This window comes from Delphinapterus leucas, chromosome 14 (genome assembly GCF_059928025.1).
Source record: "Delphinapterus leucas isolate spDelLeu-1000000601 "Yukka" chromosome 14, BTC_Dleu_Yukka2, whole genome shotgun sequence".
In the NCBI taxonomy this organism is placed as follows: domain Eukaryota; kingdom Metazoa; phylum Chordata; class Mammalia; order Artiodactyla; family Monodontidae; genus Delphinapterus; species Delphinapterus leucas.
In genome coordinates, this window is record NC_143142.1 from 71,395,165 (window position 1) to 71,467,253 (window position 72,089).

Sequence of the window (72,089 nt, forward strand, 5' to 3'; positions counted from 1 at the left end):
GCCGCATAGCACAGGGAGATCAGCTCCGTGCTTTGTGACCACCTAGAGGGGTGGGATAGGGAGGGTGGGAGGGAGGGAGAGGCAATAGGGAAGAGATATGGGGACATATGTATATATATAACTGATTCACTTTGTTATAAAGCAGAAACTAACACATCATTGTAAAGCAATTATACTCCAATGAAGATATTAAAAAAAAGAATTTGATGTTCAGGTAGTGTTTGGTGTGAATCTTCTTCTCACCTCTACATGAGATGTTAACTAAAAACTTTCTGTCCAATACATTATGAAATTAGAGCCCCAAAGTGCACTTGTGAACTGAATTCTGATTCAAGTCAAGTGTAGGGTAAGACAGAGGTTGCTCAGACTGGGCCCTACACACAGGAATTACAAATTTATTTAACGTATTTATCAAGTACTTTCTCTATACCATGGTCTGAGCTGGATACTAGGGATATTATGTGAATAAGGTATTGTTTCTGTCCCCAAGAAATTTACAGTCATAAATAGACAAATTTAAAACAGCACATGAAGAATTAAAAAGGAGGTAAGTGTGGGGTGCTTGGGAATATCAGTGGAGGATGCTATTCCCACAATAACAGATAGAGACAGGAAATGTGAATTTTGACAGCAGGACAGTGAGAGGGACTCTAAATTCCCTTATTGGAAGACTCTGAAAACTAAGAGGGTGCTGATGGATTTGGATGACTGTGGAGATTGATGCTTTAAAATTTTCATCTTGGAGAACAACTAGGGATAGAAATGAGAATTGCCATCAGCCTAAAAGAAGGCCAGAGGATATGTGCTACAAACCTGCGCTCTTTTCTGTTGTTTTTTGCAGCCTTTAGCAACCACAGAGTAGATTTTCAAAATGTGTCCCTCCCTTTGTTGGTTAAAAAGTGCTTTTTTTTTTTTTTTTTTTGCGGTATGCGGGCCTCTCACTGTTGTGGCCTCTCCCGTTGTGGAGCACAGACTCCGGACACGCAAGCTCAGCTGCCATGGCTCACGGGCCCAGCTGCTCTGCAGCATGTGGAATCTTCCCGGACCAGGGCACAAACCCGTGTCCCCTGCATCTGCAGACGGACTCTCAACCACTGCGCCACCAGGGAAGCCCTAAAAAGTGCTTTTAATAGACAGGCATTTTTCACGTGCCAAGAAAGAATATGGCAATGGATTAGGCCATGGGTTTGGGGTAGGAAAGGTTGCTGTATTTTGCTTATGTTTTCTCTTGCAGGTGATTGCAGGAATTTTAGGTTAAGGTTTCCTCAGGTTTAAAGAAGAGTTCTGAAAGCCCACCCATCTCTTCCTTGGTCTATAACCCAACACAATAAAATCACATGATTCAACACTGACCAGAAACAAAGTATCTGCTCTCAGGTTTCACAAGGATTGTCACTGCTCCCTGCCTTGGTCAGTTCAGGCTGCCATAGCAGATGACCATAAGACTGGGTGGCTTAAACAACAAACATTTATTTCTCACAGTTCTGGGGTCTGGGAAGTACAGATCAGGTGTCTGGTGAGGGCCCACTTCCTGGATTGTAGATGGCTGTCTTATTGTATCCTCACATGGCGGAGAGCAGAGAGAAACAAACTGTTTTGGGACTCTTATCAGGTCACTAATCCCCTTCAGGAGAGCTCCAGCCTTATGACCTCATCTACTCCTAATTACCTTCCAAAGGCCCCACCTCCTAATATTATTACATGGGGGGCAGCGTAGGGTGTCAACAGATGAGCTTTGGGGGCAACAAACATTCAGTCTATAACACTTCCCCTGACTCTATGTTAGTAATGAATGAGGCCACCACACAAACCCGATGTGAAGAGTTCGGCAGATCCACACATTTAAACTGGAAACGCAATTGCAATATCTTTTTTTCTTAATTTAAACAACTTTAAAGTCTCCTTACTTTTTTGTTAGAGGCAATCTCAGAAGGCCACTGGGCAGCGCAACTCTGTGAAAATGAGTCTTTAAAAGCCATTTAAACTGTGCAGGCATGTGGCTCACCCTGTCATCAACACAACATTGCCCCTGACTCACCAAGCCTGAAAGAGAGACAAAACATTCTGTAATTGGAGATTGCTTTGAATGAGTTTTAATTTGATTAGTAACATCCCACAAGGCTAACCTAGTATATAGAAATGATGGACAATTAAAGCTGTGATCAATTAGGTCTAAATTGTTAGTCCATTAAGAGGCACTAACAAGAACTCTGATTTTCAAAATATTTTTCCCTAATCCTTTTGCCCTAGCACTCTTCATGATGACAGACAAAAGCTCTGCTATTCCTCCTGTATTATGCCACAAATTTAGATACATCCATTCATTTTTATTACTTAGGAGCATGCAACCAGATATCCTAGGTATAAATAATGTATAAAAAATCTTTGTAAATGCAACACACTTTCTTTTTATCACCATCATAAAACCAATAAAAATAATCATCCGAGTGGCTTTAGCAATCCAGAATATGCAGACCATGTGTGCAGTACAAGGACCTATCATCTCTGGGTAAATTAGGTACAAATGTCCTCAGATTAGTTTATAAAAGCTTCAGAACAGTGTCTTCAAAGGGCACTTGAACTTTAAAGATACGAAGTGAGAAATAGCAATGTAGAAAAACCCTGACTTCAAAACTATCCTTTATCCTTTTTCTTTTTCTTTTTTTAGCAATGAACCGAGAAAAGTTATCTGCCAGAGAAATTTTCAGTAACACATTTCAGTGGGCCTCTATTCGGGACCTTGTATATCCATCCAGGCCAAAATTTGTCTCCTTCATATTTCCCGGTGAAATCCTCCCAAGCCTTCAAGGCCTGGGTCCTATGCCACCTTCTCCAAGAAGCTGTCTGTGTTCATCCCAGAAAATGAACCTCTAAACTCTCATAGGCATTTCTTCACGGGGCCCCTTACAGTTATGTTGTGATTTTCTTCTTTGTCTTAGTTTCTCTGTCCTTCACACATCGGGTACTGTTTTCTACATTCCATAGTATTTGTCATATGATCTTGAACCCAGAAGGGACAGATAAGCTTTTGCTGAGTTTATCAATGACATTAAATTCTTATTACAAATTTACTGTCGTTGCCTTGAGGAGATTACATATATTCTCTTTATTTTTTTCCCATTACTGAGAAAGATCTGCATTTGAGTTTCATTGAGATTTAACTTATGACCCTCATACATCAGCCAAAATAAAAATCTCATTGCTCACTTAAGAGGGTTCCTATAGGTGAAGATCCATACGACAGACCGACAAAGATGCTCTCTAAGCTGTGATTAAGAGTAGATGTTTAATGCAGCCTTAGTAGGAGTTGATATTTAGAGGAATTTCCCTACAACCTTTTGATAATTTGAAAACTCTTATTTTCAGAAGGCAAAGCCTATAAATGTGAGAATTTTATATATATTTTGTGTGTAATAGAAAGTAAAAGATTCTGGGCAATAGTTTATATGTGACTATATATCCTGCAGGAGAATGCCTATTTTTCAAAGGTGACTGTATGTGGATAAAGCAGACAGCAAAGGGATTGAAGGTGACGGAAGAGAGGAAGGTTGTCCACCTGTGGCTGTGATCACAGCCAAAATGACTGCTTTCCAGGTTCAAGACTCTCTCTCCATTTAATAGTGAATGCTCAGTACATGTTTTAAATGAATAATCATTGGAATTGCTGCAAGGGGTCACTGACAAAAGAGACGAGGGTAATAGCTTCAGGTGAGATTAGGGTTTTAATTCCACCAGCATTCCTCTGACATTTTTGTTTATTACAACCATACCTTGTTTTATCGTGCTTCGCAGATTTTGCATCTTTTACAAATTGAAGGTTTGTGGCAGCCCTGCATTGAGCAAATCTATCAGTGCCATTTTTCCAACATCTCATCACTTCGTATCTCTCTGTCACATTTTGGCAATGCTTGCAATATCTCAAAGCTTTTCATTGTTATTATATTTATTGTGGCGATCTTTTTTTTTTATTATTATTATTTTTTTTTTTTTTTTTTTGCGGTACGCGGGCCTCTCACTGCTGTGGCCTCTCCCGTTGCGGAGCACAGGCTCTGGATGCGCAGGCTCAGCGGCCATGGCTCACGGGCCCAGCCGCTCCATGGCATGTGGGATCTTCCCGGACCGGGGCACGAACCCGTGTCCCCTGCATTGGCAGGCGGACTCTGAACCACTGCGCCACCAGGGAAGCCCTGTTGTGGCGATCTGTGATCAGTGGTCTTTGATGCACTGCTATTACTTGCTGAAGCCTCAGATGATCATTAACATTTTTAGCAATAAAGTATTTTTTCATTGAGGTGTATACATTGTTTTTTTTAGACATAATGCATGCCTCGTAGACTACAGTATAGTGTCAACATAACTTTTATATATATATATTTTTAAAATATTTTTACTTTTGGCTGCGTTGGGTCTTCGTGGCTGCGTGTGGGCTTTCTCTAGTTGCGGTGAGCAGGGGCTACTCTTCATTGCAGTGCATGGGCTTCTCATTGCAGTGGCTTCTCCTGTTGCGAGCACGGGCTCTAGGCACACTGGCTTCAGTAGTTGCAGCACATGGGCTCAGTAGTTGTGGCTCACAGGCTTAGTTGCTCTGTGGCATGTGGGATCTTCCCGGACCAGGGCTCGAACGTGTGTCCCCTGCGTTGGCAGGCAGATTCTTAACCACTGCACCACCAGGGAAGTCCCAACGTAACTTTTAAATGCACTGGGAAACCGAAAAATTTGTGTGATTGATTTTACTGCAATATTCACTTTTATTGTGGTGGTCTGGAAACGAACCTGCAGTATCTCTGAGGTCTGCTCGTACCTTTGTAAGATAAAGTAATATTCCCTTCTCTTGTTTGACATGTTTTATAGAAATCTAAGGGTCGACTATCACTGCAGTACAGTAGGGGACGCATACTGGAAGTGATCTTGGTGAGCCCAAGCAAGAAAGGTCAACGGGGAGGAGCAGAGGTTCAGATGGAAAGACGTCCCCGTAGAGATAAGAGTAGAAAGCTGAGGAGGGCACTAAATGAGGCCTGCATGCCATCCCTGGCTTTGCCATATTACTTTGTTGGTATTTCTTCACTTACTTTAGATTCTGTTTCCATAATTCTTGACATCTAAAGATTAAGGAAAGAAAGAGAGTTAAGATAAAGTTAGTGGGAAGAAATTATGAATGATTTGAGTTGGCAAGTGCCTTAGTAATTGGATAGAGGTCAGCAAACTTTTTTTGCAAAGGGGCAGATGGTAAATACTTCTGGTTTTTCAGGCCCTTTGAGGCCCATTATAATTACTCAACTCTGCCATTTCAGTGGGCAAGTAGCTGTAGACGATACATGAATGTGGCGGGGTTCCAATGAAAGTTTATGGCACAGAAATTTGAATTTCTTATAATTTTTGCATGTCACAACATATTCTGCTTTTGATCTTTTATCAATGACTTAGAAATGAAAGCCACTTTTTTTTTTTTTTTTTTAAAGCTCGTATAGAAGCAAGCGGGAGGCTAGATTTGCTCACAGACTGTAGTTTGTCAACACCTAGTCTTGTCCAACCTCCTTATTGACGAATACAGAATGGAGGCCCAGAGCGGGGGAGTGACTTGCCTGGGGTCACACAGCAAGTGTCATGGCCACTTTCTTTTCTTGACCAGGTCTGCTCTTTTCATTTCATTTTGAGAAAGAACAAAAGGAAAGTATCATTCATAGAGGATAGCTCTAGATGTTGGATTGTTGAAAATACAAAATGTTAGGCTGGAGAACATAATTGTATATTCTGGGATCTGTTTGTGATTGTGGACATTCCAGAGACCAGTTGGGCATTGATCTGATGAGGTAAATATTCATGTTTCTGGAAATACTGTTACCTGCCCCTCACTAGAAACCTCACCAAGACAGCAGTTCTGAGACCATGCAAACCTTTTAGCAGAAAAAGAATTTTTTTAATGGTGCCAAGAAAATGCAAAATGTGATTCTGTCCCTAAGCAAACTCCTAGATTTCCCCCCGAAAGTAAGATCTTCTAAATTATCAAATGATTTTATGTAATTTCCTCTAATTTTGTGTAAATCCCTTTAAATACTAACTTCTACCTGAGTGTGTATTGTTAAACGTCTTCTCTTGAACACGACTTTAGAGAACATTACTGTTATTTATCACTTTAAATGGGATATTTCTCTAATTCCTAATCTTTTTAGAGAAATTAGATGTAAAAGACTGCCCCAAAGAGTGTGGCTAGGCGGTACTTTGGCAACTGACATTGGATTAAAGATTCCTTCTATACTGAAATATTTCTGGACAGAAGAGAGGCTGCTCTTCCAAGGCACCCTAAACTTACACACTTTACATGTGGTAGTGCCTTTGAATGTCACCCTCCCGGCCAAGGGCATACAGTGCTGTTGCTACCGTTCTACAGATGAGGCAATTCAGGTTCAAGCAGGTCAAGCGGATCCATAGTTAATTAGTACCAGGCTTGGGAAAGAACTCCAGCCAAGAGGACTTTGAATCCCCACACAGGGCACAAGAAGTTAACGTTGTAGCTCCCTGATGACACTGAATTTCATTAATTTGGTGTTAATATTGCTAGTGTGAAACATTTCTAATGAAGTGTTTATTCAATGAGAAGAGGAGAAGGACGGGGCCTCAATGTTTTACCCACAACACGAAAAGAATCAGAATTTTTCTACAACTTACTGACTTGCGGGGCATCCTGCACTGCTGGGATATACAGATGTCTCTGTGTAAGAAAATCCATTTCAAGGAACTCAAAATGTTTCCTTTTGGAAGTCATTATTTGCACCGCAAAAAGGATTCTTAACAAAAGATTTACATTCTGTTTCCTCTAAATAGTGAGTTCCTTAAGTGCATTTATAATATGATTTCATCTATGAAAAGATTTCATTGACACAATTTCCAAATAGATCCTTTCATTGATTGCTATGAGACAAACTACATATATATTCCAAAGGCTGAATGAAACCAAACTGACAGACCAAAGAGCGATAAGGAAGAAATTAGAGAATTTGATAGTCCTTTGAAGGGAGTACCCCCTTCATCCCAGGGCAGGGATACACCCTTCATAGCAGCTGAAGTACAGAGACCAGCCCCTGCTGGAACAAGCATTAAAATGGGAAAACCAAATCACTGATCTTTAGAAACATCCGTTTCATATTTTGGCAAAATTTGCTTTTGTGATACCTCCACCCCATTCTTTGTTCTGCTCTAGGGAACAGTCAATAGCAGGTTGCCCTTCTTTCTCAAATTATTCTAATAATTCCATGAAGACAACTTAGATTCTTAAAAAAAAATCATATCTCCTTCCTTTGTTTCTCATAAAACATACTTTCCAAACTCCCCTCTTTCTTACATTTGTCCTCTTCCAGACAATTCAATTCTGTCACTGTCCCTCTTACATCTCGGGAACCAGCGCTGAAAAAGTTTATAATAAATGTGTTCTGCAGAGCACAGAGGATGATATGGACACTCTACTTGCATTAATGAAACCTAAGAAAAGGGTTTTTCAACCTCCACTCCTGCAAAGAGGCCGCTGACTTACACTTTTGATGGTATTCAACCAATGTTTTAATCCTTGGTTCACATCTACCAATGCTGTTTTCAATGGGCGACTATTATGAAACACTTAATTTTAAAGCATTTTCTTTTACATTTGGTATTAATTCAAAAGAAAACAGGGGTCACAATCAATCAACTCCGTGAATGCTTACCTGTACGTTACAACAGAACTATTCACGTTTCCCGTACATGGACCCTTAATTCATTTAAGGGAACTAGCTTGGGGGCACTTACCCACGGAAAAACCTTGCACTAAAGCAGATACCAGTGGATTCTTTCATTGTTGTTCACTGAAGTGGAAATTCTGGTGACGGGAGACTTCTGTTTACGTGAAACGGGTCTGTGCAAAATGTGATTTCAAGATGGCTTTTTGGTGGAAACCTGCTGTTTCCATGCCACTGGCTTATTACTCACATTTAAAAATGTACTCCATGCTAGGCAAGACATCCGTGTGTTCAATCACTTCAAAATGATTATGGCTGTGTTTTCATTAAAACGTTTCAATAACCATGGGAAGCTTATGAAATTCAAAACATGAAAAATGTCTGGGTGATAAACATGTATCCCAAATTCTGATTAAGCAAGGTGACCTGGGCTTCCATGAAAAATGAATTAAAGAAAAAATTGAAGTTAAATGATTTTTAGTTCAATCCAGTAAAATGAGGGTGTGTGTTTGCAGGGGGTGAAGGTGGCGATGGTGTGAATCAGTGGTCAGTCCGTGATTGTTTAAACAGTCCCAGTCTCATTGTTCAACTGTATCAACCACAGAGAGGAGATGTGATACCAGCCGATGCCCATGGGTCACCTATAGTCATGATCTTTCCATGAGAACTAGAATTCTATGGCCCTACTTTCCTTACTTCGTTTGTTACCACTGCCCCTGTACCCTGATCTGCCTCTATAATCCAATGTGAGTCCCTAACTTTTGGATCAAGGATGACATAAACACGTGGCTGTTATACAGGGCCCGTGGCAGACTTCGGTAATCGTACTTGACTGGTCCTTGTTCCCATTGAGCCGGGATACAAGGTCACACCTACTCTCAACATGGGGCTCTAAGCAGCCAGTATACAGAACTGGCTCAATTCTCATTCAGTCCCATTCAGAGAACCCATCCCTCTTCACCTTTGTTCTCCTTGAGCAGAGACACCCAAGGAATCTTGACTCATGCTAGACACATCCTTTCCTGTCAGCTCCAATCCAAGGGCTGGAAGACTAGATACACTTAGAGTAATAGGTGGAATGTAAAGAAAGAGTGGGCAGCCAGGGAACGCAGGCAACAGGAAGGAGGCTTAAATAATCCTCAATATCCTCCATTATGTCATTTTATTTTTTCAATAACTGGGTATTTTATTGGCAGCAAGTTTACTAAGAAAAGCAAATAGATGGAACAGAGAGCCCTAATCCTATTCAGGAAGTCTTTTCTATGCTTTAATGGAGTAAAACATTAAAGCATGGCTCATTCTTACAGAACTGTAGGCCATCAAATGCCAACATGATGGATGCCAGTGTACCTTATTTAGCAGGAGATGATGTTGGTTAATCTTTTTTTTTTTTTTTCCCCAAAGAATTTATCTTTAAAGTCAGTCATCTTTTGCAATTCTCTCTCTGTCTCTCTCCCTCTTCCTTCCCTCTCTCCTTCCTTTCTTCCTTTCTTTCTTTTACTATTTACTTAAGAATTTTCTTCCACTCATGAACATTTGGGAGAAGTTAAGCCAATTCAGGGATGACATTTCATGAAAATTACACCTAGTACGACAAAAACGTATTTTGTCCCCCTTTTGGATTCCTGAATTAGAACCAAGCAAATAAACACAGGTGGGAGGTGTCACTCATGCAGCAGAAATCACTGTACTCCAACATCTATCTCAATCCACTGTAGCTATTATTTTCTACATGGGAGAAGGCCTTGGTCACTCACCTTTGTTCTTGTGGGCGGCATCGTCATCCTTATGACAATAGCTAATGGGGATCAAGTGCTTACATTATTATACCAGGCACATTATATGCATTATCTGATTTAATCTCCAGCATCCCTATGAGGTAAAAACTTTTCAAATGTCCATTTTAGTGATGGGGATATTGAGGCTTAGAATGGTTAAAAATCTTGTCCTAGAGTCACAGTTTCCAAGTAGTAGATAAGGATTTTAAACCAGGTCTGATGGCCCCAGATTCAGAGTTTGTAATCACAGTGCTTTAGCGTCTCCACAAAAGTAGTAGGAGGATGGATTTCTCTTCCACCTCTGTTATAAATAAGCTTTTGTCTACAAGTTCATTATTGCTACCTGTAAGAAATGAGATACATAATGACATGAATAAATTAGCTCAAGCATATTTGACTCCAAATTAGAAGGTGCAAAACATTGTTGATAAACCACCAGCTAACCACCCTACCTCCACATTTCCTGGGTAGTTAGAGGGAAGTTACAACCTCTCTTAAATCTCTGGATGTGCAGGATGATAATTTCCCAATAAACCAAATCCTGCTACTATCAGAAGATTTGAAAATTTCTAACGATTTTTACCAATGCCTCTAAACAACATGGACTGGGGACAGACATCAAAAGCTTCCACTTGGGTATGCTTGAGTTTTATTTCCAGAAGTTAACTTAGCAGAAATGGAGCAACTGTTCATTATTTTCTGTCATTTTATATCATTTTTTGCCATGCATATTGTGCAGTAATTGCAGGAAATTAAATTTGAATCTTGTGACACAAGCATGTTGTGAATATCATAAAAAACACATATGTTCATAAATGGTAAAAAAAAAAAAAAGGAGGCAAAGAAAGGTGATAAAAATTACATTGAGAAAACTTTTACAGTCTTTCAGAACAATGGAAAAGGGAATGTCTTAGGGTTCTTTGTTCAGGCTGAATTCTAGGATGAAATGGTTTCAGGAGGCAAAGTTTTGTTTGGTGGACATATTTGTATTTTTGCTATTTTCTCCAGGTCTTTTTACATGGTGTCCTATGAGCAGCAGGACATTTGAAATCCTACACAAAGAACTGCCTTGAAAAGAATTCCCAGCCAGGTCCAGTAGATACAGATCCTGCAGACAAAGCCGTTTTTCATTTGCCACATGGAAGTAAGAATAGACAGGAAATCATCATGACTTTTTCGGCTTCTGCTTTTGTAAGGTCTCCTCTTCCTGGTGGTACCTGTTGCTACTTTCCTTGCTGCCTCTTCCTGAATAAGGTTAATTCCTATCAATCCTTTTAGTGATACTGTAGAAACATCCATGAAGCTGGATGTTTACATCCTGTGGTCTGATTTGACCTAGAGTCAACCTCATCATTTGACATGATTGGCTCCTGAGTGCTGATTTAGCTACTGTCATCAATAACATCTCACATCCAGTTTTCATTATTTGATTTCTCTGGGTCCACAGGTGGTCCTCTGGGATTTGGAACAATCTCACTCTATGTTTTCCTATGCTAATGGCAGACAATGAATTCATCCTAACACATTTACAAAATTATAAAGCATTACCTTTTACCAAATCAATGCCACGCAGAGTTGGCAAGTTATGTAAGTGGCCAACTCTACTGACCAAAATCCTCTATCAACCATCCAAACATAGTGTATGGTCTAGCTCAATTCCAAACTTTCCATGAAGAATTCTCTGACTACTCCAGTTTATACTAGTTCCTCTCTTAGAAGTAATTATTGACCGAGATATTCATTTCAGTTTAACTGTTAAGCATCAATTACTAAAGTCTTTTATTAAAATGTCAAATCTTTGTGAGTAGAAATTAGGTCTTCATTATCCTCCAGATCCTGCAGGGTGTTTCAATGATATCTTTAACCAAAATCAAAATGATCATATTTGCCTTCCCAAGCCACTCCTCTGCCTTCCTTACTTCTATTGCCGCTGCTACCATTGTTCCTAGTACCCAGGCACAAATATTACAAGGTAAGACTTGATTTCCCTATCTCCGTCACACCTCATAGTTAATTAATTGCAAAGTTCTGTAGGTTGGCAATTTTTAACTTGTTTTTTATTTGATTTATGTGCTGGCCTCTAGAACCCCCCCTTTTTTATTGATGTATAGTTGCTTTACAATGGTGTGTTAGGTTTCTGCTGTACCACAATGTGAATTAGCCACACATATGCATATATCCCCTCTTCCTCGGATTTCCGTCCCATTTAGGTCACCACAGAGCATTGAGTAGAGCTCCCTGAGCTATACAGTCTGTTCTCATTATTTACGTATTTTATACATAGGAGTGTATGTATGTCAATCCCAATCTCCCAATCCATCCTTCCCCGCAGAGCTCCTTTATCAAAGGAAATCTCATACGAAAGTCCGTTATGTAAGAAAAGCAGCTATGATAAGAAGCAGCGGAACTGCCTTGAGCCTACAACTGCAGCCCTTGAAAGAACTCCCAAGAATCTCCAAGGCTGAGCAGTACTTAAAGGCCCGCAGTTGTAGAGTTGATCTCCAAATTGTCAAAAAGCATCATGGTACAGTGAAAAATACACTGGCATAAATCAGAGGATCTGAACTGAGCCTTGATTTTATCAATAAAATAGAATACCTTTCCTACTTACATCATAGAGTTATTGTAAGGATCAAATAAGACTCTGTATGTGAAAGTACATGGTAAACCGTTAAAGGCCATGAAGATTTAGGGAACCATCACCTCTTTTCTGATCTTTAGGGCCCCGTTCTCCTTCTCATTCTACCCACCACTTGGTCAACCACTGCTTCCAGATTAATCCTAAAGCACATTCCTTTCATATCATTTCTTTCTTTCTTTTTTTTTTTTATTTTGTAATTATAGCATTATTTATCATAGTGAAAACATTGAAACCTTTTAGAGTGGAAAATTTTAACATACACAAAACTGAAATCAGTGAATGAACCCACATGCTCATCATCCTGCTTCAACAGTGATCAATATTTTGCCAATCTTGTTTTTGTGAAAAAATGTAAACCTACGAAATGTCTGAAAATAGGAAAACAGTTGAATAAACTGGGGTACATTGGTTTAGGGTGCTATGAAGCTTTTAAAGTAGTACAGAGTTGTATTATAAAATAATTCAGAATATATGGTATTATCACAACCATGAAAGTTCAAAAACGAATATCCAGTCAGTGTAGAAAAAAAGACAGGAAGGAAGTACACTAAGATATGAACTGGTTTCCCTTTGGTGTTTCTTATCATTTCTTGACTCAGAAATGTCTAACAATCACCACTGGTGGCTAAATTAACATCAACTGTCTTAGTATTGAAGCCCTTTTATAGTGAAGTCAAATTTCCCTTTCTAGTATTCGTGGCCATCATTCTTCCATGTAAACCTGATGCTTTAGCCGAATCACTACTCACTCTTTTCTAAATGCTTCCTCTTCTTTCTTGTCTCTCAACTTGTGTTCTGACTGTCCCCTTTGGCACCACCCCTGAAATGCTATGTATGATTCAAGTCCCATTTTTGGTACTTCATACCTGTTGAAGCCCTTTCTTATTCCAGTCTCTGCTTCTCTCTCCTCCAGACTCCCAACAGGAAACAGGGTAAATCCTCATGGATTCCTGAAAGGCAGAGAAAAGCAGTATTTAGGTCACTGTAGAGAGGTAATAAAAATGTATGAAATTTCCTCATAAGAGTTTAATAAATTAAAGCAAACTGAAATATGTTTGTGAAAGCCATCTCTCTCACTCTCTTTTTAAAGGTAGGTAGACTTTTGTTTGAGGGTAAGTTTTCTCAATTTATAATCTTCTTTCTGCTGGAAGACTAAAACGTGAGGCAGAGGGTGCTGTCTTGGCAAACAAGGATGGCCACGTTGGCCTCAGGGAAGGTTTTCTTTTCTGAAAACTTAGCATTTTATAAATATAAGAGTATTGGTATCTTCACACCAAAAGATTTCATTTATTTTAAAACTCTGCTCATTTATCAATATATAATTTAGACCTAAAAAAGAAAAGCAGGCTAAATTAGAGAATATGTTTAACGGAAAAGAAAATTTGTCACTTTAAGGTATAAAAGAGAAAGGTACCATCTGCCATGTAGGGGTTCTTATCTGTGTTTGATGTGGTAACTAAACGAATTTGTGGAAAACTAGTGATGAGACAATAACTCAAGGAGGCTTTGAAAAAAATCTCATTCATTTAACTACTTGATAGAGATCTTAAGTAATTTCTTTAAATAAATAGACAGTACTCATTTTAAATGATCAAAGCTTTTGTTCATGAATATTTGCTTAAGTTAAAAGTAGTTTTCCTTTTAAATACTGTAAATCTTTTCTTGCTGCCATCCTTTACACTGTCTACTTGTCTTTTTTAAATGAATACAGAATCAACTAAGTAAATATAAACTTATTCTATTATCATTTGCATGATTTCTCTTATCAATTAGAGGGCTTTGAATCAATAATCTTTTACTCCAGTACACCTGGAAACATGATATTCCATGGAAGCTCATCCGTGACTTTATATTTTCCTCTGTCAGTTAAACAAAGAAAATGCTCATATGGTTACAGCACTGCCATTCACTTGGGTAACCTTGGAGACTCAGTAGTGAATGGGAATGTCCAAGCCATTATTTTGGAGATGTGTTAAGGACCAGAACTCTCAGTTACCTCATAGAAAATCAATTATAGGTGTTGAGGGGGGTGGGAAGAGGCCAATTGAAAAATAACAAGATTTCTGCTTCTGGCCAAGGTGGAACCAGGCAGGGACCAGGTTTACCTTCCTGCCTGAAACAACCAAAAACAAACAAACAAGCAAAAAACACAAAAAACCTAGCAAAATGTGTGGAACAATGGTTTTCAAGACACTGGCCAACAAGTTATGAGAGAAAGTTTAAAACAAATTAATTAAACCAGCTATAGAATTGCCCCCAGATTTACCACCCTGAGGGAATTTCTAGGTTGCAGTGCAGGCAGGGGAACCCAAGCAGAACCTAGCAGAATCCCTGAGTTAAGGCAGAGCTGAGAGACTGACAAGATCAGGAGAGCTGGATTATACAGGGAGGAGCATGGCAGAGTGGAGAGCTGCACAGAGAAGGAACTCCATAGATTTACTGAGGGGCCTCTCAAATGTTTAGCCGAGTGCTGATCAGATATGTATGTGAGGAAACTATTCAAGGCCGGGGTAAAATTCACCTGAAATGATTAGAGATACAAATGCCTTACAGTCACACAGAGTTGAAAATACTACCTGTTTCCATCAGCCAAACAGAGAATCCCATGATTCACAGGGTATTAGGAGGAGAAGGATCTTGCCTCACTAGGGAGGAACAATTAGCCCCAGCATGAGTATTGCTATAATCTTGCCTAGCAAACATTTAAAGTAAGACTGTAAAGGGTGAAACTGTTTGCAAGTAACTTAACTATGTCACAGAACAAAACTCAAGAGTATGTTTAGAAATACAAAAACATTCAGTACCTCCAAAAGTAAAACTAATCTGGCATCTAATCAAAAATTACTAGGCATGAAAAAAAGGAGGAAAACACAATCACTGATGACGAGAAAAAATTAATTAATTTAAAAAGGACATAAGCATTAGATGACAAGGATAATAAAATAGTTATTACAACTGTACTCTATATGTTTACAAAGTTAAGTAGCAAAAAATTAGATGGTCATTCAGACATACACACTAAAATGTCTGAGGTGAAAAATACAAGGATTAGACATTGCAGAAAAAAGATTCGTGAATTTGAAGACATAGTCACAGAAATTATTTAACTAAAACACAAAAGGAAAATGTTAAAAAATGAACAGAGCATCAGTGAACTACAGAACAAATTTTTTTTTTTGAAAGCAGTTTCTTGCTCTATCTACCCCTCCCCATCCCTAATTCTCATTCCTGAGAGGCAACCACATCCAACCCTTTTATTATATATATAAATTTATTTATTTATTTATTTTTGGCTGTGTTGGGTCTTCGTTGCTGCTTGTGGGCTTTCTCTAGTTGGCAGCAAGCAGTGGCTGCTCTTCATTGTGGTGCGTGGGCTTCTCATTGTGGTGGCTTCTCTTGTTGTGGGCTCTAGGCACATGGGCTTCAGTAGTTGTGGCATGTGGGCTCAGTAGTTGTGGCTCACGGGCTCTAGAGCGCAGGCTCAGTAGCTGCAGTGCACGGGCTTAGTTGCTCCGTAGCATGTGGGATCTTCCCAGACCAGGGCTCAAACCCATGTCCCCTGCATTGGCTGGCAGATTCTTAACCACTGTGCCACCAGGGAAGTCCCAAACTATGGAACAATTTTAAGTGGCCTAATATATGTATAAATAGAGTCCCCCAAATGAAGGGAGGGGCAAAAATATTTGAAGAAATAACAGCTGATATTTTTCCAAATTTGATGAAGACTGTAATCGTAAAGATCTAAGAGACTCAATGAACCTCAAGCACAAGAAATGTAGAGAAAACGACATCAAGGCACATCATAATAAGATTGTTCAAAAACAGTGATAATGAGAAAATCTTAAATGCAGACAAAGGGGGAGAAAAAAACATCACATACTTAGGAACAAAGATAAGAATGACAGCAAATTTCTCACCTAAAACAGTGCAAGTTAAAAGATAATGAAATGAAAATTTTAAAGAACTGAAAGAAAAAAATTGCCAGCATAGATTTTTATACCCAATAAGAATGTCTTTCAAAATCCAAGGCAAACTAAAGACATTTTAAACATATAAAAGGTGAAAGAATTGTTGCACTAAAAGAAATGTTAAAGAAAGTCCTTCACACAGAAGGAAAATGATACCAGATGGAAATATGGATTTAAACAAAAGAATGGAGAGGACTGAAAGTGGAATCTATGGTGAATATATGTTTTAATTAATATTTAAATTACTTTAAAGCATAACTGACTGTTTAAAGAAAATGACAATTAAGTGTGGGTAGTATTAAACTAAAATATATGACAATAATGGCACAAAATTTGAGAGGGGAAGAATAGCAGGATACTATTGTAAAGCTCTAGTTCTGTATATGAAGTGGTATAATATCATTTGAATATATGAAGTTGTGTAACATCACTTGGTAAGTTAAAAATGTATCCTATAAACCCTAAAGCAACCAATAAAATAACAAAACAAAGAGTTATAGCTAATAAGCCAATGAAATCATAAAAATACTATTAAACCATAAGAAGTCAAAAAAAAAAAAAGAAAAAAGGGAAAGGGGAACAAAAAACAAATGGGATAAACTGAAAACAAATGACAAGGTGATAGATTTAAACTCAACCATATAAATGATTATATTAAATTTAAATGGTCAAAATACCTCAGTTAAAATGTAGAGATTGTAAAATTGGATTAAAAAAATGACCCAACTATATGCTGTTTAAAAAGAAGGCACTTTAAATGTAAGATAAGATAATAGTAAAAGGTTGGAAAATGATACACCATGCTAAGAATTGTCAAAAGAAAGCTAGACTTTACTTATAAAAAGAAAATAGGTTTTAGAGTAAAGAATATTACAAGGGATAAAGATAGTTATTTCGTTATAATAAAAGGGTCAGTTCCTCAAGAAGACATAACAGGAGCATATTATTCTATATGGTCCCTAGTTCTTTGTTCATGCAGGTTGCTTTTATGGAGAGGATCCTTTTTCTTATTTGCCTGCACCCTTAACAAAAGATTTCTTGGCACTGTTTCTGTGCCAGACTCAGAGACAAAGGAATGACACCAGTCTGAAGCAAGCAGATGGACAAGAATAGGTTAGTCTATGGCCCTGGGGTCCCACTAGTCAAACCCCACTATGTAACCATTTCCTTCTAATGACTTGCTGCCTCCTCAGAGGTCTACTCTGGAAGCAGAGGGCTGGTCCCTGGGCTCTCAGAGATCACATACCTTAGTCTTTACCTCTGCAGGCTTCTTCATGGGAAGCCACCCAAACAGTGGCCACCCATACTTATTATTAATATACTCTTCTATCTTCTAGAAGGCTTTTCCTACCTGGGGATTTATTTTGTCTTTTTGAGAGAGAGAGAAGTGTATGTGTGTGCATGCATATCTGTGTGTGTGTGTTGTGTATGCCGTGCAGGTATTGAGAGATAGTATAGCTGTTCTCAAATGTTTTCTCTGTGCTTCACCATCCCTCTTAGCTTTCAAAACATGAAGCAAGAATGTGTATCCTTTTTTTTTTTGCTTTCTGATTTACCCTTTTTTTTTTCTTTCTGATGTATCACCTCCTACCTTGAGATAAGGAGAACAAAAAGGCTTAATTTCTTGAATAGAGAGAATATGATGGAGGGAAAATGTGAGACCATGAGAAGAATGACAAAATTATATTAAAAATATGATTCAGGTGAATAGACCTTTTCTATTTCTTTATCTGTTGCCCATCACAAAATTAACATTTTATAATTGTGGTTTCACTAAATGTATATTTAAAAAACTAACCATTACAAGCACATATCTTGAGAACAAAAATATGATTTCATGGAAAATCAGGCCTATATAACATCAAAAGGTAACTGGGTACAGAGATGCTGTCTTGGAAACCACCTAGCATTGTGATTAAGTAATTAGCTGCCCCCCTCTTCACCAGTGTATTCTGAAAAATACATTAACACTTCAAAAGTTGGCATGATTTTGAGCCAAGTTATTCTAAAAATAATTATAGATATATTTTTAAAAGGTTTCAAATGCTCTCTTGTATTTTTCAAAAGATGTGTAGATTAATTCCACGTAAAATAAGAGGTGGAAATATACATAAAAGGTTAAATAATAGCATCAGGCAGAATATGTTAGAATGCCAAGTGAGTGGTGTACACTATGTTTCTCAAACTAAAGCCTAAGAAACCTTGACATCCACAATTTCTTTGAGAAATTTTGAATTTTATTTAGTCATTCCAGTACTTGAATTTACATTTATGTTTACAAATGCATTTCTTCTGGGTGAAGGTCAACTGACAGCACAGCTCATCATATAAATGCAGGTTTCATAAAAGTCCCAGTGGAGAAAACTAGTGCAAGAATTGAGTCTTGAAATATACCATAATATTGTCATGAGAACTCAAAAAGACTGAAGAAACTCTAGCAGGATTTCATCTTCACTGAGCCATAAGCATATGAGGGCGAATTTTTCCATTTCTGACTCCAGTCATCATTGGATTAGGTACCCATTTAATGCAGATTTTCATAACATCATCATCTTAACCTTATTTCCAAGTGAACAAGTCAGCTTTGCAGAGATATCAAGCGACACTCCATTAAAGTTGATGTTTGAGGATTGCTCATTATCAGAGTTTTGGTTAAGTATGAGACTTGATTATCCTCGATTATCGAATAAAGGCTTGACGTTACAAATGCCAGTTTAGTTGTACGTAAAAAGACATTATCTGTATTAATATTACTAAAGTTAAAACACAAAAGCATGTTTAAATTAAAACTAAGGCTTCATTTCTCCCCCATGATTAAACCCCACGTCAAAGGTTTAGTTTCAGTGAAACAACATAATCCATCACATTTATATTCATATTGTCAAACTGAATTTTATTGACCATGTGGTTTCGGTGATATAGTTTCATTAATGCTAAAAACACAAGGATAAATGTGCTAATGCACAGAGAGGGCTTGGTACAGTGCTGGCACATGAAAAGCATTCAGTAAAGATTATCTGTTATTTTTTTGTGGTAATTTGTAGCAAGTTCTATTTTAGTACATGTTTATGGAATATTATTATTATATCTCTTTTAGGGTAGCACTGAGGTCCACAATTTTTTCTTTAAAAGGTCTGTAGACAGTGCTCAAATGTAATAAACCCTAAGTTGGAAAGTAACTGCCAGACGTTCATTAGTGACCAGGGGGCTTCCTGGAAGACATCAAAAAGCTGCCTCATTATTATGACCAAAAGTTAAAATTGAGGCACAGAAAACTAAAGTGCCTTATTTAAGTCCATTCATCAAGGCAATAGAAGAGCCTCTTAGATTTTTAGTTCCCAGCTCTAGGACTATGTGTTCTTTCTTTCTCCCTTGTCGCTGAACCCCAAGAATAAATAGTACTTATTCTTTTGTCTTTACATAATGTTTCTGGAAGCAAATAACAGTTGATTATATTTAGCAAACAGTACTTCTTACTGTATTTTGATATAATAATTTTTTTCAATTTGCTTTGGAAATTGACAATTATGATGACATTGAATAGAGGTTAGAGGACACATTGATTATCAGGGTAACCTACATATTTACATGAATGCCAGTTTTGATGAAGCATCAAACTCTTATTTGACATATACATTATGTCACCTGTGAACTTGAAGACCATGTTTCTGTGGAAATGATGACAGAATAGCTTGCAATCTGCTTACCAAAAAAAAAAAAATTGCATTTTTTAAAAAACAAGAAGCGGGGCTTCCCTGGTGGCGCAGTGGTTGAAACTCTGCCTGCCGATGCAGGGGACACGGGTTCGAGCCCTGGTCCGGGAAGATCCCACATGCCACGGAGCAACTAGGCCCGTGAGCCACAACTACTGAGCCTGCGCGTCTGGAGCCTGTGCTCCGCAACAAGAGAGGCTGTAACAGTGAGAGGCCTGCGCACCGTGATGAAGAGTGGCCCCCGCTTGCCGCAACTAGAGAAAGCCCTCGCACAGAAACGAAGACCCAACACAGACAAAAAATAAATTAATTAATAAAAAAAAACTAAAACTAAAACAAAAAAAACCCAAGAAGTGTATCATACCTGTTTATTTTTTTAAATTAATTAATTTGTTTATCTTTGGCTGCGTTGGGTCTTCATTGCTGCGCGCGGGCTTTTTCTTTAGTTGCGTTGAGCAGGGTCTACTCTTCGTTGTGGTGCTTGGCCTTCTCATCGCGGTGGCTTCTCTTGTTGCGGAGCATGGGCTCTAGTGCACGGGCTCAGTAGTTGTGGCTCACGGGCTCTAGAGTGCAGGCTCAATAGTTGTGGCACATGGGTTTAGTTGCTCTGCGGCATGTGGGATCTTCCCGGACCAGGGCTTGAGCCCATGTCCCCTGCATTGGCAGGCGGATTCTTAACCACTGCACCACCAGGGAAGTCCCTATCATACCTGTTTAAAAGCTACATAGACGCCACATTTTAAAGGAAATCTATATATGTGCTTAAAAAGAAATTACACATAAAATAAAAGCTGTGAAGTACAGTCATAGTGACTGGAGATTTCCATTTAAAAATCATAACACAGCAAAGATTGGCTACAAAAACTGGGAAGATTTGCCTCCCAGCAATAAAGAAGTAATTTGAAACAAAATAGGCACAAAAGCAATGGTTGCTGAATCTTTCTTTTCCAAGCTATTTAGCAATATATCGGAGATGGCCTTTCATGTACAAGGTGAATTAATCGGGATTGGGACCTTTAAAAGATATAGATATGAGTGTGTGTGTGTGTGTGTGTGTGTTTACATACATATGTGTATATGTACATATACACAAGTATATGTGTGTATAAAAATAATATGCACACCCATATACATATGTGTATATCTATCTCTCTGTGTATATAGATAGATAGATTAGATAGAAATGGCAAAATCTGGTCTTCTTTTAGGAGCTAAAAATCTACTTGGAGAAATGAGATTGATACATAAAGTAAAAAATTCAAAACGAGATATAACTACAAATTGGAGCTCCGTTGCCTCTAAGCCCTTCTGGGTCATACTTCCCTTTCCATATCCCAACACCACTGAGAGTTGTTTAGAGAAGTGGAGGGAAGAAACTTCTTTCAGGTACTCCACATTCCTGAATTCCTTATCCCTGGTCTTTATCCTTCCTTTGTCTGCTGTCTTCTCTGTACCCACCACCACCCACCCTCAAAGCCCATGGGTCATTCCCAGGGTATCAAATGACACTGGTCTTCAGGTCTCTCCTACTCTCTTACTCTGTCTCTCCCACTCTCCCCTTCTTTCTGCGTGCTAATGTCATTCTCTGCACATCCTCTCTGTAGCCAGGGAAACCCACATCTACTCCCTCTACTGAGTTGGAACTCATTTCCCTGCTACCTGTGTCTCCATCCCAGAGGAGGTTGCCATTTAGATCCTGACCCGTGGCCATGATTTCTTAGATCATCCTCCCTCTGTATTCAGCTCCTCTCCCACCTCTTCTTTTGAAGGTCTCTCTTTCAGTATTCCCCAAATTTTCATCTCTCAGAACATGACTGGGGAGTGGGGGGAGGCAGAAAAATTATTATTATTTCATCCGACAGAACAATTATCTGCATAATAAAGGCTGTCTCAACTGCTTTCACGCCAGGCAAAACCCTGTGTCCCAGCTTTGTCTAACAGTTCTTTAAAGTGTTTTCCCAGAGGTGTGTATCCCAAAGTGGAATTCTGCTATTCTCCTGAAGCACAGAATTAGCATTTATTTTCTAATAAATATTGGTACTGTACTTTTCTAATAGAGGTTAGTATTGTGATAGACTCCAGGAGCAGTACAGTATTCTGTACATTTCGTTGCTAGTGAACAAAAAACTCTGAACATAGAGTTGGAGTGAGCTGGGAATAGAATTGGATGCGTAGGGAGGATTCAGATGGTGGGGAACCTTTGAAGGCCAGACAGAAATGTTTTGTTTGGGTATAAATTCTTCTTTGACTCATGGAATATTCATCATTGTATTGATTAATTTCTAGAATTTGGGAAATTTTCTAGTGCTTTTTAAATTTTTGATTTCTAGCATAATTCCACTGTGGTCAGACAACATACTTTGTTGTCGGTATTATGAAATTTGTTGATATTTGTTTTTATCACCCAGCATTTGGTAAATTTTAGTGAGTACTACATGTATACTCAAAAAGAACATATATTCTGCAGTCATTTGTTTTACTGTTCTATATATGTCTAATAGATTGAACGCATTAATCTTATGGTTTACGTCTTCGATGTACTTATTCATTATCTTGTCTGCTTGTTTTGTGTTACTCAGAAAGATATGTTAAAATCTCTTGATTCATTTATTTCTATTGCAAGCTTCATTCCAATTGCAGGGATATGAAAAAGGTGAAAAATGTATGGGACTTGGAATCAATGAAATATGGGAAAATACTACCTATCTGGACATCTGAATAGTGTGTAGACTTTAAACCCAATAGAATAATAAAAGAATTTGAGTACATTCTGTACAGTGGCTAGAATGGGAAGATGCCAAGATGTCTAGGGTTGAGTGTAAGTTTTTTGGTGCGGGGGGAGTAGATAGGGACACCACAGAAAGGAACCTTGGGTTTCCTTTAACTACCCTTTGAGCCAAGAGCAACCCCCAACCAGCTCATTCACTGCTTCCTCCACTGAAGTTCTCACCTGCAAGCCCTTTCTAGGGGAAGGAGTCTCAACCTGGGGTTACATGGACACTCTAATTTATGAGTCTCAGGGGGCCCCCCAATGATCTCAAAAGCAGGTACAAGAGTGTGTGTTCATACGAATATGGGCATTTATGTGGGGGAGAAGCTCCATCCCCTCCCCAGATTATCCTAATTCTCTGTCACGCAAAAGCAAGTAAGGACCGCTGCCCTGGAGCCAACGGAACTTTTCACACAGAACCCATTCAACCCAGACAAGAGGACAAGGGAGGGCACAGAAAAGCACAAAGCCCAAGGGCCAGTCCCTCTTCCCTGAACCCCTCCACCCCTCAATAGCCAGCCTAACTCTTCTAGATGTCTTTACATAACTGTTGAAAGAATATCAACAACCCCCCCTGTCCTACACTGAAGCATTAACTTCCCACCATTTTTAAGAATGAATATTATGAGTAAAATGTCTTTGCAATTTTGCTGTCTCATTGGCCGTTTACCAAATCTATCTCCCCTCTACTCCCCGGTTCTCTCCTGAAGACAAGGTGAGCGACAGAAGATGAAGGAGCATACATAACTCAAAAAAGAAGCTTCCCCTCTTCTCAGGGGCTTCTGACTGAGGCTGGTCCCCATGCTCTGTGATGTGTATGTTCCACACGCCAGGTGCTCTGCAGCTTCTGGACCGTATAAGAGTCCTTTGACTCAAGAGTGTTTTTCAATCCTGCATACATTTCTGCTATGGCAACAGTCCTAAAGACATGGCGTGAGGTTTATCCTGGGCTGTGACCTCATGCTTTTTTTCACGTTGTATTTACAAACATTTCAGGATGACAGTTGACCTCAGGGTCATGCACAAGAGGAAGACTGTTGTGCAAGAAGACTCAGAAACAGGAAAGACTAATTCAAGTTCAATGGCCTTCCCCAGGTGTACATCTTCTGGATTTCGGGCATAAAAAGCTGGATTAGCTGACTGTTTTCCACAAAGAAATCGAAGAAAACAAATGCACTGAAGACAGCTACAAGGCTTAGTAGAAGTCAGGAAAAAAACCCAAAAAACTAAAAACACTTTCTTTGGTAGGGTCATGTAGAAATCCAATCTAAAATATCCCCAGTGTAAGGGTACTTTTTAACCCAACAAATGTGGAAATATTATACAGCTTTTTCAATATAGGTGAGGGGAAGTCCGCAGGGGTGGTTTCAGGGAACAATTTCTTATACTTTAAAAATAGCTTCAGGGCTTCCCTGGTGGTGCAGTGGTTGAGAGTCCGCCTGCCGATGCAGGGGACACGGGTTCGTGCCCCGGTCCCGGAAGATCCCACGTGCCGCGGAGCGGCTGGGCCCGTGAGCCATGGCCTGTGCGTCCAGAGCCTGTGCTCCACAACGGGAGAGGCCACAACAGTGAGAGTCCTGCATACCGCAAAAAAAAAAAAACCAAAAAAAAAAAACCAAAAACTTCAAGGAAGAGATAGTCTCCCCCATCCCGCCAGCATTTCTAGTTATTGGTGGGTAAAGATGTTATGCATGGAGCTATAGCAGTCATCATGTGATGAGGAGGAGAACAAACATACAGATGGCAGAGCAGAAAGACAGAAAGAACCTCGATCTTTATTACACTTTGAATGACTGAATAAACCAACCCTTAAACTTTTCTCCTTCTGCAATTCTTGTCATGTGAAATTACAGGGTTTTTAAAAATATGTTTATTTGTTTGGCATAAGATCAAATTTATGCAGACTTGAAAAAAGCATTTTCCAACTTTTTTTTATTGAAGTATAGTTGACTTACAATATTATATTAGTTTCAGGTGTACAACATAGTTTATGGATTATACTCCATACAAAGTTATTATAAGATATTGACTATATTCTTTGTGTTGTATATTATATCCTTATAACTTACTTATTTTATAGCTAGTAGTTTCTACCTCTTAATCCCCTTCACCTATTTTGCCTCTCTCCCACCACCTCCCCTCAGATAACTACTAGTTCTCTGTATCTGTGAGTCTGTTTCTGTTTCACTATATTTGTTGGTTTGTTTTATTTTTTAAATTCTACATATAAGTGAAAACATACAGTGTTTGTCTTTCTCTGTCTGACTTATTTCACTAAGCATAATACCCTCTAGGTCCATTCACTTTATCTCAAAATACAAAATTTCATTCTTTTTTTTATAGCTGAGTAATACCACATCTTCTTTACTCATTCATCTGTTGACGGACACTTAGGTTGCTTCCATATCTAGACTATTGAGAATAATGCTGCTTTGAATATTGGGGTGCATATATCTTTTTGAATTAGCCTTTTTTTTCTTCAGGTATATACCCAGGAGTGGTACTGCTGGATAGTATGGTAGTTCTATTTTTAGTTTTTTGAGAAACCTCCATACTGTCTTCCACAGTGACTGCACCGATGGATATTCCCACCAGTGCACAAGGGTTCTCTTTTGTCCACATCCTCACCAACGCTTGTTATTTCTTGTCTTTTTGATGATCGCTGTTCTGACAGGTGTGAGGTGGTACCTCATTATAGTTGTGATTTGATCAGGGCATTTCCCTGATGACTATTGACATTGATCATCTTTTCATGTGCCTGTTGGCCGTCACTATGTCTTCCTTGGAAAATTATCTATTCAGGTACTCTGCCCATTTTTAAAAGGGTTGTCTGATTTTTAAGATATTGAGTTGTACAAGTTCTTTATATATCTTTGAGTATTAAACCTTTATCAGACATATCATTTGAAAATACCTTCTCCTGTTCAGTAGGTTGCCTTTTTGTTTTGTTGATGGTTTCCTTTTTTGTGCAAAGTTTTTTTATATTTGTTTGTCTTTGTTTAAGTCGGTTGAGTTGGGCTTTCTTCTAAGAGTAACTAAAACCTTCCAAAATGGTTCAGTAATATGGTGCAATTAATTTCCAAATGGTTGTACCAATTCTTACCCTATCAGCAATACGCTGATATCTCAGTTTCACTGTAAACTTAATTGAGGTTGTGTGCAACCTCAGCAGTATCCCTATGTGTGTGTGTTTGTGTGTGTGTGCACACATGCATACCGATGGAGTATATATATTTAACTTTTACTAAATTAAATCCCCCCCACTCCAGATCTTCTTATCCCATCTCTGTGAATGCACCTCTACCCACTTAGGTGCCCGAACCTGAAACTTGGGTATCTTCCCTAACTATTCCTTTCCCTTTACCTCCTTGATTTAATCAGTTTCCAGATCATCACACCTTCATTTGATATTTTGATATTTTTTTTACCCCATCCCTAACACCTCATCTTATTCACTCATCCTTTCTTCTGAATTCCTAAAACAGTCTCCTAACAGGTCTCCCCTGCTGGTCATCTCAACCCCGCTTCCAACCCACCTTCAACACTTCTTTCAAGCCATCTTGGATGGATGCAGGTCTTATGTCACTCCCTTCTTGAAATCCGAAACTTGGCATTTAAGGCACCATGTACCCACCCCTTCAGTTCATTTCCCTCCTATTCTGTTCTCCCACCATCTTTAATTACGAACAGCTGCCAAAGCACCATGTCATGTCAGATCTCCTTCTTTTGAGCAGTTTTCTCTTTCTAGAATGCCCTCACCTTTACTCCTTTTGCTAATTGCTTAAAAAGTCAACTTGGGTATTACTTTTCCAGGATGCATTTTGTCCCTCACCTTCATCTGTGCCACCACTGCACTTATCTCCATAACTGTCTTTTCATTTACTAGATTGTGAGCAGGGATTATGCTTTATTGCCTAGCACATACTAATAATCGCACTAATTATAACAATGTCAGCACTCACAACATGAAAGTAATGATTGCATAGCTGCTTCTTATATATTTAATTTAACTGATTAAGTTATTTGATTTAACTCTCATATCTACCTTATCAGGTAAGCTACTACTATGATAATTATACTTGTTTTATATATGGGAAATGGAAGTACAGCAGGATGAGGGAATTTTCCCAAGTTACACAGTCACTAAGAGACAGGGCAAGGATCTGAGCTCAGGCAGTCTGACTCCAGAGACCATGTTTTTGTCCATGTTGATGGATGGCTTCTCGGGTTGCTTGATGAATGTCTGGTTCATGGAAGTCGGGGTGGGATGGGGAGTTTGGGAAGATGACCCTGACACTTCCAGCCCATGTGTACCTCTTAAAAGAGGCAGGATGGTTAGGCTGGTGTAGGGTCTCCTTCCCACTTACAGCTTTCTTCTCATGAGCCCTTTGATTCCACAAGGTGATGTGTTATCTCCCTCTACTCGCTAATACTTTGAATGCTCAGTGTTTCCCTTCTCAGGAAATAATCTATTATCGTTAAAAGCATAATAATAATAATGGTGATGATGATGACTCTTAACATTTATTAAATGTTTTAAAAAACTTTACCATTGGTAGTAGAATAAAGACTCCATCCTTTTGTCAAGAAGTTTTAAACAAGAAATCTTAGTGCATGCATTCATGTCATATAGGTGGCCACTCCCCACTGCTTGCTTGCAAGCTGCCCTGTTTAGGATTTTAAGATTTCTCCAGCTATAACCAGGACATAAAGACTGATTTGGTCTTTCTCTGACTAGCCCCAGCCCACCACCGCTGAAAACCTCTACTTAACTCTCCTTCCCACCACCACCCTCATCCCACACCCAGGGCAGCTGTGATGCAATGGAAACAGTCTAGGAGCTGGAAGACCTTGGTCATCCTTTAATAGCTGTGTTACCTTCGGGAAATCATTTAATCTTACTGAGCCACAGGTTCCACATCTTTTAAGTGAGAGTGACAATTACTTCTGCCTCACAAAGTCACCTCCTCTGGGGTGTCTTCTCTGACCCCATCATCTTGGGAGAGAATTAACCTCCCCTTCATTTTAGTGCTTAGCTATCTTGTTCAGACTGTGTGTGCCACACTCCATTGTAATTGTTTGTTAATTTATCTACACCATCTACTAGATTGTTAATGTCTCAAGAACAGGGACTGGGTCATAGTTGTCTTTGGGTCCCCCCTCCCTAGAGCACCTGTTGTACTGAATTTCCACAACTACCCCCATCTTTCTCTTGAGTTTCCCATGTGTAGTTTCCTTTCATCCTGAAAGCCATCCGTGACATCTGCTTGAATCTACAATCGCTTGAGTAAAACTGATGGGGTAACACACTAGGGACCCACTGATCTTAGACAGGAGACCAACAAAACATTTCTGGTCACAATGCCCAATCTTTGTCCCATCCATTAATAATAAAAAGGCCATCCTTCATCTAATGCTAATGAATATAGAAGGACTTCTGCTGATGATCCGGCCAAGATCTCTATGACATCATACACGACGTTTTAATTTCTAAAGCAGAACTTGGACAGGGAGGTGAACTGTGGCTTGATTTTCAGTGGAATGGCTTTGAATGGAGAATTCAATGGAGATATATTATTGAGAGATGTCCAAGCTCATAGAATTTGTGGTGATCAGTGATTCCTTGGCTATTACTCTCTCCCATCCCCTTCCTCATCTCATGGTCTATTATGGCCCAGGTGTCCAGAGACTAGCTTGGGCTGAATATTGTTTGGAATGTCAAAACAAGCATGCATATTTTCATGATTAAATTTATCCCTTTCTATGGGGATATTACTCATCTGGATATTTTCACCTCAGAGTGTGAGGAAATGGAGCTTGGAGTGTGCACTTCCTATCATCAAAGAGAAGAGGAGAGAAAGAAGACGGTCTAACTGTCAGTAAGAGGAATTACTCCTACAGATGTGCCCTTTGACTCCCATTTCCTGCTCCCAGCCAATGCTTTGGGGATTATGTTCAGGGAGATCTCCCTCCTCCTGTGAGGCCAGAGACTTTTCTAGTTATAAGGCTGTTGTGTGTGACATGTCTAGGCAAGCACGCAGCAAAACCACAGAGAAACAAGGGATGAAAGAAATAAAGTTGAGCAAACTCAAAAATGCCTTCTGCAGAACTTCTCTCAGGCTTGAGGTAAACATCTCCACCTACCCTCCTCCCTCTTCAATGGCACAGTTTACTTTCCCCTGTATTCTCCTTGTGGCAGGTCCTTCTACTACAGAGAAGGAGAAGCAAGTTGTCTTATAAGAGTGGCTTCTCCAAGTAGCAAAACTCTCTGAGTTCAGGACTGAAAGAGAGAAAGTGCCCCTTCCTGAGGGAGATGATCTCAACGGCAAGAAAGCAATGGCCCCAGTCACTTGAGGGTGCGTGTACTTTCTCATTGGGTATGTTGAAAATAACCTTCCTTCAAAGCTGTACCCTGTGATCTTTGGATCTGGGCACCAGTCCAACCTAAGTCAGAGAGTGGACAGCTTCTGTCCCTTTTTTCCAGACATATCAGACTTACAGGAAGGTTTCTTCCAAAGATTATCATCTTCCTCTTACCTATAATGAACCACATCTGAATCAGACTTCCATCGGCCAAGTTCCAAGCACCATCTTGACATGGAGGAGGCCCGTAAGTCCTCACAAATGATTCTCAGGCTTAGTTTGTGCAGCAGTCTCATCCAGATTCCAGCAAAGAGGAACTGGCAGGGCATGAATAAGGGCAGAAGGTAATTGAGGAGCTGGGGCTGGTTTTAAGGCAGGACAGAGCCCAGCTCCACGAGATGAGCTGGAAGGAATTTGCTGTCTGTGCCAGATGTCATAAAGAGCTGCAGAGCTGGTCGAGCTCTCTAGTGCTCAGGAGCGAATCAGATGAACTGCGACTGCAGCTCTGCTACAGACCGTGAGCTAATGCGGGCTCTACCCCCACAAGCCAGCGCCACGGGCACTGGAGCCGGCAGTGGGAGATGAGGAGAGCCGACACAGCGAATGCCTAGTGCCAGGAGGGAGAGACAAAAGGGGCTCCAGAGTGAATGCACCCTTCAACAGCTGTGTTTCCAAGCTCATCACTGTCGGGCGAGTTGGGGGTGCTAATTGTGGAGCTGGAGAGCTGTTAAAATCAGACCAGATATAAAAGGAGATACTTAGACCAGTGTCTGCAATTGAATAGACACAAAACCATTATATTGGGAGAAGAAATAAAAAGAAAGCAAAAAAGCCATGAGAGAATGAAGGAAGCTGGTTGGTTGATCCCTCCTCTGGTACCTCAGCAACTTGTCCATACTATTTTGATAGCCTTTATCCCATAGTGATAACATAATAAAAAGAATCTCCATTGTTTACTGAGCTGTTACTAGTACTATGTGCAAGCACTGTTACGGGAATTTGATATGCATCATTTCACTTCATCCAGACTCAAAAAGGTTAAGTGTCTTTCCCAAAGATATATAAGTGTGTGTATGTGTGTGTGTGTACATACAGTAACTATTGAATGCCCATCAGGTTTCAAATCCCATTCTCCCTGACGTCAAAGCCACTATGCCGTAAAATTGTTTTATTTTAAAAGCAGATACTGAGGAGCTTCAAGATGGAGGAAGAGTAAGACGTGGAGATCACCTTCCTCCTCACAAATATATCAGAAATACATCTACATGTGGAACGGCTCCTATAGAACACCTACTGAACGCTGGCAGAAGACCTCAGACCTCCCAAAAGGCAAGAAACTCCCCACGTACCTGGGTAGGACAAAAGAAGAAAGAAAAAACAGAGACAAAACAATAGGGACGGGACCTACACCAGTGGGAGGGAGCTGTGAAGGAGGAAAGGTTTCCACACACTAGGAGCCCCTTCGCGGGCGGAGACTGCGGCTGGCGGAGGGGTAAAGCTTCGGAGCCACGGAGGAGAGCGCAGCAACAGGGGTGCGGAGGACAAAGCAGGGAGATTCCCGCACAGAGGATCGGTGCCGACTGGCACTCACCAGCCCGAGGGGCTCGTTGCTCACCCGCCGGGGCAGGCGGGGCTGGGAGCTGAGGCTCGGGCTTCCGTCGGATGGCAGGGAGAGGACTGGGGTTGGCGGCGTGAACACAGCCTGCAGGGGGTTAGTGCACCACGGCTAGCCGGAAGGGAGTCCGGAAAAAAGCCTGGACCTGCCGAAGAGGCAAGAGACTTTTTCTTGCCTCTTTGTTTCCTGGTGCGCGAGGAGAGGGGATTAAGAGCGCCGCTTAAAGGAGCTCCAGAGACGGGCGCGAGCTGCGGCCATCAGCGCGGACCCCAGAGACGGGCATGAAACGCTAAGGCTGCTGCTGCCGCCACCAAGAAGCCTGTGTGCGAGCACAGGTCACTCTCCACACCTCCCCTCCCGGGAGCCTGTGCAGCCCGCCACTGCCAGGGTCCCGTGACCCAGGGACAACTTCCCCGGGAGAACGTACGGCGCACCTCATGCTGGTGCAACGTCACTTTGGCCTCTGCTGCCGCAGGCTCGCCCCACACTCCGTGCCCCTCACTCCCCCCGGCCTGAGTGAGCCAGAGCCCCCGAATTAGCGGCTCCTTTAACCCCGTCCTGTCTGGGCGGGAAACAGACGCCCTCAGGCAACCTACACGCAGAGGCGGGACCAAATCCAGAGCTGAACCCCGAGAGCTGTGCAAACAAGGAAGAGAAAGGGAAATCTCTCCCAGCAGCCTCAGGAGCAGTGGATTAAATCTCTACAGTCAACTTGATGTATCCTGCATCTGCAGAATACCTGAATAGACAATGAATCATCCCAAATTGAGGAGGTGGACTTTGGGAGCAACGACATATATATTGTTTTTTTCCCTTTTTCTCTTTTTGTGAGTGTGTATGTGTATGCTTCTGTGTGAGATTTTGTCTGTATAGCTTTGCTTTTACCATTTGTACTAGGGTTCTGTCTATCCTTTTTTTTTTTTTTTTTTTTTAGTATACTTTTTAGTGCTTGTTATCATTGGTGGATTTGTTTCTGGTTTGGTTGCTCTCTTTTTTTTATTACTTTTATTTTTTTTCTTTGGAATAATTATTTTTTATTTTAATAACTTTATTTTATTTTTCTTTCTTTCATTTTTTCTCTCATTTATTCTGAGCCATGTGGATGATAGGGTCTTGGTGCTCCAGCCAGGCATCAGCACTGTGCCTCTGAGGTGGGAGAGCCAAGTTCAGGACATTGGTCCACAAGAGACCTCCCAGCTCCATGTAATATCAAATGGTGAAAATCTCCCAGAGATCTCCACCTCAACGCCAAGACCCAGCTCCACTCAATGACCAGCAAGCTATAGTGCTGCACACCCTATGCTAAACAACTAGCAAGACAGGAACACAGCCCCATCCATTAGCAGAGAGGCTGCCTAAAATCATAATAAGGCCACAGACACCCAAAAACACACCACCAGACGTGGACCGGCCCACCAGAAAGACAAGATCCAGCCTCCTCCACCAGAACACAGGCACTAGTTCCCTCCACCACGAAGCATACACAACCCACTTAACCAACCTTAGCCACTGGGGGCAGACACCAAAAACAACAGGAGCTACAAACCTGCAGCCTGCAAAAAGGAGACCCCAAACACAGTAAGTTAAGCAAAATGAGAAGACAGAGAAACACACAGCAGATGAAGGAGCAAGGCAAAACCCCACCAGACCTAACAAATGAAGAGGAAATAGGCAGTCTACCTGAAAAAGAATTCAGAATAATGATAGTAAACATGATCCAAAATCTTGGAAATAGAATGGAGAAAATACAAGAAACGTTTAACAAGGACCTAGAATAACTAAAGAGCAAACAAACAGTGATGAACAATACAATAAATGAAATAAAAAATTCTCTAGAAGGAATCAATAGCAGAATAACTGAGGCAGAAGAATGGATAAGTGACCTGGAAGATAAAATAGTGTAAATAACTACTGCAGAGCAGAATAAAGAAAAAAGAATGAAAAGAATTGAGCACAGTCTCAGAGACCTCTGGGACAACATTAAATGCACCAACATTTGAATTATAGGGGTCCCAGAAGAAGAAGAGAATAAAAAAGGGACTGAGAAAATATTTGAAGAGATTATAGTTGAAAATTTCCTTAATATGGGAAAGGAAATAGTTAATCAAGTCCAGGAAGCACAGAGAGTCCCATACAGGATAAATCCAAGGAGAAACACACCAAGACACATATTAATCAAACTATCAAAAATTAAATACAAAGAAAAAATACTAAAAGCAGCAAGGGAAAAATAACAGATAACACACAAGGGAATCCCCATAAGGTAAACAGCTGATCTTTCAGCAGAAACTCTGCAAGCCAGAAGGGAGTGGCAGGACATACTTAAAGTGATGAAAGGGAAAAACCTACAACCAAGATTACTCTACCCAGCAAGGATCTCATTCAGATTTGACAGAGAAATTAAAACCTTTACAGACAAGCAAAAGCTGAGAGAATTCAGCACCACCAAACCAGCTTTACAAAAAATGCTAAAGGAACTTCTCTAGGCAGGAAACAGAAGAGAAGGAAAAGACCTACAATAACAAACCCAAAACAATTAAGAAAATGGTAATAAGAACATACATATTGAAACTTACCCTAAATGTAAAGGGATTAAATGCTGCAACCAAAAGACATAGACTGGCTGAATGGATACAAAAACAAGACCCATATATATGCTGTCTACAAGAGACCCACTTCAGACCTAGGGACACATACAGACTGAAAGTGAAGGGATGGAAAAAATATTCCATGCAAATGGAAATCAAAAGAAAGCTGGAGTAGCAATTCTCATATCAGGCAAAATAGACTTTAAAACAAAGACTATTACAAGAGACAAAGAAGGACACTACATAATGATCAAGGGATCAATCCAAGAAGAAGATATAACAATTGTAAATCTTTATGTACCCAACATAGGAGCACCTCAATACATAAGGCAAATACTAACAGCCATAAAAGGTGAAATCGACAGTAGCACAATCATAGTAGGGGACTTTAACACCCCACTTTCACCAATGGACAGATCATCCAAAATGAAAATAAATAAGGAAACACAAGCTTTAAATGATACATTAGGCAAGATGGACTTAATTGATATTTATAGACATTCCATCCAAAAACAACAGAATACACTTTCTTCTCAAGTGCTAATGGAACATTCTCCAGGATAGATCATATCTTGGGTCACAAATCAAGCCTTGGTAAATTTAAGAAAATTGAAATCGTATCAAGTATCTTTTCCGACCACAATGCTATGAGACTAGATATCAATTACAGAAAAAAATCTGTAAAAAATACAAACACGTGGAGGCTAAACAATACACTACTTAATAACCAAGAGATCACTGAAGAAATCAAAAAATACCTAGAAGCAAACAATGAAGACACGACAACCCCAAACCTATGGGATGCAGCAAAAGCAGTTCTAAGAGGGAAGTTTATAGCAATACAATCCTACCTTAAGAAACAAGAAACATCTCAAATAAACAACCTAACCTTACAGCTAAAGCAATTAGAGAAAGAAGAACAAAAAAACCCCAAAGTTAGCAGAAGGAAAGAAATCATAAAGATCAGATCAGAAATAAATGAAGGAAACAATAACAAAGATCAATAAAACTAAAAGCTGATTCTTTGAGAAGCTAAACAAAATGGATAAACCATTAACCAGACTCATCAAGAAAAAAAGGGAGAAGACTCAAATCAATAGAATTAGAAATGAAAAAGGAGAAGTAACAACTGACACTGCTGAAATACAAAGGATCATGAGAGATTACTACAAGCAGCTATATGCCAATAAAATGGACAACCTGGAAGAAATGAACAAATTCTTAGAAATGCACAACCTTCCGAGACTGAATTAGGAACAAATAGAAAATATGAACAGACCAATCACAAGCACTGAAATTGAAACTGTGATTAAAAATCTTCCACTCCCTGGTGGCGCAGTGGTTGAGAGTCCGCCTGCCGATGCAGGGGACACGGGTTCGTGCCCCGGTCCGGGAAGATCCCACATGCCGTGGAGTGGCTAGGCTCGTGAGCCATGGCCGCTGAGCCTGCGTGTCCGGAGCCTGTGCTCCACAATGGGAGAGGCCATAAGAGTGAGAGGCCGGCGTACCGCAAAAAAAAAAAAAAATCTTCCAACAAACAAAAGCCCAGGACCAGATGGCTTCACAGACGAATTCTATCAAACATTTAGAGAAGAGCTAACACCTAACCTTCTCAAACTCTTCCAAAATATAGCAGAGGGAGGAACACTCCCAAACTCATTCTACGAGGCCACCATCCCCCTGATACCAAAACCAGACAAAGATGTCACAAAGAAAGAAAACTACAGGCCAGTATCGCTGATGAACACAGATGCAAAAATCCTCAACAAAATACTAGCAAACAGAATCCAACAGCACATTAAAAGGGTCATACACCATGATCAAGTGGGGTTTATCCTAGGAATGCAAGGATTGTTCAATATGTGCAAATCAGTCAATGTGATACACCATATTATCAAATTGAAGGAGAAAATCCAAATGATCATCTCAATAGATGCAGAGAAAACTGATGCAAGAATCCTAAAGATGCTACCAGAAAACTACTAGAGCTAATCAATGAATTTGCTAAAGTAGCAGGATACAAAATTAATGCACAGAAATTCTTGCATTCCTATACACTTAAGATGAAAAATCTGAAAGTGAAATTAAGAAAACACTCCCACTTACCATTGCAACAAAAAGAATGAAATATCTAGGAATAAACCTACTTAAGGAGACAAAAGACCTGTATGCAGAAATTTATAAGACAGTGATGAAAGAAATTAAAGACAATACAAACAGATGGAGAGATATAGCATGTTCTTGGATTGGAAGAATCAACATTGTCAAAATGACTCTACTACCCAAAGCAATCTACAGATTCAATGCAATCCCTATCAAACTACCACTGGCATTTTTCACAAAACTAGAATAAAAAATTTCACAATTTGTATGGAAACACAAAAGACCCTGAATAGCCAAAGCAATCTTGAGAGAGAAAAATGGAGCTGGAGGAATCAGGCTCCCTGACTTCAGACTATATAATAAAGACAGTATGGTGCTGGAACAAAAACAGAAATATAGATCAATGGAACAGGGTAGAAAGCCCAGAGATAAACCCACACACATATGGTCACGTTATCTTTGATAAAGGGGGCAAGAATATACAATGGAGAAAAGACAGCCTCTTCAATAAGTGGTGCTGGGAAAACTGGACAGCTACATGTAAAAGAATGAAATTAGAACACTCCCTAACACCATACACAAAAATAAACTCAAAATGGATTAAAGACTTAAATGTAAGGCCAGATACTATCAAACTCTTAGAGGAAAACATAGGCAGAACACTCTATGACATAAACCACAGCAAGATCCTTTTTGACCCACCTCCTAGAAAATGGAAATAAAAACAAAAATAATCAAATGGGACCTAATGAAACTTAAAAGCTTTTGCACAGCAAAGGAAACCATAAACAAGACAAAAAGACAACCCTCAGAATGGGAGAAAATATTTGCAAATGAAACAACAGACAAAGGATTAATCTCCAAAATTTACAAGCAGCTCATGCAGCTCAATAGCAAAAAAACAAACAACCCAATCCCAAAATGGGCAGAAGACCTAAACAGACATTTCTCCAAAGAAGATATACAGACTGCCAACATGAAAGGATGCTGAACATCAGTTATCATTAGAGAAATGCAAATCAAAACTACAATGAGATATCATCTCACACCAGTCAGAATGGCCATCATCAAAAAATCTAGAAACAATAAATGCTGGAGAAGGTGTGGAGAAAAGGGAACCCTCTTGCACTGTTGGTGGGAATGTGAATTGATACAGCCACTATGGAGAACAGTATGGACATTCCTTAAAAAACTAAAAACAGAACTACCATATGACCCAGTAATCCCACTACTGGGCATATACCCTGAGAAAACCAAAATTCAAAAAGAGTCATGTACCACAATGTTCATTGCAGCTCTGTTTACAATAGCCAGGACATGGAAGCAACCTAAGTGTCCATTGACAGATGAATGGATAAAGAAGATGTGGCACATATATACAATGGAATATTACTCAGCCATAAAAAGAAACAAAATTGAGTTATTTGTAGTGAGGTGGATGGACCTAGAGTCTGTCATACAGAGTGACAGAAAGAGAAAAGTCAGAAAGAGAAAAACAAATACTGTATGTTAACACATATATATGGAATCTAAAAAGCAAACAAGCAAAAATGGTCATGAAGAACCTAGGGGCAAGATGGGAATAAAGACGCAGACCTACTGGAGAATGGACTTGAGGATAATGGGAGGGGCAAGGGTAAGCTGGGACAAAGTGAGAGAGTGGCATGGACATATATACACTACCAAATGTAAAATAGATGGCTAGTGCGAAGCAGCCGCATAGCATAGGGAGATCAGCTTGGTGTTTTGTGACCACCTAGAGGCGTGGGATAGGGAGGGTGGGAGGGAGGGAGACGCAAGAGGGAAGAGGTATGGGGATATATGTATATGTATTACTGATTCACTTTGTTATAAAGCAGAAACTAACACACCATTGTAAAACAATTATACTCCAACAAAGATGTTGAAAAAATAAAATAAAAATAAAAGCAGATCCTTTATAAGAATCTGTGAATTAATCAACTATGGCACTGATGGTCAAGAAAATAAAATTAACCAGTCACCCAGTTTGGAAATTTAAAGAAGAATTTTCCTGGGAACCAACGAAAGGGACATACAATGGCCGTATGGTCAGAGATTGAAGTTTTCCACTTTCTCTCTATATAATAGCCCTGGCAGACAGGTAATATGAAAAACATATTGCAGAAGGAATCTAGTCTTCTCTCAGATCACACGATAGCAGCAGAGTTTGCTGAAAACAAATAATAATCTGGCAATAGGTAAATTCAGCCCCTCTCATCCTGGAGGGCAGAATACACCAAGGGATCCATGAGTTTATCCTTTAAGGACTGACTTTATTTAAAGAAAGATCGAGGACAGAGGCATGGAGATAGTGATCATCCTCTCAGACAACACATGAGTTCATCAGATGCCACATCCCTCCATGTCACACTGTTCATTTGGTGGAATCATTTGAGATTGTTTTGGAAAGAGAGATGAGCGTTCATACCATCTATAGAGGGGGAGACAGGCCCCACTACTACCTTTTTTATTATAAAACTTCCAACAAGAAATACTGAAGCTAGGCTAGGGAAAAGAAATCAACTTTGAACACAAACAATGGGAAAAATCATTCCTGACAAGAGAAAAACTCCAGGCCCCTGCAATCCTTTGCCCCTCTGTTTTCTTTTATTTATTTATTTTTAACATCTTTATTGGGGTATAATTGCTTTACAATTGTGTGTTAGTTTCTGCTTTATAACAGAGTGAATCAGTTATACATATACATATGTTCCCATATCTCTTCCATCTTTGTTTTCTTTTATTTAAATCAAGGTAAAAAAATGGAAAGCACAGCTCCTTAGAGTGCTGTAGAAGCCACAGTGCCTTTTAACAGAGCTGTCTAACAAGAAGTGAGTTCAGCTATCTCAGCCTCCTTGGTATTCCTCACCAAAGGAAGAGCAGAACAGGCAGCTGGGTTTGCTCAATTCTGTTGGATCTACATGCTAACTTTTCTGCTGAGAAATTAGCAAGCATCATATAAATACCTCTCCTCTACTATTCTGTCTCCCATGGGTCTCTTATTCTTTGAAACAATGTACTGTAAGCACTTGTATAGTGTTTAGCAAGTCATTTTGAAAATAATTCTAAAGTATCAAAGTTTGTGCATAATTTACTTACAAAAAGTAAATCTCAACATATTGAAAGTTACCTGTTAAAATATCACCCTCTCGGAAAAAGTTTAACTGAGTTACCATATGACCCAGCAATTCCACTCTGAGGTTCATACCCAAGAGAAGTGGAAACACATGTTCACACAAAAATTTGTACACGAATAGTCGAATAGTCGTAGCAGCATTATTCACCATAGCCCCAAAGTGGAAACAACCCAGATATCCATAACAGATGAACAGATAAACAAAGTAGATGTGTCCACACAATATACTTTTGTTCAGTAATTAAAAAGTTAAAGTACTGATACATACTACAGCATGAATGAACCTTGGCAACATGCCAAGTGAAACAAGCTGGACACAAAAGGACATATATTGTATGATTTCATTTATATGAAATATTCAGAATTGGCAAATCTCTAGAGATAGAATGTAGATTAGTGGTTGCCTAGGGCTGGAGGAGATAGGGAGTGACTGATGACGGGTCCAGGGTTTCTTTTCAAGGTGATAAATAGGTTCTGGAATTAGTGGTGTGCACTAATTTGGAATTAGTGGTGTGCACTTTGGTAGTGGTGTGCACCACTACCAAAGACAACGGTGCTCTTCAGCTTTGTGACCCTAATTGGTCTGCACAACTTGTGAATGTATTAAAAACCGCTAAATTGTGGTTCAAAAGGGTTTTAAGGTATGTTAATAATGTCTCAAAATAGTTTGGAAAAAAAATATCACATCATAGAGATTTGGATATATCATCAACACCATCATCACCATCATCATCATCACCATCATCACCATCATCACCATCATCACCATCACCATCATCACCATCATCACCATCACCATCATCACCATCATCACCATCATCACCATCATCTCAAGTGTCCCAGTGGAAACAGTGTGGTGGTGACCTATTTCCTGTACAACTATACGATTAGCATTTATTTCTTAATCACACATCACTGGCGATATATACTCAATTTTATGAACCACATAATAAATCAAATAATTCAACAATAAATAAATGATTGATTTAATTTTATTCATGAATGTGGTTACAAATTATTTGAAAGCAAGTGCCTACATCCATCCTTAATCCTTTCCACTTGTTCTATTTTCCCCAGTATCCAGCCCAGCACCGCTCACCCTCAGCGCCTCGTATGCACTGGCTTGCTGTTTGCCCAGGGTCTAGGTTACTGGTTAGTTTGTCCCAAGGCTACTATTATAGTATGATGTGTACTCCCACCACAGACCATGGAAAGACTGCCAGTCTGACTGTGGAATGAATTACAGGAATTTATACTATCCTTGGAGCCGCATCTTGTGAGTGCACTTTAAATTCTGACCTCAAAGCGCTAAAGCTGGAGTTTAAATATTGTTCTGGGTTCAAAAAGCTACTTGATGGTGCCTAGGAATGTGGTTCATGAAGCTGGCTAGATTAGTTATTGTTTGGGGGTTTAGGGTCCTTCATTGTCACCAAGGCCCAGAGCTGGGTACAACCACGTGATCTGGAGAATCACAACCGCTCTATCAGAGAAAAATCTGTCAGAAGGTCCCATCGGGAGACCGAGAAACGCCAAGTGCGCATGTACAGACAGAAATGCCTCATTGGTTGTGATCCCAGAGGGTAAATGGCATAACAGCTCCCTCGGCTTCGTTTCCTGACCAAGACAGGCTTTAAAGCCCAAGAAAGACGTTAAAGGAATGGTGAGTGCTGCGCAATGACAAACTCATGGATTTAAATTGCATTTCGAGGAACTTCAGTGGTATCCTCAACTCCGTTTTCTTCTTTAGCGTATTGTACTTGTTGATCTTCCTTTCCTTGTGCTTTCTATTATCAAAGTGACTTCAGCCACTCTCTCCTGTTTATTGTAATACACGGGGTCTGATGTGCTCGGGAAATACCATGACGAGGTATCCGGTGAGAGCTCTTCAACACCTTGGTGAGTCCTTAATACTGATTGTTAGTGGGGTCTTCCCTTGACCCCTTCCTACTCCTAAAATGGCCCGACGTGTCCCCAGTCCAAGAGCAGAAAGCTGTTGAGAAAGGACTAAAACCCAAGACCACAGGATATACTCACTGAGAATTCTTTTCCTCAGATTATTTTGGCATGCCTTGGAGAGACTCTTACTTAGCTCTGTGTCCAAGACTCTGGATTCTCTGTGGGTGAAAATAACCCTGGTGCAGGGGGAATGGCTGAGGCGTGCGTGATTGTGGGGTTGTGGGAAGTACTGATTCTCACAAAGCTGTGGCAGCCAGGAGATAGTCCCCAGATGTGTTCTGTGACCCCCCTGTGGTAAACTCAGTAAGAGATCGTGAAGGGATTTCTCTCTCCACTACCAAAGACAACGGTGCTCTTCAGCTTTGTGGCCCTAATCGGCAATAACTAATTAGTGCTCCAACACCATGATGGAGAGAGAGGAGGCAGAGCTAGAGAACAAGGTGGTTGTCTAAAGTCCTTGACCCTGGACAAGTTGGGATGGGAATACGTCCCAAGTTTTTCCCGGCTTCCTTTTGCCCCTGCGAAAGTGTCCCTACTTCCTGTGTGGCGGCTTTGGTACAAGTCCTACTATCTCATTCAAGTCTGTAATAAAGTTCTGGAGGGGAAAAACATGGCGTTTTTATTTCTCTCTTTTGCTGTCCAGTCAAGCCAGGAGCACTGGAGCACCAGAACAGCTCAGAAAAACATCCTTTTGCCAGGTTATTGAGAGCACATTTGGTATGCTAGCCTTCTCCTCCGTGTTTATTTTCAGGGTAGTGAAAAAAATCACGGAAAAAACATCAGGGAAAATCGGTACATTTCAGTAATATTTCAATACATCTGCAAAAGGCAAACAGTTTAGAGTTTCTCCTGCCCTGTCTGAAGTTAGAAACTCTCACCACAGCGGGAAGCACAGCTATTTTGACTTGGCAAACCAAACCAAACAGCACGCACCTGCAACTGTACATCTCTGACGTGAATAACTGTGGCCAGAGGGTCAGTCTGTTCTCAGTTTTTCTTCCAGAAACCACATTCTTCAAATGGAGAGAAAACCACTGTTGGATTAAAGGAAATCCTTGCCATAGAGACTAAACACACAACTTTAATTAACTCATCATTTTCTAATTAGCATCCCCAGAGCCCTGTGCCTGGACAACTTATGTGGCAGAATGTCCATCAAATTGTTCCAAACAGTTTTATGAAATAAAGTTTTGTTTTTATAAACATTTATTTTAGAAAGTTTGGAAAATACAGAAAACATTTTAAAAGGGGTCAATTATCCAAAACATCATTCTTAGAAAATCACTTAATCTTTGGTATATTTCTTTTCAGTCTTTATGTTTTAAATTTGTAGAGAATTGAGACTGTTTCATCTGTAGAAGTGTCTTTCTGGCTTTTTTTCATTTCATACTTTATGTTAGGTATTTTATCATTTTAGTGCAAACTAAAATCGCTGTTAATATCTGCATGTTGCACTGAGTAGAGGTACTGTAATTCCCTTAATTGCTCCATTGTTGTTGAATTATTCCAAATTTTCCAAAACGATCTCAAAGTTTTGCTATTATAATAATGCTGTCGTGGATTCATTGTGCTTACAGCTTTGATATGTGTATTAAGAATTATTTCCTTAAGAAATATTCCCAGAAGTAAACTCCATTGTAGGAACTCATATAGACTTCTGATGCAGAATACCAAATTGATTTCTAAAATTTTCACTCTGCGATCTGGAATGGGGTAGTACTTTAATTAATAAATAACATTGATTTTTATCTAACGGGATAGGCAAAAATAGAATCAAATGTTGACTTACTTTGCATTCCTCGGATTTGTTTTTCTTTTTTTACCTGTTGTAATCTAACTTTGTAAATGATCTCTTTTAGTTCTTTGCCTATTTTTATTTGAGGATCTGTTATCAATTTATATGAGCTCTTTTTATTTACATAAAAGACATCAACCTTTTGCTCAACATGTTTGCTGTAAGTAATTTTTCAACTTTATTGCTTTCTGGCCATTTTAATTAGGTCTTGAGATACAGAAATATGATTTTTAGTAGTCACATTATCGATCTTTTCCTTGGTAATTTTCTCTCCTGATCATATGCTTAAAAACTTCCTTTTAGATTTTCTATGGTTTGACATTTTTCATATCTCTAATATACTTGGAATTTATTTTAATGAATGGTGGGAAATATAAATACACCAGATTTCACATAACCCATCCAGCAAATATCTAACCAAATTCCACATTAGTTTTCAGGTTAATATATCCCTTCTCCACTGGATCCTTCCATTGTCCTTATGAAGCTGGTGCTCTATCAAAGTTTTTTTTATTCAATTTCTACTTTGTTTCATTAGTGTGCTTGTAAATTTTTCTTTTAAATACTATGTACTTTAGTTATATAATTTTATAATATATTTCAGCCTCTAGTGGGTTAAGTTCTCATCTTTGTCAAAAATTTCTTGGTTCTACAAAAGAAACTAGCATCAAACCCCGGCAAGACGGTTCTTTGGGACACTAGTCCACCATCTTCTTGGTGTACTGGCTTTCCAAATAAAGTTGCTATTCCTTGCCCCACCTCCCCCAAATTTCTTAACTGCTATTGCTGTTTAATTCTGACTATATGCAACTTAAGAATTTCATGGGGACTAATCTCATCATCAAAGAACATGGTGGGTCACAGCACATATTCATTTTTTCATTAATATTATCACCTTGTGTTGCGTATTGTTTTTAAAAGCATAGGTACATGACTATGTTCTCATTTTAAAATAATGAGATGAAAGGGGAAAACTTTTCATGCCAGTAAATTCCTCTCTGGAAGGTTATTTGGGTCAATTAAAATTTTTACTATGATTTAAAAGTGATGCAAAAATAAATCTGTGAAGATATCTTTGTGCTTATTTGCAAGTATTTCTCTGGGCTAAGCTCCTAGAATGTGGGTGAAAGGGTATTCATAATTTCGATAGTTCCTGCCAAATTGTCCTTGAATAAGGCTGCACTAATTTACACTCTTATTAACAGTGAATAAGAAATTCTGTTTTCTCACACTGGATGTTATGGAAATTTAAAATATTTGCCAATCTGGTCAAAAATACAATCTCAGTGTTGTTTTAATTTGTATTTTCCTAATTACTAGTGAAGTGGAACATATTTTCTGATGTATGTGACCATTTGCACTTCTTTTTCTTTGAATTATCTCTTCAAATTCATTTCTGAATTTTAAATTAGGCTTATTTATCTCTTTATACATTGCATATATTAAGCCTTCATCTGTTACATATTTTACAGATATTTTCTCTTAATCTGTCCCTTGTCTTTTAATATTGTTTTACCATCTTTCCTTGTAAAGAAGTTATTCATTTTCATGTGGTAAAATCTGTCATAATTTTTATTTTTGTCTTCTGATTTTCCTCCAATTTTCTATTTCATCATTTTATAGATTAAAAATGTTTAAACTTTCAAGCTATGTAGAATCTGACTTTTATATGTGGTGTGAGAGAAAAATCTAAGTTTGTTTTTTCTTTCTGAGTATCTAGTTGTCCCAGTTCCAATAAATGAATAGTCTGTCTCCTTCAGGAAGTGTCTCCATTACCATATGCTAAAAATTGTAAGAGTGTGTGTGTGTGTGTGTGTGTATAACACACACATATTCTTGGACTTTACTTTGTCCAGGATCTATTTGTCCATTCCTATGTTAGTGTGCCATTGTATTAATTACTGTATTAATAATTAAAATAATTACTTATCTGTAATAAGTAAATGGGATTTAAAGCTGTAAAATAACTTATTAATTACTGTATATAATATTTTGATAACTTATAGGGAGTGTCTCTTTTAACTGTTATTTTTAAACAATTTTGCAGCCAATCTTTTGTATTTTCTCTCCCAAATCAGACTGTAGAGCTCCTTTAAAGCCATTTTTAGGGAATTTTGATTTGGATTGTTGTGTACTTTTACATTTGTTTGGGGAAAATTGGTCTGTTCATTCACTCAGGTCATCTTCAAGTTCCCTCAGTAAAGTTTTATATTTATCTTCATATACCTCTTGCATAATTTTTGTTAGACTTATTTCAAGGTATTTTAAAGTTCTGTTGTGATAATGAATTATATCTTGTTTTCCCACTGCGTTTTAAAATTGCTTATGGCTTGTGTATAGACACTTACAAATGGACCTTTCATTGAATTTGGGGAGGGATTTTTAATAGTTTTACTGTTGATTCTTTCTAAATTGTTGATAGACCATCATACACTTGAATATAATGACAATTTAGTTTCTTTCATTCCTTACTCATTCTTTTCATCTTCCTATTGCATTGGCTAGTTTCCTAGTATTGTAGTAATTTGTAGCAGTAATAGCAGGCATCTAGCTTTAATGAGGATGCTTTAATGAGGATTATTGAAAAACAATATAATGATGTTTGCTTTAGATTTCTGGTAATTGTATTATTTAGGGTGCAGGTTTAGCTGCTGTAATAGAAAGACCCAAAGTAATAATGGTTCATATTAAGTCTGGATGTAAGCAGTACAGAGTGGTATCGTGGCTTATCTCTGCCATCAACAGGGTCTCAGTATCATTCTAGATTGCTGCTGTGCCCTGTGAAACGCACAGCTTGTGTTTCATGCCCTCACGTGGCTATTCCAGCTACCACCATCACGTCTGTATTCCAGTTACCAGGAAGGGAGAAAAGCTGAAGTAGGGGGGAGCACTGTCCTTTTTGAGGTCACAGGCCAGAAGTGGCCCACGCGACTTACACTCATATCCCACTGACCAAATTCTAACACCTTTGTGCAAGGGAGGCTAAGAACTGTGCTTTTCTGCTGACCAACAAATGTGATTTTTACCTCGTGCCACCATGGGAGAAGGAGAGAATAGAGATTGGGGAAACTAACAGCTGTTATCACACTGTATTTATTCATTTTAAGGAATTTTTCTTCTATTCTTAGCTCAGTGAGAGTTATTGCTGGAAAAGAGTGTTTAAAATTTATCCATTTTTTAGCATCTACTGAGATTAACATAACTTCCCCCCTCAAACCCTGTCAATATTGAGTTATAGGAGGAGAAATTGTAATTTGAATATCCTTTGTATTTTTGGATATGACACTTATTGGGAGATTATGTCATATATTCTTATTTTAAAGACATGCTGAATTTGAGATTCATTCTTTCTTTTCTTTTCTAGTGTCCTTTTTCTATCTAGGCATCTATTTAAATAGGAATTAGTATCAATTTATTATCAGTTATTTAAAATTTGGTAGAATAAAACCCTAAAACTGCTTATTTTCAAGGAAGGAATTCAACCTTTTCCATTTTTTCCCTCTGTTTAATGAATTATTTAGCATTTCCACATCATTTTAGTTAATTAGATAATTGATACTTTATATTATCATGTAGTTAAATATACTAGTATTTTCCAAAAGTATCTTATTTTATTCTTATTTAGATAATACCCTTGCTTAGATTAAATAGTCACCATACATTGAACATGTGTTTGAACATTTTACATTTAAACTTTTAATCCATCTAGTATATGTTTTGGTGCATGGGTGACCCGAATTCTAATTTTAACTTTCTTCTGAATGGCTACCTAGTTGTTCCAATAATATTTATTGATTAATCCATCAGTCTCAATTGAAATTCCTCTTTTAATTGACATGAATTTCTTGTATCTACTCATTAGCTTATTTACAGACTATCTAATCTGTTTCATTGATCTGTCTCTTCTAGGACTAAGGCTATACTATTAAACACTATTACATTTTATAGTTTTATAATTCACTTTATAATCAGACAGGGCAGGTGTTTTATTCTTTAAAAACTTCCTGGCTGGGCTTCCCTGGTGGCGCAGTGGTTGAGAGTCCGCCTGCCAATGCAGGGGACATGGGTTCATGCCCCGGTCTGGGAAGATCCCACGTGCCGCGGAGCGGCTGGGCCCGCGAGCCATGGCCGCTGAGCCTGCACGTCCGGAGCCTGTGCTCCGCAACGGGAGAGGCCACAACAGTGAGAGGCCCGCGTACAGCAAAAAAAAAAAAACAAAAAAACTTCCTGGCTATAATAACAGGTTTATTTTCCTAGATGAATTTTAGGATAAGCTGTTCAGTTAAAACATTTCAAGGGTCTTGATTAGAACTGTATGAAATTAAACATTAATTTATAGAAATGCTGCATAAATGTTTATATATTGAATTCTCCAAGAATAATCTCCCTATTTTGGCCTATGTTATATCCCTCAATAAAGTTTTGTAATTTTCCTTATACAGGACCTGTATATTTTTGTTAATTTTAGGAGATATATATATATATATATCTCCTAAAATTTAAATATGTATATATATATATACATATTTACAGTAAATGGAATACTTTTTTCATTATACTTATTCCAGATATTTGGTATTTCTTGTATTAAAACTATTGATTTTTGTATATTTTGTGACCAGCTACCTTACTAAGAGATCTTATTAGTTTTTATAGTATTCATCCTGAAATGTCCAGGTATGCAGCAGCAACTTTTTTTTTGACATATCAGATTAGTTTTTTATCCTTTTATTTCCTGAATAAACCAAGGTTTTTTGGTTTCCAGATCCTGTTATTTTAAAAAGAAAAATTTCCTCACAGGATCAAAGGGAAAGCTGGAGATAAGGCCAGGACTAGGACGAGGTAAGTGAGGTCGTTTTCTCAGATGCCAAATTTAAGGTGTCAAAAATCTCAGTAATCAAGATACATATTTTATATATATATATATATTTTTTTTTATTTGCGGTACGCGGGCCTCTCACTGTTGTGGCCTCTCCCATTGCGGAGCACAGGCTCCGGACGCGCAGGCTCAGCAGCCATGGCTCACGGGCCCAGCCGCTCGGCGGCATGTGGGATCTTCCCGGACCGGGGCACAAACCCGTGTCCCCTGCATCGGCAGGCGGACTCTCAACCAGTGCGCCACCAGGGAAGCCCAAGATACATAATATTTTAATGCAATTGAAAATTTTTAAATATGTATGATGAACAAATACCAAAAATTTAAATAAAGATAGTTCAGTTTGGAGAACGAGGCTCTGAAAAGGCCAGGAACCAGGCACATGTGGATACCTCAGTGGGAGCTCCCAATGATGCTTTACAATGGGATGGGTACACTTCGAGAAAGAGAGTGATTGTCATCTTTGACTAGGGGGAGGGCAGGGGACTTGTTGTCCAGGACTCCACATGATAGGAGAAATGTAATTCTCCAAAAATAGGTACAATCGCCAAAAACAACAGTTATCTACCATGTTACAGTCCCAGGATGCCCTTTTCCTTCATTGACCGCCATCTTCAGCTCAAACTGCAGTTCTTCACACGGCAGAGCCAGACCTCCCAAGAGGTCACATGCCAATGTATTAGTCCTCCTTTACTTCCCGCTGTACTGTTTACTCAAAGCTGCAACCTTTACATGGATATAGCATAAAGATATTGATGAAGAACTTTTGGTGACTTCAAAGAGCAATGTCCATTGAAAAGTGAATGGCAGCCTAGGTTCTGTTTTGAACAAATCTTGGGTGTCTCTGCTTGGGAGGGGACCTCATAGACAGGCCAGAATCTCTTCTTTCCGGAATAAGTTTTTCTGATTCAAGAGGAAAAGTATGTTTGAAAAGTATCAATTGTTTTTCAGTCCAATTCATAGGCCTTATTAGGCTGATTAGAATTCTTTCCAAAAGACTTGACTACTTAACCTTTACTTTTAGTCATGTGATTATCTTTCTATGCATTTTTATGGGAATTTAAATGAATTACATGTAAAAAAAATCATTAATAAGGTAGATTTTACATCTATCATTTTTGTTGTTGTTGTTGTTGGGGTACACGGGCCTCTCACTGCTGTGGCCTCTTCCGTTGCGGAGCACAGGCTCCGGACGCGCAGGCTCAGTGGCCATGGCTCACAGGCCTAGCCGCTCCGCGGCATGTGGGATCTTCCCGGACCGGGGCACGAACCCGTGTCCCCTGCATCGGCAGGCGGACTCTCAACCACTGTGCCACCAGGGAAGCCTCCATCTATCATTTTTCTATTTGTTTTCTACTTGTTTATATCTTGTTAGTCTATCGCTTCATTACTGCTTTCTTCTGGGTTAAATAGCTATATTCTAGTGTACCATGTTAATTACCTTATTGTTTCTTGTGCTATATATTTTTTACTTATTTTCTTAGTAGGGATTACAAAACATCTTAAAACAATATAGTTTGGATTAGTACATTATTTCAGTAGTATACAAAATTTTGCTAAGGACCCAAGTGTGAATCCTTTTACGGATCCCTGGTTTCTGATGATTTGCTTTTCTTTCGCTCCTTTCAAGATATTCTCTGTCTCTGTCTTTTGATCGTGAGTTGTCTAGACGTGAATCTCTTTGGATATACCCTGCTTTAAGTTTGTTTAGTTTCTTGAATATGTAGATTAATGTGTTTCTTCAGACTAGGAATTTTTGACCATTATTTCTTCAAATATTATTTTTGTCCCTTTTTTTTCTTTCTTGTCCTTCTAGGACTCCCATTATGTCTATGTTGACTTGTGTTTAAGTTTGGCGATTCTTTCTTCTGCCAGGTCAATTCTACTGTCAAGTTCATTTAGTGAATTTTTGGCTTCAATTATTGTGCTTTTCAGTTCCACAATTTCTATTTGGTTCTTTTTAACAGTTTCTATCTCATTGTTCATATTCTCTATTTGGTGAAACATCATTCTTATACTTTCCTTCTTTTCTTTAGACATGATTTCCTCTAGTTCTTTGAACATATTTATAATACCTGATTTAAGCTCTTTGTCTAATAAGTTTAACATCTGGGCTTCCTTAGGGACAATTTCTATTGAATGTAATTTTCCCTGAGTGAGAGCCACACTTTCCTATTTTTTTGCGTGTCTTGCAAATTTTTTGATTGGAAAATGGACACTTTAAATAATTTCAAGTGGACATTCTGAAAAATCACACACACACACACACACACACACACACTCTTTCCTCACCCCCGGGTCTATTGTTGTTGTTGCCATTACTCTGTGTTTTTTAGTGACTTTCTTGGACTAATTCTGTAAAGTCTATATTCTTTGTTTTGTATGGCCGGTGAATTCTCTGCTTGGATAGTTCAGTGGTCAGCTAATGACTGGACAGAAATTTTCTTAAGTATCTTCAACCAAGAACTCTCCCAACCTCAAGGACAGCCCAAGGGAGAGATATTAGAGTCCTCTCAGGTCTTTCTTGGGCATGCACATAGCCCTGCAAATGGGTGTGGCTTTCTAGAGCCTCAAGAATACATTAGAACTTTTCAAAGTCCAGTAAAAACATCTTCTTCCCCATATTTTCCTTTCACACTTTTTAGTCGGCCCCTTGTTTGTCCCAGCTGTTACGCTGCCTCAGGCACCGGCTTGTTGTTGACAATGCTCTGGGGATAGAGTTGTTCTCACTGAGGGAGATCAGAATTAGTTTAAATAAAGACAAGCCCTGAGAATGGGGTTTTTCCAGGGAGCTGCCAGACAGGCCAAGCAGGGACAGTTATTTGGGGATGAGCTTTGAGGAAGTTCCAAATCTGTTTTGCCCCTCTTTAGTGACTGTTAAGCTGCTGGCGTTTACATCTATAGTAGTGTGAGGCTGGTCATTTTCAAGACTACCATGGTCTGGGGAGCTGGGGAGAAGGAGATGGGGGCAGAGCAAGTTAAAACATGACAAAACTCAGTTTGTGCTAAGCAGAATGTCCCTGCTCTAATCCCTAGATTCTCTGAATATGTTATCTTACATGGCAAAAAGGACCTTGCAGATGTCATTAAGATTACGGACCTTGAGATGGGGAAATTATCCTAGGTTATCTAGCTTGGGCCCAACCTAATCAGATGAGTCCTGAAAAGCAGAGAACTTTTCTCACCTGTGTCAGAGGGAGATGTGACTATGGAAGAATGGTCAGAGAGATGCAGTGTGGCTGGGTTTGAAGATGGAATAGGGGCCATGAGCCGAGGAATGTGGGCTGGAAAAGGCAAAGAAACAGATTCTCCCTTAGAGCCTCCAGAAAGGAATGCAGCCCCATCGACACCTGGGTTTTAGATCAGTGAGCCCTGTGTCAGACTTGTAACCTACAAAAATAAAATAGTAAATTTTTGTTGTTTTAAGCCACTAAGTTTATTGTAATTTGTTACATCAACAATAGCAAAACTAATACACTGTTATTACTGAGATTCAACTGTTTTAAAAAAAATTAATGCTCCTCAATGTAGCAAGCATTTGGTTAATAACTAGATTGCTAAAAATGTTGATTTTGATGCCTTTTTTTCCCAGTGTTCTCATTGCCTTTATAGTGGAGTGGATTTTCAGATGCCCTTACTCTGCATCCTGGAAGAGCTTTCCCCCACTTCCTTTCGGCATCTGGTATTACAAATGAAAATCAGATTTCTGTTGTGCTGTGGATAATCTGTATTTTGTTTGTTTTCTCTTGGGAAGCTTTTTAGACTTTTTCTTCATTTTTCCGAATTCACTACATTGTGACTAGGTTTGGAAGTTTTCTTTGCTTTTAATTCATTCTGCTAAACATTTGGTAGAGACTTTCAATGTAAGAACTCATGTCTTTCTTAAATTTGGGGAAAATATCTATTTTTATTTGCTTAGTAATGTTCTTTTTCATTCTTGCTATTCTATCTAGATTTATTAGATCAATGTTAAAGTTTCTGGATATATCATGCATGTCTCTTAATTATTCTTTCTCTCCTTTATTTTTTTTCTTTGGTACTATGTTTAGAGAAGTCTTTATTTCAATTTTCTCTCTAATTAATTCTCCAGCAACACACCTTATTTTATTTTGTCCATGGATTAAGTTTAAATTTTAACAAGCAAGTTTTTAATTCCCATGATATCTAATAGATGATTTTTCCTATAGATGCAATACTCTTTAATGTCCTTCTGAGGAAAATACATATATTTATTTTATTAAAATCCTGCATTGATTGTTTTATTAACTTTGTTTCCTCCATTGTAAGTTCTTCTATGCGTTGGGTTTAGCACATCTTTCTTTGTGTTACCTTTCTGAAATGTTTGGTGATTCTTAGATGTATGAGCATACAGCTCTGTAGTTTGATTTCTTGAAGACTGTTCTTTTATGTGGCTTATTTGGGAACAGGCTAGGGCTCTTTGTACTACTGACTGTTTAAAGTGGGGTCAGGATAGTCAGGAAGCCTGACTTAAGGGAGGATGGGTGTTGCAGGTCTTCCTGGGCTTTGCCAGTCATGTGGGGCACAGGCCACACTCACTGACCTTGCCGCGGGGCAGATTTCCCTCTTGTTGCTGTGTCCAAGTGGTGCTAAGGGGTGAGGTAGTAGAAGACAGTTGTGTTTCGCTTATGTTTCCTGATACAGCATCATATGATATATAATGGTTTATAACTCTTATTCCTGCTATATATATTATAATTGTCATCAATATAGAGTTACCCTATTAATCCTATTCAGTGGCTTTTCTGCTTTGCCTGATTTTGCCATTTCTCCCTGACTTCCTTTTTCTTAGCCTTTGCTTGAAATATCTCAACCTTCCTTTAATTTTCAAAGTTGCCAAGGTATTTTCCTTCGTAAGTATCTTTGGCACAGACAATATCATTGAATTTGATTTTTATTACAATATGAATATTATGTCTTTCATAAGGAAATTCAAACCATTTTCAAGTGTTGACTTTATATTGACCAAAATAAGAATGGCTGTCTCATTGGAGGCAGTCAACAAATATGTGTTAAATGGATGAACAATTTCTGACATTCAGGTTTCCTTAGTTTCTCTCCTTTCAGTATAAATATTTTAAAATTTGCTCTTTTGTCAACATCTTGTTTATAATTTTACTAGTAGTGAATTGTTGAGTTTTTAGAAATATTTATTTATGTGTATACATATATATATATATTTTTTCCTAAGCTTTATTGAGCATCTATTTATACTGTAATCACAATTCTGAAATGTTTGATTTTCAAATCCATAGCAGACTATGAACAATAACTCTCAGTCTGCATATGAGAAGCAGAAAGTAAAGAGAAGAGTATGCTGGAGTAGTCTAGCCTATGCAGGACTAGAATCTTTAAGGGCCTTGTATTTTAGCAACAGAACTGAAGTTTATAAAACTATCTTATACGTCCAAAGTAATCTATATAGTATGTTAACTATCAAGGAATTACATATACTTCACAGAAAGATCACTTCCAAAATAAATTAAATTTCAAATAAATTGTTGAGAAATTAACTGTGTAAGAGTCAGTCATCTAAAGTATTCATTATGTGGAAATGCCTTCAATGTCTTAATTATACTATATAAGCTACCTGTTTATCATTATTAGTTCCATATGTACAGAATGTCACTTTAAACTGACTTGATTCTGTCTCTGTTATATAACTCTAAACTCCATCTTTTGAATCTATAAAAAATGGGAGGATGTTAATAGCTAATAGGGTACTAATACGGATTATGGTGAAAATTAAATGAAATAATCCATGTATGGGGACATTACCCCTGCCACTCATAAGGTACCTGACCTTGGGAAAGTTCCTTAACCTCTCAATGCCTCAGATTTATCATCCCTGATATGGAGATTATAATATTTTTCTCACATAGATTTAATATAAAGAGCTTAGAGAAGAGTCTGGTACATCTTAAGTTCTCAAAGTGAGCTATTATTAGTATTTGAATACAGTAAGGGCTACAACATGCACACTGGCAGCGCCCATCAGAGAACAGTATTCTTTTTGCACACAGATCAAGGAAGCAATAAGTACGATGTGGTCCAAATGTGTAAAAAGGATTTGATATGAGAATTCTAAGAGTTGTGATGTATAAAAAATGTTCTATAATATAGTATCCAAAATGTATTATCAATTACTATTAATAATAGTAGTATCAATACTATTTAGTGGGAAGTGTTTTCGATCACATTGGCACCTCCTATTCTATTAACTTACCTAGCCCCATCAACATGCAGAAAAGGATATGTATCCTTGCTAACACAACCTCCCTCTTCCTTCCCCACTTCTTGGATATATGTGTTATTAGCAAATCTGAGTACAATTACCACAAGGAGTAGAAATGAGACAATATTTTGTGAATTACAAACAAATTTCTAACTCTCCATTTTGTCAGAACAACTCTAGAGCAGCCACTAGAGCTGTCACAGTGATTTATGATGCTCTTCACCAAGCTGACAGCAGTGTAGAAAAAACTCCATGCGAGAAAAATTCCTTATATTTATTCTACCTAGTTTAATGCCTGATGAACCATGTTATAAGAACAGTTCTTAAAATAGCCTTGAGGAGAGCATCTCTACATTTTCCCAGCACATACAATCCATCATGGAGAATGTAGGGTAGAAGATGGTCTTGCTGCAAACTTGGCTGGTTTACGAAAGAGACATTCATTGGATGCGTGGCAATAAAAACAAGAGGCTTTCAATACTAACTGGCACTCTGCTACTTGCCTTCAGTCATTTCTTCCTTACCGTAAACCTTCATTATAGGTAACAGTATTATCATGTAAATATGATTATAAATAAGAAGGGAAGATCAATCCAAGGAAGATACAGCACGATGACCTCCAAAGGCACTTAATTTGGAGATAGAAGTGAAGAGGGAACACAGAGTCCATCCTAAGGAGGGTTGCGTATACTTCATGTCTTTCTGAAACCTTGTCTGGCCTCTCAGTGCTGGGGCCCCTCCCGTTGCAGAGCACAGGCCCCGGACGCGCAGGCTCAGCGGCCATGGCTCACGGGCCCAGCCGCTCTGTGGCATGTGGGATCTTCCCGGACCGGGGCACGAACCCGTGTCCCCTGCATCAGCAGGCGGACTCTCAACCACTGCGCCACCAGGGAAGCCCTATTTTATATTTTATAAAATATATTTATTTTATATTTAAGGCTGTGTGATTTGTGTACCTTTTCTTCTCAACTGCCTAGTGTCTGCAACTTCTCCCATTTCCTTTGGCCTTTCCCATCTCTTCAGATAACAAACCAAACAAAAGCATTCCCTTACCTTTCCATCTACTTTAATTGCCTCCTGTCTGGCTGAGTTTCCCACTTCCTACAAGAGTAGGTAACACTCACTGGCACTATTTGGCACTCTCTACTCCTGTGGCTTTAAGGCCACCCCTTTCCCTTGCTTCTGTCCAATGCTGTCTCCTGCCTCTGTTCAAACTCTCTGACCGTACCTTTTCAGGCTCCTCCACTGGCTTCTTTCCCTCTGTCTTCTCCTTACACATTGATATTCCCTAGGCTTGTCTATTCTTAGCATTCCCTGGGCATCTTCATTTACTCCAATGTCTGGAATATGCTATCAGGCCTCAAATGCACATTTTGAATGACACATCTTTCTGAAGTCCAGAATCATGTTTCCAATGGCTTTTTGTATATCTCAAATGCAACGTGTCAACGACAGAATTTATTTTCTCCCCCGAACATTTTCATTTATTCATCCCCTCCGTCAGGGAAACTCTTCGAATTAATCCCTTCCTCTCTCTCTCACGTCTGTGGCCTGGTTGATGGTACTCCTAACTATCTCTTGAACATACCCCATTATTTCCATCCCGTTTCCTGTGGCCTCATTTCTGTTCTCACTACCCTTCCCCTGAATGTCTAGAACCCTGTCCCTAATGTCTCTTGCCTTCATTTTCACCCACCTCTGATGTCATCCTCACCCAGCCTGCAGGTCATCAAGGTAGACTTTAAAAACAAAGTGACACTAAACTAAAGGGGAAGAATCCCTTAGTTATGTCATTCTCCTGTTAAAAATCCTTGAACGGTACCCCAGTGATTTTAAAGCAAAGTGTCAATTCTTTGGGCAAAGTCAAGGCAGTTTTCAATCTGACCCTCATTTGCATATTCCCAATCTCATTTGCATTATTACCCACCCCCCACCCCACGCAACCTTTGGTTCCTGTTTGTGCCCTTTCTTGCCTACACGCTTCTGTACATGTACGTGCAGTTTTCTCTTCCTGGGGTGTACCCTGCTCATTGTTCTGCCTGGCTATCTCCAGATCTTCCTTCAAAACTGCATTAGGGCATTATCCCTTCTGGGAAGATGCCCCTAACCCACAGTGATGTGAGACATTGTTCTCATAACCACTTGCACGCATCTTTATTAAACCCTCATGACAATGCACTATAATTATTATTCCCACGTCTGTCTTCCTCACTCAGCTGTGAACTTCCTGAGGCCAGGCTTGTCTTATTCATCTTTACCTCCCACTGCCTGGCACACAGAAGGAACTCGATAAATGCTTCTGGAATAAACAAAAGGCCAAATAAAATGAAGCCCCCTCCTCTCTGAAAGTGTAGTGCATGAGGCAATCGTCTGTCCTTTTGGTATCCATAAAGCACAAGATACTAATGAGTAGACTGGCGGTTTGGTTCATGTTATTATAATCCCTTTGACACTTCTGCTAGAGAACACTTGCTCCGGGGCAAGTGTGAGGGTTCCATATTTTTAGCTTCTAATGACCTCAGATCTGTTCTGTATGCTTCCCAGTTCTGAGTATGTGTATGTGTTAGCCATGGAGACTGGCCGTGCATACACACTTCCAGGGAATTACCTCAGAAGGAAACATTTGAGCAGTGATCGTCAGTAGGGAATGGGAGAATTTAACATGTTGCTATTGGGAAAAATGTAGGATCCCTCATTATGGCATTTCTCTTTGAGCTGTGCTTCCCATTTGGGAGGTGTAGCTGAGTCTTGGAAAATATCTTTGGTTCTTTTGGGACTTGTTCTATAGATTATCGTTAGATCAAACGACAGGTTCTTAAACTGAAAGACAGGTGCATTGCATTAACAGACCAACCGATTTTACTATACAGCTGCGTTCCTGACTCATACAGATGACCTAACAGTGCCTATGGCTTTCTTGAACACTCACGTCCCTGCTTTGATGAGTTAAAATTCACACACACTAACTCCACATTTAGGGGACTTATCCAAAGGATGATGTCTTCATAGATAACGAAGGACTTGATTTATTCCATTACCTCTTAGTGGCTAACATTTGCAAGGAAAGTTGGATTAAATTGGTCATTTCAGCACCTAGTTACATAGTATGGTATGGTCTCACATGCTGTAGACTTGCTTCTGGAACTATACATTTAGTATATATATATATATATATATAAAATATATATATATAATATATATATATAATTATAAAATCTTAGAATGATGGGGTTGATGAAAACTCAGTTTCTTTATGTTTTCCTCTAAGTTTCACATAAGTATTTTACCCAATGTCTAAAATAATATCTAAAATAAAAATACCATTTTCATTAAAAAATGATTATAATTACTAAAAGTTTTTCCCCAAACGATTTAAATTATTGTTCTGACTTACTGGATGTCTCCCTTTTAAATTCAATGGTTGCATGTGTAATTCTGCATGGGGAAATGATGCAAAGAAAGCTAAAACTGAGAGGGGGAGAGGGGGTGAACTATATGCAGGGTCGTCTAATTGAAGTTGATATTTATCTGATTCGGCTTCTCTTGGGGCTACTTGGAAATAGCAGTACCAGAGGCTTTCACTACTGTCCCAGCAGATGTTAAGAATAGAGGCTTTCCATTGACTTTCAAATAAAGGTTGGGTCTCTGGAGTGCAATGGCAACCAATTATAAGATGAACATTTGGTCCACGAGTTGATGGTATTAATGCCATGTATCACGCTTGACTGATTAAACACCTTCCCTCTGCCCTGAATTAACCAGTTTATTGTCCTAAGAGGCAGTGTTGTAAAAACTGCTGTCTGTATAAATCTGTGAACCCACCACCCTCGCCCTCACCCTCATTCTATGTACAATATAGAAAGAACTATTGTTAGAAGAGGGTCTTTTTAAAAAAAATAGCTTATTGAAATATTCACATACCATAAAATTAACCTTTTTAAAGTACATCACTCAGTGGATTTTAGTGTATTTACTATGTTGTACAACTGTCATCACCACCTAATTTCAAAACATCTTCAGCACCCCCATGCTCATTGGCAGTCACTCTCCATTCTCCCCTAACACCAGTTCCTGGAAATTTATTAATGTCCTTTTTATTTCTGTGATTTGTCTAGTCTGGGTATTTCATATGAATGGAATTGAATCATTCAATATGTAGTCTTTTGTGATAGGCTTCTTTCACTTAGCGTAATGTTTCCAAGGTTCATTCATGTTGTAGCATGTAGGGATTTTGTACAGTATTTTGTTTATCCACTCATCAATTGATGAACATTGGGGTGTTTCTAATTTGGGGCTATTATCCATAATGCTACTCTGAACATTTATGTACAGATTTTTGTGTAGACAGGTTTTCAATTCTCTTGGGTATATACTGAGGAATGAAATTTCTGGGTCACATGGTAACTCTATGTTTAACATTTTAAGAAACTGCCAGGTTATTTTCCAAAGTAGCTGTATTAGTTTACATTTCCACTGGCAGTGGATGAAGGTGCCCATTTCTCTACATCGTCACTAAAACTTACTATCTGTCTTTTTAGTTTTAGATATTCTAGTAGGTTTGAAGTGGTGTCTCTTGTGGTTTTGATGTACATTCCCCTAATCACATGACTAATGATGCTGAGCATCTTTTCATGTGCTTATTGGCCATTCATATATCTTCTTTGGAGAAATGTCTATTCAAATTCTTGGCCCCTTTTTAAAATTAGATTTTCTTTTTATTGTTGAGTGGTAAGAGTTCTTTATATATTCTGGACACAAGTCCCTTAGAAATCATATGATCTGCAAATGTTTTCCCCCATTCTGTGGGCTGTTTTTTCAGTTTATTGATGGCATCTTTTGAAGCACAAATTTTAAAAATTTTGGCAAAGTTCAGTTTACCTATTTTTTTCTTTTGTTATCTATGCTTTTGGTGTCATGTCTAAGAAATCATTACTTAATATAAGGTCAGAAAGGACTGCTTCTATAGTCTCTTCTGAGAGTTTTATAGTTTTCACTCTTACATTTACGTAGAAGATTCATTTTTAGTTAATATTTGTACAATATATAGTGTGCAGTAGGGTTGAAAGGATCTTGTTAAGCACTCTCCCCTGATGTATATCAGTTTAAAATGTGAACATGGAAATCTGTAGGTTTCCTGGAAGCCCACATTATAAAAAGCAACTTCTGTGGCCAACTTGACTGATTGATTATTTATTGAGTGGAATTCTGTTCAAGATGGTGGAAGGCCAAAATTGTGCTAAAGAAAGTATATAGGATTTTTGGCAGGACTATGAACCAATTTTAAGAACTTTTATAAAATTTCAAATGTGATTTTAAATTCTCAAAGCTGGATGGAGAACTTGGAGAAAATTGTCACGGATGTTGTCCCAAACATTTTTAATTTGGTTCAAACCAATTATTTAACCTTGTGTATATTTTTTGAAGATTTATTCTATATGGGTTTGGTTAATTTACACGGAAGTCTTCAAAACTCTGTCTAAACCACATTGTGTATCAAAGAAACTCTATGAGTTTCTTCTAAATCTCTCTTAAAAACACATCAAAATAAGTTAACAACTCCAGGTTCTAAATTGAAATCTTTCGACTTCAGTATAAGAGCCATCAGCTTTGAATGTGTCTGGATACCTATTTTTCCTACTTTGAGGAGAAAATCCTTTTTTAGAGACTTTCTTGAAGGAACGTTTGTTATAACATATTTGCGCTTAGGACTAAAACCTTTAGTTTGTAAGTTGAAGTTTTCCTTTTCATTTACCATCAACAGAATGTAAGTTGAAAAGAATCTCAAATTTAGTTGCTATCCTGAGGTACTGCAAAGAAGAAACCACTGAGAAAAAGAGCATTTAAATCATGGCACATCACATTTGCTGTTTGCCGCCATTTTTCTTTCATTCAAGGATGACAATTAATTCAGATTGTATTTGTAAATCACAGTGCCTGGTATATCAGTGGTTCTCAATAAATGTTGATTCTTCTTTGAACACTTGTAAAGCATGGAAACAAGGTATTGAAATGATTTTCATTTGTAATCACTTTGGAAAACTAGGTACGGGGAGGAAAACCTGTGAATAAAGGAAAATTGGGAAATATAATTTCACTGAGCTTGTTACTTAATGGTTATGTAAGGAGCAAACATTCTCTCAGCATTAATAAGCACTTATAAACCAATAAGAACACAAGTGAGGACTTTTTTCCTAACCAGAATAGAGGGCTAGGGATTATAGGGCAATAGGTTGGACAGTTTGTATCCTAAGCAATATTGTTGTCACCACTAATTCTAATGAGCATTTTCTAATTTATGTCTTTAAAGTATTTATTATGAGAAAGCTTCTGAATATATTACATAAGTAGTAGTTTGCCCCAGGACTGGAAATTCAGGAAACTTGGTTTTCAGACTTAGCCTGTTCACTAAGTATTTGGTTGATTGGTTATTATCTTATTATTTTTGAAAGGTCTGAGAGAGTTGAGACTTGCTAATAAAATACAGTGCAGTCTCAAAAATTATGCTGTCTTAATATCTGTAAGAATTTTGAAAATTAGCCCAACAATAAATTATGAGACAGTTATGCAAAAAAGCATGATATTCTTACTGTAAATATAGTTTATTTCAGAACCACAGAGACTGCTCATAATCATTGCTACAGGTAACTAGGCAAAGCAATTTAGCAGCAAATAGACAAGACTCATGAACTCATGACAGATATTTTCTGGAATTGATAAGTGGAAGCAAGAAACAAATAGAATGGGATTTAAGTGAGTTGAGAAATGTTTTTCTAGTTCTTACACTGATTTATTTGGAATATGAAAAGGGACTTGGCATCTCAATTTTAAACTGGTGAGATTTCTTCTTTCAATTATGTATTCAAAAGGTAGTCATTAACTACTCATTGTCTGAGGGACACAAAAGAAAGAGAAGGTATCATCTCTAGGGTGAAGAGACACAATTTTTTGGAGGCAGAAATATACAGGAATAGTTTAAATACAATTCTCCAAAGAATACAAACTAATATAATATTTCCTAACATGAAATTGTTAGAAAATAACTGATTCCAAGTATTACTTACCTGCCTCAGATGTCTTGTGAGGTCAAACTTCCTTTAATGCCCAAATTATATTAGACGGAACTTCCAGAGTACTTCTCTAAACGATGTCCAGGATCCCTGATCCATGTGTTTCCAAGTGTCCGCAGGGAATGCTTTCAATGTTCTGTTTTTTCTGGTTTTTTAAAAATTTTTATTGAAGTATAGTTGATTTATAATGTTGTATTAGTTTTTGGTATACAGCAAAGTGATTCAGTTACGTGTGTGTGTGTGTGTGTGTAGTCCTTTTCATATTCTTTTGCATTATGGTTTATTACAGGATATTGAATATAGTTCCCTGTGCTCAATGTTCTGTTTATTGCTCTTTCGGTTTTTTTTTAATTAACTAACTAATTAATTGATTTTGGCCTAGTGCATTTCCCTTTAGCACAATCCGTTGGAATACAATAATATATGCATCAATACATAACCCCAAATCTAGGTTATTCAGGGTTTCGAAACACTGTTTATGCAAGGACTTCAGCAATACAGTAAGGCTGGCGTCCAGGCATCCTGGCATGGACAGTACCTCCACTATAACATAAAGTGGTAAAGATACGCTTCCATGTCCAACCTGTGGCCTTTCTGTACCTATTGGACACTGAATGTCTGGAAAAGAAGACATACAAGTCTCCCAAGAATAATTTTTTAAAAAGAAACTTTTCACAAAGGATTATGATTTATACAGATACACTTCTACCCACAGAACAAACAAACAAACAAAAACTATCTTTTACTGAGAGAATTCAGAATGGCACTGTTTAACCCATGACATTCTCCTCTTCCAGCCAAGGAGCCAAATTGTAGAGCCATAGAAGGAAGATAAAACCTTTCAAGTTTATACCTGCCTTTCTGGAGTCTAGACAGAATCACTTGATGACTTTCATTGCTTTATTATAGCCTTGGACCCCAGTTAGCCAGCAAAAAATGAACTTAGAGGAAGTAGAGGGGGAAAGTGTGACGTGCAGAAACATTCTCAGGCTTTCTGGGGTCTTGCCTCACTGCTCCAGTCCATCACCATCATAATCATCAACGTCATGATCGTCATGATCTTTATCATCAGCGGCAACAGCAGCGGCTCTCAGTGACCATTGATGGAGCACCTGCGGGGTGCTGGGCCCCGTGAAAGGCTGTACAGGCAACGACAATCAAGTACTTGCGAATGGGCAGGGAAGAGAATGCTTTCCACCCCTCTATATTTGTCTTTGATGGTTAAGAGTTTGGCACATTGTTGCCTGTCCAGTTAGAAAATCAAGTACATGATCTACCTTACCATGCCTCTGAGCTCTTGCAGATCCTACAGTCTCAGAGCTGGAAGAGACCTTAGAGATGAGTGGATCCACTTTCCAAATAAGGACATGAAGGTCCTGAGAAGTCATGGAGAGTAAGGACTGGACCTGGGATCTCTTGACTTCAAGTCCAGTAGACTTCCCAGTATACCACCCTGCCTCTCTTATTGAATATTTTCCCAGGGTACTAAGAAGCATCATATATACCAAATAATAAAGTAACATTAGTACCTATGGTCGAAGTAGTAAATAGAGAATACTTCTGAAACTTTGATGGTTGACCTAATTTTCTGAGATTCCAATTTGCTTTCATGATTTACATTTTGGAGTCTCAAATTTTATTAGTAAAGTATCATATACTTAACTAAATATTAAATGGTATCTAGTCTCATGATTGAACCCGGTAATGGTGTTAGGCACTAAAAAGGCAGCATGATCCTTCCAATAGCTTCATGGCAGGGCCCCTTTGAATGCAGAATCTTCTAATGTAATTCATAATACATCATGGAACTATGTGTACCTCCTTCATAATTTTCTTCTCATCACAGAACATTGGATTTGAACACCTTTTTGCAGGCATTCCCAATTTTGGTATGGGTTCATAATACTTGAACAAACAGACTAACTCTAAATCTTTATGATCACACATGACCAATAACCCAGTAGAAAGAGTATAGGTTTTGGGGTCCAAAAATTTGAGCTCATTTCTAAATTATTCAACCTCTTTGAACTGTGGTATCCCCAACACTAAGTGGTGATAATGATAGTTTCTTTAGATTATATCTGGAATGAGTACATGTAAAGTGTCTGAGACATATAGCCTCTCATTAAATGTCAGCTAATTTTAAAGCTACTAAAGGAACACTTTCTATAGACCAAAAGCTCTGATGTATTATTTCACTTAATCTTCACAGTTCCACTGCAAGGAAACTCAGACTGAGAGAATTTGGGTCATTTGCCCAGCACCTCCCATGGGGTAAGGTCATAACAGAAGTAGAACTGAAATACGTTGGCCTGACTCTCAAATCTCGGGTAAATGTACTACTTTTTGAAACACCATAATGGCTAAGGGGATGGATGGGGTGGGAAGGAAGAGAGTGAAAGCCTGTGGACCTTCAACTTTGCAAAGAGTCAAAACCTTTTCTCTCCTGTTCCTTTGTAATTTTAAGACAGAACGCTTTGGAAATCTTTGTGTTCATCCAACGTGTGTTGGCTTTTGCATATGACTCCGTATTTCTGAGCGGACTGTAAACGATTCATTCCAAGCTCAAACCACGCACTCCGAGAGGACTTCAATTGATTAGTAGGAGACAAGAGTCGTACTCCTGCTAACGCCCCCTGTCCTCCATTTCCCCGCTTACTTTCTAGCTGTCAGTATGTTCATCTTTTTGCGTAAAGCATCTAAGAGCTGACAGGTTGGCAAGATAATCAACAGAAAGGAGAACAGATGATTATCAAGGGCACAAAGGCAAAGGTTATCACTGTGTGCTTTAACTTCTGTTTAACTTTCATGGGACCTGCACGAGGAATGGTGAGTATGAAATAACTTGCTAGAAAATTCAGAACTAATTAGTCTATTACCATATTCCATCAAAATACATTTAAACAAGGCACCTACTCCCTTTTGTAAAAGTCATACATCCAATTCTAAAAAACTGTCTTCCCCCTTTTGCAATGTGAAAAAAGAAAAGAAACTATTTTCTACTGCGCTGAAAATTAAATTGGCTATGTGTACAAAAAAAAAAGACAAGGCCCATGGCACTAAAAACTCATTAAGATTTTTTTTTTTGGTGGCAGTGCACAAAATGCTATAAAATAATGTGAAATCCAAATATTCTTGAATAATCAAAAACTAAGTGAGATGGGATAAACTCTTTCAGTACCAGGATGATGTTTCTTTCAGAAATCATCTGTAAATGTCATATTTAGAAACAGGTTTGCTAGCATATATTGATCTAGGATATATAAGATACTCTGTGGAGTGTTTGGTCATAAGAAATAAAAAGCTATGTTAGTTTTCATGCAAGACTTACAACATTCAGAGTATTGTCTAGACAGTTAAGTATCACTAGAGAGTTTTCAAAATGACATTTTTTTTTCCTTCGGTGTCTCCGACTCAAATGGTGGGAGCCCTAATGAGCCTCAGCCACAATTATTTGGCTAGTTAAAATGTTCAGCTTGGTGAATGATTTGGGAGAGGTAATATGATTAGAAGGCAAAATTTTGTTTCCTATTACCATTCAAAGGTTTGCACTAAGGTCACCGATCAGATTTATTAAATTCCCTCATGGAACCCCAGGCAGTTCCATCTTCTCCTTAGGCAGTGTTAATTTTTACTACGATGAAATGATTTTTAAGTTGCTATTCTTGCTGAAATAGTTAACTGCCCCTCAGGCCATTGGTTTTTAGAGTGTTTTTGTTTCTAGACAAGGTACCATCTTGCTAAGGATCAGTTTGATTTGGGGGGCCGTTGGAGGTCTAAGTCTGGAATGCAGAGCCGAAAGTTCTCTTTGGAGACTAAAGCGTCCGTTGTTCTGCCCATGCAGAATCCATCCTTTGCCTTCTGGTCACAGCCCCTCAGCCTCCTTTTTGGGGACTTCCCCTCTCTCATTGCCTACGGTCCTGATAAAACCGTCCATTAGGCTGTCCTGCCCTCCTTAGGACAAGGATGGGTGCATGACACTAGCCAGGATATTAGGAATTTAAATATGGAGAGCATGACAAGAATTTAAAAAAAAAAAATGATTGGAGTTGATTCATCCCAGTGCTGGCATGCTGAAAAGACTGTCGCTTACTTCCCACGACTTAGGTCCTTAGAACAACTCTTATCTTTCAAGGTCTATTTTCTCTAGATAGCTTTTGATTTTTAGGAACTATGCTAATGGTAGTTATTGGAAGGATACCTTATCCTTTCAATAAATTCCTTTCATCGAAGGTAGTCACAGTTGTTTTTTTGCTGCTAGTGAAGGACAACACCCCAAAATATGCTGCTTTGGTATATTGATTATTTTGAGCTGTGGGCACTTGAAAAACAGTAAATGCAGGGAGGCTTTCTGTGAATCCCCTTTATCTTCCTGAAGACAGATCCTTCAGAAGGAGCTCTATTGTCATAATCCCCGCCCTGGGAGTATATTCAACTAAGGAAGAAGGACTCTTATCCTGGAAAGGAGATAAGAAGTAGGCACCACACCCAGACAGACTTTGTCACAAATCATCACATCTCCCATCTGTTCTTCTGAGGGCCCTTTCATCCTTTCTAAAAATCATTTACTCTCTCTTAAGAGGCCTACATCCTCCCTCCCTTTTCCTGGTTCGGATGGTATTTAAGTCTGAATTCTAAGCCACCTGTGAAAGTTACTCCTTTTTCCCTGGGTTTCTCCCACATGGTATACATGTTAATAAAATTTTGTTTATTATTTTCTCTTGTTGATCTGTCTTTGGTCACAGGGGTCTCAGCTAAAAATTCAAAAGGGTAGAGGGAAAATTATTTTTCCTCTTCCACACCAGCGACAAAGAATCCTAACCAGCACAGATATTCTTTTTTTTTTTTTTTTTTTTTTTCCAGCACAGATATTCTTAAGGAGATGTAGACAATGTGAGTCCTTGGGAACCTAGGAATAAGCTCTACCCAGAAAGGGATGTCAACTTAAAGAAAAACACACATCATAAGAGTTATGGGTTTGAGTATTGTTTAGGGTCTTACTGAGGACTATGGCACAGGAGACAGTTCTGAGGAACTGCTCCAAAGAGGTAGGGGAAGAGCCAGTAATTATATGAATTTTTGGCTAGGAAATGCATGCAGTCGAGCATACATTGTGAGAAAAGATTACTACTAATCACAGGAAACAGATATCTCAAGTTGATTATAGTGCTGTTCTATGTATAGGAAAATGCAAGAATCTGGGATCATTGAAATTCTTCCTGAGACATGCATCTAATTTTCTAGGGACCCATTTATCCAAAGCACAGAGTGCCTCATCCTGGTTTTCATCCTGAATTCTGCTCAGGGTGCACTGCTGGTGGATGACTGCAGCGGGTTTCGACCTAACCCTCGTATAGCTGGATGATGAGTGATGCTCTTTGGTTTTTTTGTTGTTGTTGTTCACAAGGGCATGGGCTGCACAGTGAGGAGCCTGAAGATAGCCAAATACAACCTTCAACCTTGCACAGACTGGTCTACTTTTGATAAAAGTAAAGTGATCCTGAAAACCTAGACTTCTACTTTCTACAGAATTCAGTACCCTCTATAAATCTATCTTCTCACAAGAAAAGCTATGAGACCATTTGCAAAGTCTCCAGGGGAAAATATATGCATATATGCTCTCTCAGAGTCCTCGAAAGCCCCAGATAAAATGAGGTTCTGTCCTTGTTCAGAATCTTCCCAACTGTGGGTGTCTAGATGCAGGAGAGAACAGACTTAATCTTCCCCATGTCCCAGGTCCTCCCAATGTCATCAGATTTGTGTCTGCAGTAAATCTCAGAAGTTCTCTTAGGTCTCCTGTGACCAGGGGAATGATCCAGCTAAAACCTTGCGACAGTGTGGATCAGTGGTTCCCAGACTTTTGACTTCACTCACCAGTAAAGTTTAAATAAAATTCAGTCTTATTTGGCTTACTACTTTTTTGTTTGACCAAATAAAGATATTAAAGTAGAAAAATGACCAAGTATTATCATCAATGTTACATAAAAGAAAGGTAAATTTAAAGACCAAAGCCATCAGTGCATAAATTTATATACACACACACAAAATCAGTTATGTGAGTTTTAGGGAAAACCTAGTTTAATTGTCTTCATTTTCCTCAGGTTGTTGTGTGAAAGTCAGGCCCTGGTCCAAGGAATGGTGAAGAGTTCCAGGCTTCTGAGGAGCACCCTGATGGCAGAGGTCAGACACCTCATGGAGAGTAAAGGATAAACATAGGTCTTGTTTACTGCTTTCCAGGCTCACCTTTCTGGAGGCTGACCACAGCCATACTCCGTGGTGCAAGGGCTGAGAACAGTTTTGTTCATGTCAACATGTAAACACAGTGGGCTGATTAGGGGCATAGCAGGTTTGGGTTCTTAACAGAAACCTCCATCCCCAAGGGCAACCAAGAGCACATTACACGATGCCTGGGGCCCAGCTAGAGAGCCCCTGGGAACCTTACATGGGGTTCCCTCCCTTTCCCAGCCTCCTCTGAGCTCTGGTCTCCAGTTTCTCCTTTATGCCTGAACTCCACCTCTCTGCTCAGTGTGTTCACTTAGGTGCCAGTTCCTTGGCTGCATCCCCAGAGACCATGGCCCTATCCACTGTAGACCTCTAGCCAAGTCTGCTCCACCCTTGACCTCAAGCTAAGTTCCAGGAACCTCTTTCCAAGTACAGTATCCCCAGGTGTGCATTTTCCAGGAGGGATTTGGGACAACTAATTCAATCCCTTTTGGGCATGACAGGTTGCAAGCTCAATGTGACTACATTACTGCCACGTACCAGGCACTGATGTACTCTAGTCTAGATCAGCAAACCTTGAAATATTCCATAAGCCCTCTGAATTCTTTCCTTAAGGGAGCCAGGAGAGAGAGAGACTGCTAACCAAGTACTAGAGACATAAATAGGAGATCACACAGGGAGGAGAAAAGGACACACCAGCAGCCATACATGCAAGAGTAATGGTAGACACATGCTGGTTGCAAACTGCTGTAGGTCAGTCCAAAGAATCATGTACAAATAAAAGAGAAGGGTCAATGGTAGTGGAGACTAGTGTGTATGTGTGTGTGTATGCATATATATATGTGTGTATATATATGTGTATGTATATATATATATCTCACAGAAAACCAATCCTCTTATCATCGCTTGTTCAGGTTCATGGCTTGCCAATGTGAAATATGCATGTTAAAGTAATTAGAATGAAATAGTCCATATTATCTTAAACTTGTGCAGTGATCTATATCAGCCACCTTAAGGTAAATTATTCTGCAGTCATAAATTATCCTCAAATCTTTGTGTCTGACAACAGCAACAGTTTGATTCTGCTCACATTACATGCTCATCATAGGTTGACCGGGGCACTGCTTCACGTGTCTTCACTCCAAGACCCAGGCTGATGGAGCAGCCCCTCTCTGGGATATTATTGGCCTCATGGCAGAATCACATGATGGCTCTTAAAGGTCATGCTGAGAATGGACATGTGACACATTCAGTCGCATTTCACTGGTCAGATCATGTGGCCAAGCTTAATGTCAATGGGGTAGAATCCTCCCACAGGGAGGGTCAATGAATGTTTTAGGTAATAATACAATATACCATATGAATACTCTATTTTCTCTTCCTCACTGAATATCTCCTAGAAGTACAAGTACCAACAGTCTTTAAGAATCTTGTTACTCTGGAATTACAAGTAGCACATTTTCTAGAGATTAGTCCTCGCAATTCCTTAAGCTTTCGGATCTTTCCCAAGTACGATGCCAATCCTTCAGTGCCCCTGCGTTCTGCAGGGGAGCCTGCTTACAAAATGGCAGACGCGCTCCCGTGTCTGTCAGGTTTACAGTGGATAATGCAAGCACAGCACTTCAGCACACCCCTGGTGGCTGAGTTGCAAAGCTATTTATGGCTTTCCCGTTTATGGCGTGCTGCTCAGTTTCCCATGAGTTGCTAGGAAAGATTCCTGAGAGCTACTATGAGCCATTGAAACCTATGAGACTTCATTTATTATGGCATAATGTCCACGTTACCTCACTTGTGTTAGACCATGTGGAGGGCTCTCTGTTGAATTTGGCATAGTTACTGGGGTGAAACAGGAGTGGATTCTGTTCCTCGTTCTCTTCAATTATGCTGTATGTTGGATCAGGCAGCCAACTTCAACAGATCATCTGGGCATAGCAATCAGTCCTCAGGACAGCATCGCCGCCGTCACCTATGCCAGTGAAGAATAATAAACGTGATATTGAAGAGTGTCTGAGTGGCAGGGAAGAGCAAAATCTCAAAAGTGGATCAATAGGGCTCCCTGCTGACAAGAAGCTCGTGCTTGGAAGTTGAGGGAGAAGCAGGGACCCCATTTGTCACTCATTGTGGGGTGGTGTTTGGAAGGAGAGGCAAGAAGCTCAAGAGAATCTGAAAAGCACAGCCAATTTTCAATCCCAATGAGCAACCAGCAACAACTCCTTCAATAGAGAAAGGTCCACCCAGGGGGAACGCCAGAGCCCATGATCTGCCATGCCATACCAGTTTTCCCTTTGCTTAAAAAAGGGAATGATGAACACTTGGACTCTGTGGGCATTGCGAGAGGAATGTTAATCCCCGTGATGTAGCTATAAGGGGGCGGGGGTGGGGGCGGGGGGGGATGTGGCCAGTATACAGATATTTCCATGTATCTTTGGTCCTTCTGGGGCTGGTTTATATGAGACAGTAGGGATTTGGTGTGTTCTCTTACACACATGATTGGAAACCCTTTGGGGGAGAGGTTTTTCCTACTTGGATGGTAGTGGAGACCACTAACCCTTTTAGGAACTCTCGGGCATTTTACTAACAATTACAATGAATTCACCTAAAAGAAAAGCAAGCACTAATTAAAATTAGTCTGAAAATTCACATGATAACCTGAAAAAATAATCCTAATAATTTCCTCTGTTTACAATTGCAAGAATTGTTCTATAATTTCCCTCTTATATTGCCATTCCATGTAAGATATTTGTGAATCTGTCTCACACGCACACACACACACACAACACAAACACAAACGCAGACCTAAGAATCGAAGTAAAACTCAGCAAAGAGTAAGAAGAGTGCTTTAAGACACTTGATGCATAAGCTCAGTCCATCCTCATATTTCTTTTTCCACTTGGCTTCTTCTATGTTTCTCATCTTTATCAAATTGGAACACTAATAATTGAAGAGTTCCCGTTGCAATATATTATCACTCATAATGAACTGCAGGTGAAACAGACCCTTCCTTTCCAAAGGACAAGCTCGAAGTTTGCTTATCGTTAAGTATTTAAAATAAAATCAAAAGATTGGCTCCTGCCCCCCCAACCCCCCCGCCCCAAAAAAAGTCTAATTAGTGTTCGTCTATTGGAGAGGAAGCTGAGCACGCTGCTCCACCACTGCCAAATGAAATTAAGGCCCAATTATTGATAAATGAAGAGTGGTTTGAGCTGGAGCCTGGCCTGGAGTCGCGGAAACACATCTGTCATTTGGCCTGTACAGGAGTCATTCATGTGTGACATAGCATCCTGTGCATTTATCATGCATCTGTAGATTTTTGTTTTAATTCAGTTAGCTGTCTAACCAGATTCAGTGCTAGATGCCCCGAATGGAGTCAGGATTTGGACTGACAGATGCAATTCTAGTCTGAAATGGTGTGTGACAGGACTAGCTATCCTGCATATTAATTATTATTGAAACCATTATAGGCAGCGCTTTTACACTAATGGTCGATTCCCTTATCTGTTTTGTAGCTTCTATGGTTAACAATTTCCCAGTTGCTCCAGGGCAGGTAGGAGACACGCTGGATCAATGGACCATTGTTGTTAAGTGCACTTACTATTACCATGAAAATTGGAATGGAAGTGCTTGAAAGGCAAGAATGAAAATGCCCCTGTCTTACCATTGTGCAAATTATATATTCTCTAAATGAGATAAGTGGGGGGAGAAACACTTTTCATAAATCTTAACTAGGTAAAAGAGTTTATTAAATTCCATTGTCAAAAACAAATTGAAAGCAAACATTTGTTAAGTTGAGAAAAAAAAAAGGGTGGGGGGCAAGGAAAGAAATGTCTGCAGGGCTATTCCCAGACTAGCTCTGCACAAAAAGCTTTAGTTTGGTAGCATGCTAAGGTTTAATTTAAAGTTTCTGTCATTTTATCCTTTGGTTGTATAAAATATTGAAAACAACTGTCACCTTCAAAAAGAAGCCACTATCGCAAGTTTTTGTCCAAATTTCTGAGAAAATATTGTTTTAGGAAGACTTTAATGGGACCAAGTCCAAGGGCAGTCATCTTGCCTCAACTGCTACGGTTTTCCTTCATTATTTACGAGTTTTACATGTATCCTGGTCACTTGCCCACCCGTCCTACCCTTCTGATTTAAATTATCTAATGAACATTGTGAAGCCCTGCAGAACACATTCCGGTCACAGAGGACTGATCAAAATAAATGTTGCTGAAATGTACAGTTTTCTTGTCATTTGCTTATCAACCTCATGTGACAGGAATCGTGTGGTTACAGACTTGGGTGAGTTCTGTTTTAGGCACAGCTCAAATTACACATTTCCATTCCTTAAAGAATTTGTTAAGTTGCTGAGGACTTCGATAAAGCAAGATGTAAGATGGTAACATAATGAAATGTAAAATTTTGTATTAAATAGAAAATTAATGGTAGAGTTAAAGCCATAATGATGAATTTGCATCTTTTCAAAAGATTCATATTTGTTGAAGGACATTTCATATTGGTATTTCAGGTCCAAAGAAGCTTCGACTTTCCTAAACAATTAAAAATTTGCATCTTAGAATAAGTGCTTTTTCATCTCCTGATGTTTGAAAATGAGGTGCTTAAAAAGAACCTGGCTTCAGTTTAAAAGTTCAGTAGCTTGATTATGATATTGGGTTACAAGATTTTCCTTGTTAAAGAACATTTTGAATGAAAGAGCAAATTAGAAAGCAAAGATATATCTTAGTATAAACAGATCTTAAAATATTAATAGTCATAATATTCAGGAAATATAAGTAAACTTTGACTTTACAGTTTGGAAGCTATTATCAGTTTTGTGTGATTAGCTACTCCAATTTACAGTGTTTGCCTCACTGCTTTATTTCTTTCAATAGGTTTTTTTTTTTTAATAAGACTCCAAAAACTTAATTATGGCTTATGCAAATATCATTTGAGGGAAAAGAAGGTAATATTAAATCTTTAAAAGCATTGTTGGGTTAAATGCTGGGAAAGTCGTCGTAGGTATTAACTGGCATTCAGAGAAAAAAATGGAATGGAGGTGGGGAGACCTCTTGGAGATGTCCTCATTCCTTTCTTGAAGCCATGTACAATGCTTGGGTCAATTTTCCCCAACTTTTTATCAAAGGTGAATGTTTTAGAAAGCTAAAGGAAAAAACAAAAGAGTTTTTGCTTCTGAATTATGTACAGATTGAAAGCCAAACTAAGCCATATGATACCAAAACTGCTAAATATGAATGCGTGAAGCATGGCAGCTACTTTCCTTGTAGGCACGATGCAGAGCCTCTTTTCATTTCTGTATTGAATCACCTAAATTTTTCCTATATTGATTGGGATATCCATTAACGTCCAAAACACACAGGTGAATTGGAGTAACAACCATGTGTAAGTAAGCTGGTAAAATAAAAAGTTTTACCTAAGAAGACATGAAGTTGGAAATCAGCCACATTTTTTTTTTCGCAGTACGCAGGCCTCTCACTGCTGTGGCCTCTCCCTTTGCGGAGCACAGGCTCCGGACGCA